Consider the following 66,426-nt stretch of genomic DNA (forward strand, 5'->3'; position numbering starts at 1 on the left):
AACTGATTGGGTGATATGAGGCGTGAAAACCTTAGCTTTTAATATAGGGTTTTTTCACCAAATACCCCTGACAAAAAAATTTATTCACCAAATACCCCAACGTTTTTCAAAATTCACCATATATCCCTGACTTTTAACAAAATTCACCAGATACCCTTACTATTAACATAATTTAGTGCTCCGTTAGCCTGTATTTATAAGTTTGTCATAAGTCAACCTAATTAGCCCTAAGTCAACCTAATTAGTCCTAAGTCAACCTAATTAAACCTTTAACTCTCCCTAACCCAACCCCAACCCCCAACCCTACCCCCCAAACCCTAGACCCACCAACCCAACCCCCACCCCCTCCCCCTCCCCCTCCCCTCCCATCCCCCTCGCCGGCCACCCCCGCAGACCCCTTTTCCGGCAACCCCCCTTCCCCTCGCGTCGCTCGCGCCTCCCCTCCCCCTCCTTCCCTCGCGCCTTCCCTTCCCCGTCCCTCGCGCCTCCCCTCCCCATCCCTCACTCTAGCTTCGAGCTTCTTTTGGGAAAGTTAGAAGTGGGATGGTGGTTTACCCGCATTTAATGGTGAACAGTAACTTTCAAATCAGTTACTTTTTGAATTTTCGACATGTACACTGGAAGGAAGGGAATGTACATTGGTTGTCAAATCAATTACTTTTTGCATGTTCATTGGTGAGTTTTATTCTTCTTGCCTTGCGTTTTGGAGAACATCTAATTATTGCTAGATATGTGGATTTATCATTCTTCTAAATAATTCTACTTTTAAAAAAATTCTACTTTTCAATAAAATGAGGTTTCACTTTTTTAAACTTATTTTTATTCATTTAACTTATTTAAATTTATTAGATTTTATTTTGTAAGTGTGTTATAAAGCCTTATGTTTACTTGCTTTTGCTAAAATAAAAATATAATTTTTTTATATGAACTTATTTTTTCTTTTAAGGATTAAAATGAAGGTGATTAGAATCAATCCTTAGGGGTCGTTTGGTTGAAGTTGGGAATATAGCTTCCCTTTAATTTGCATTGCCCATGAAATTTCATTTTCTAGGAAGTATATTTTTTATTTGGTTGAATATGGAAAATTCTATTTCTCATGAGAATTTTCACTTACCTAGTGGGGGACCTAGGAAAGTTATTTCCTCCATTTTGTAGGAAATAGAACTTCCTTGGAAGTTTTACTGCTCACGTTTTTGCCAACCAAATAATAATACATATATCTACTTTTTATGAATTCTAATTTCTCATATATTTGAAGGTTAACCAAACAAGCTCTTACTATAAATTTCTTACCTAGGAGTTATTACTAATTAAGGATTTTTGTTTTTTTTTTGGAAAAATAAGACTTCCTTTTGTTTGTTAGACCAAACCACCCTTTAGATATCCGAAAACTAGATGTCTATTCTGTCTCTGAGTAATGATGATTACGTAGGTATCTATTTAACAACTTTAGCTGTTTTACTTCCTCAAAAAAAATATAGAAAATATTGAGGGCAAGATGCATTTACTAATCAAATCAATTAGAAAAACTGAAAAAGATTGTACACGACCCCCATATCGACTAAGTTGATTGGGTGGTGTAAATGTTTGTATGCACCTTATTGCCACCTTTGCACCTTATTACGACGTCAACAGACCATTGTAGTGATGACACCCCTTCCCACCCTTCCTCTTCCATCTCTCTTTACTTGTGAACTTGTCCCACAAATCACATCGGAGTGATAGTTTGATAGACTCCCACCATCTGCTTCATTTGATGAGACCTAAGATGGGCCCTTCATTCTTTCCCTCTCCTTCTCGAGAAACAGTATCCATCCGGTCTCCAACACTAGGGTTCTCATGGACCCACCTCCCACATGGTTGTATAGGACCTCTTGCCGGGCTAGTTCTCAAATCTCACTCAGTAAAATAATTTTATAAGGGATGGCGAAACAGAAAACGGTTTGTTAGCAATTATTACTAATTATGAAAATCGCAAAGTAAAGGTCGAATAGATATAACTATTTACTTCGTTTTGTTTTAAATATAACAAAAGAATATTTTATATCTCACAAATAATATGTTGCATTTAAAATGAGACAGATGAAGTATTAAAAATTGTACTTCTTGCGTTTCATAATACTCGTTACACTTTTCATTGTGGGAAGTTTCACATTACTTGCTACACTTCCTTTTTGGGCAATAAATTATTTCTATCTCTCACCACCGACACGAGTTCTTTTCTTTTTGAGTCCGTTTTTGGAGAGACGGACTCACGTTACTGTTGACGTGATACCGCTAATGTCATGATGACATCACGCGCGTGCATCAAACCAGCAGTAGAATTAGTTAAGCACTTGCACCTATTAGTTATACTAGCCTTAAATTGCTTCTGGATGAATAAGTTAAGTGCTGAAGTATATATATATTATATATATATATATATTAGTTCAGCATTGGAGTATATTAGTTATATCATATATTCCAAATTAGAATGCATTTTATTGACCCTAACTTCAGTATCACACATAAACATTATATTCTCTCTTTCTTCTCTAATCCATCGAGACACCCAAAAACCTGTATTGTTTTCCTCCTCCATTTTTTGCATATACCTGCATTGGATGTTAAATTTGGATGTAAGTAAAATATTTGAGCACGAGTTTGCAATGACAATGTCCACAAACACTTACTTTGCTTTTTCATCTGATTAAATGTTTATCATGTTTGAAGTGAAAGAATAATTTGACACATATTCATCACAAAGGGTAACATATATGGTCCATTGTTAGATGATAACTTGCACTTGCAAAAACTTTGAAGAAACAGATCAGATCACTTTTGGTACCGAAAACTTAACTTTTGCATTTGAAAGTTTAACTTTTTATTTGAAAAACATAACTAATAACTAAATGTTATTAGTTATTAATTTATTCTTAATAGTTAAATAATATGAATTAATAGTTATGCTGTTAGGATTGTTGTATTTTCATGCCTTGAGAATCATGCACATGCGTTCAATCACAAAAATAAAGTATATGTCAAAAGGTGGATTAGATATGTAAAGAGGAAAGTGTGGAAAAGAGAAATGAATAGATAATTAAACCAATGTAACCCCATGACGATATGAAACCGCGAGAAATTAGTTCTACAATCTCATTCTTAAAAGTCAAGATAATAAAGATGCAAGAAAGGCACTCCAAGGAGTCTACGAAAATACTACTGCAATTATAAAAAAAAAGTCTTAACTACAAAACCGATCGTAGGAATGGCAATGGATCGGACTCGGATCGGACTTACCAAACTCCAAGTCCGCTCCATTTCAATCGGACTATGCTTTTTACTCTCCTATTAAGATTTCGACTATATATTCTCGGATTCGGACTCAAACTTTTCCTTCGAATTGTTTCGGACTTGAATCGGATTCGGATTAAATTACCATATTAAATTACCAAAACACATCATTAATATAAATTTTTTAATGTTTTACTTAATTTTTTATAATGTAGATCTATTATTTCTATTAAAATGTACTTTCAATCTATTAGTTGACGAGGTAACAAGTAATAATTGGACTCTAGTCGGATTCGGATCGGATCTTACCTAAGGTCCAGCTCCTATCGTATTTCATTCAGACTTTTATGTTTTCGGATTCGGATCGAGTTGGACTCGGGTCGGAGTCGGAGTGGATTGCCATCCCTAACCAATCGTAGAAGAACAATGCTCATCAAGTACAACTACATTGGTTATCTTATACCCGTATGATTCAAAAACAAAGAGAGGAAGTGCAAGAAAGAAAAGTCATTTTGAGAAGACTAAAAAAATAAATTCCAAAAACCAAACTGAAATTGGTACAATAATTACTCTAAATGCTAGGTTGTTTTAAGTTATTTTTCAAGTTGTCTTTTGTATTTGAAATTTTACATTTGTAAAAAAGTTGTTTATTCGTTTATATTAGAAATCAATTAATCTTAACTAATTATAGTACAACACTAACTAATGTATTGAATATGTTAACTAACAAACAATGGAAGTCTACATAAAGATTATCAGCTCTAAACTATTATGCTAAAATACTTAACTAATTCGCCAAAAATATTAACTAAATTCGCTAAAATATTATCATGAGAATTTTTGAGACGTGGTTTGTTTCTAAAAATATATATCTCTTGGGCTAGTCATGTCTCACGTTAAGACTAACGTGAGACCGTCTCTTTTAAGACTTTGTGTTTCTTTTTACACTCTACCTCTTTCTTCTCCAAAAATTGCCTAGGAATCCGTGAAATGAGAAGTGTAGCGAGTAATATGAAACGGAGGAAGTATGTCAAAAATAGAGAGATAGAGAGACCCATATAATTAGAAGATAGATAGAAACACCTTCACACCTCATGGCTCATTATCATCTAAAGTAATATTGCAATTAATTTAAAGCTTTTAGAAAAGGGAATATAATTGCAATTAGTTTAGAATACACTTCATAATACAAATCTTAAAGTATATTATTGCAATTAATTTGGATTATACTTTAATTTATCAGTTTTTTTTTTATCATTCTCACTTTCTTGTGTGTGCGTCTTCTAGTACATGTCTTCGACCTTATATTTTTTTTGAGTAACAATTATAACTACTTAATATATATTAATAAAGTACTAATTGAGACGAATTAAACAAAATTCTACATGCCTATATTCTTTTATATTAATTGAGAAAAAATGAGTAAATTCTTTTAAAGTATGAATAGTATCAAAATTTCAAGTGAGAAAGAAAAAAAACAGAGGGAGTACTTCATAATACAAACTCTAATAAATATAATATGACTTTGACACTTATTAAAGCACAACCTTGTCCATTATCTATAATTTTCTATAAGTAAATTGATAAGTGCATATTCTAACATATATATAATTTAGTTTCCTTTTTATAAGCTACAATACTTTCATCGATTATTTGGTATTTTGATATAATCTCAGGTACTTTGGACTTCTATTTAAAGACATGATTATCAAGACACTTGTATGACCTTCAAAACAATATATGATGTCCCAAAACGGATTGGAAGTGAAGAAGATACACACGACTTTGTGTACTTGTGTGAAATATGACACCTTTGTACCATTTTACTCATAACTTTTGACACAAGAATGATAAAGAGGTAATTCCAACTGGAATGAAAACTAGATTTCAAGAGCTTTCCAACAATAATACTTGTGCGAAACAAAGCTCTGGATCAAAAGTTGTAACTGTTCAAACTTGAACTAAAATATATGTCTCACTTGCACGCCCGTGCGGATATGTGCTTGCCCGTACAACATGCAATCAAAAGCCACAAAAGTTTTTGCCTTGCTCGCACGACCGAGCGAGACTTCGCTCGACCATGTACGACCCTGCATGCCCGTAGAATAAGTTGCTTGCCCGTGCAACTTGTTGTAATATCGTATCTTCCGCATGATATTACAGCATATATCGGTTTATATTATTCTTAGCTTTATAAATAGGATTTTAAACCTTATTTTTAGCAGCTTAGATATTATAACATCATTATTAGTTTATACTCAAGGGTTTTAGAGAGAGAAACTTATAGTTCTCCATTGTTTTTCAAGACTTTACCTTTCTTCCATTAATTAAAGTATTTTTTTTCTTCTTCTCTTCTTCTTGTTTTATATTATGGTGTTTTATTATTCTTCTGTATTTTTATTTATTTCAATTATGTTTTCATAGTTTTATAATCTATGGTTAAGTTGAACCCTATTGTGAATTAATTCGTGATTCTACCTTTCAATTCCTTATTAACTTATAAGAAAAGCTGTATTTTTTTTTGTTAACATTGTTGATTATTCGTTGTTGTTAAACAATCTGAATTTAAGACACTTTTTAAGTTACTCTAACCTAGTATTATATTTTTTTTTTTTTTGAAAAGTTAGTATTATAATTAAGTAAGAGTAAATAACATGAGAAACATGCCTGGAAAAAGAAAAAGAAATAACAAACTCATTTTTTAACATAGCTTAGGTGGAGCTCACTTCTAGGATATTCTAATGTTTTTCATCCTCCCTCTCTTTTTCTCACCTCTACCATTTCATAATTATCTTCCTTCATCATTTGATCTAACTCTCCTCCACTTCCTTCTCTTTCATCTGAAATGAGAAATTTTACATGTATTTTGTGAAAATAGCAATCAACTATTATCAACAGATCCATAAATATTTGTGTTCCATATCCTGCTAAGGATGTTGAGCGAGATAGTATACAAATTTTGCCTTTTTTTTGGGTGAACAAAGGTAACATAACATAATTCACAAATTTTGCTTGATCTGATTTACACGCAACAATTAGAAAACAGAGTTACATGTATGTTTTCACTCCTTCAATTCAAAACTAAACTCGTTCATAAATTACAACTTCACATCACCAAAAAAATGAAAAAGAAAAGGTCAAAGAAAACAATAAATAAAAAGCTTAATATCCTCAACAGATAATTCCGCAAAAAAATCAATCTCAATTTTTTTTGACTTCGAATTCATCGCTGTTATATTCCTCTCTGTTGGTTGGTTCCCCAAATGCTGATGTTGCCATGTTGATGTACCCATGTATTTTCATCTGGGTTTATCTGTTCAAATTATTGTTGTGCAGGAGTTTTTCTATCTCCTCTCTATTTCTCACTCCAATTGATCGAATTGTTGTTCATTTGGATCATGAATTACAGAAAAATGAGCTAAAATTCGATCATGAAATTGAAGGAATTTGGTATTAAGGGTTTGAGAGGATGTGTGAGTTGTTTCCTTTCATAACAATATTCAATTTGCTTCAATTAGGGATTATTTTGTGGAATTAATTTGTTTCCTTAAATGTAAATTGCTAGATTCAAGTTTACCTTACACAACCTAAATCTACACGATTTCCAATCTTTTTAAATCAAATCCAGTGACACGTGGCAAGTGAATGAGAGGCTTGGAAAAACTGAGAAATAATGAGAGGGAATAAACAATATGAGGCTGCCACATAAAATGAAGTTTTCTTGCTTTAATATTATATATGATTACTTGCAACCCAAAGAAAAGGCGTCCAAAGAGGAGGGTAAAATAGAAAGTGCTAGGACATACAGCCAACTAAATGCATGATAAGAAAGTAGAAGCATGGTAATTAAGTTGCTTAATTAAGTGGGCCACATAACCCACCCCCCCCCCCTTTCCCAGTTCTCTTTTTTTTTTTTCCTTAATATTTTTTTTACGGTTTTTTCACCAAATACCCCTAACAAAAAAATTTATACACCAAATATCCCATCTTTTTTCAAAATTCACCAGATACCCCAAACTTTTAAAAAAATTCACCAGATACCCCAAAAGTTGACGGACGTTAGTCACCGTTTGTGTTTATTTACAAGTTTGCCCTAAGTCAACCTAATTAGCCCTAAGTCAACCTAATTAACCCTAAGTCAACCTAATTAACCCTAACCCACCACCCCACCTCTTCCCCCCTCCACACCCAGCACCACCCGCAACACCCCCCTCCCCCTTTCCCCACCCCTCCCCTCCCCTTCCCCCGAAAACGTCGCCCAACCCCCTCTAAAATAAAAAAAATCGATTGAAGGGGTTTCAAAGGTGCGCGAAGGGATGGGGAGGGGAGGGGGGTTGCGCGACGGTTGCGGGAGAAGGGGAAGGTAGGGGCGACACGACTGCAGGGGAAGGGGATGGTAGGGGGCGGTGCGACTGACGGGGAGAGGCGAGGGGGCTACGCGGCTGTAGGGGAAGGGGAGGAGAGGGGGGCAGCGCGACTGGCGGGGAAGGGGAGGGGAGGGGGCTGGGTGGTGGGGGCTTGTAGCTGGTGGGGCTGGGGTTGTTGGGGGTGGTGGGTTAGGGGAGAGAGGGGGGTTAGGTTAGTTAGGTTTTTAGGATTTTTAGGTTGATTAGAGTTTTTAGGGTTAATTAGGATTAATTAACATTAATGACTAACGAAGTTAACCGTCGTTAGTCATTAAGGGCATTATTTATCATTTTTTAAAAAATTTGGGGTATCTGGTGAATTTTTTAAAAAATTAGGGGTATCTGGTGAATTTTGAAAAAAGTTGGGGTACTTGGTGAATAAATTTTTTTGTCAGGGGTATTTGGTGAAAAAACCGTTTTTTTTATCCATACGAGTCACGAAGGCAGTACAAAGAATTTAAAAAAAAAGGGGGGGATGGGGGGATTCAAACCCGTGACCTATTGTTCACAACACCTCAATCTTAACCACTAGGGACTAGGCCAAGACATCCTTGATTTATTTTCCTTAACATTGTCACAAGCGGAAGCATGTAGACAAGATTCTATTTCATGTTTTAAGATACTATCACTACAAAGCTTCATCAATTACGACTTAAATTATAATTAATAATAATAGTATATTTTTTTTCTGATAATTTGATTTTGTATTTCATTAATACTCAGGAGGGAGGAAGAACTCACAACAATATATCCCTCAATCAAAAGGAAACTTTTATAGTGATAAACACACGCGGTAAGGAGGAGACCCTCAAACTCCATAAAGAAAAAATACATCAAGTCCACAGTTAACTCATACAAATAGAACAAAACCAGAGCTACAATCTGCCCCACATAATGCAGGCATATGGAAAAATCTAATGGAACAAAATATGAACTAACATCATCTTAATCTAAATTGCAGACTATCAAACCCATGAAGTACGTCAGCTTAAGCCATAAAACCCCCCAAAAACACGGCTTTGTGAACTTGACATTTGCGGTACTTAAACTTTGCAGTCAATGCAGAATACGTCCCAGGCAACATTAAGCCATCGGTTGCAATATTCATGAAAAAAAACGCAGCATAAAATCCTTTGCAAGTTTTCAATCACTGGAGTGGGGCTCCATACTGCAACCTACATCCAGGCAACAAAATCACAAGGCCTATGGATTCCTTGTTTTGCCAAAGCATCGGCAACAAAATTGGACTCTTCCCTTTCTGTATGATGGAAATGTTCATTCAGTTTTTTCAAAGCATTACGGATGAAATTGAGAGCAAATTTCAAGTTCCACTGGCCCCCACTTTCAGCATTGCACCATAAGACTGCACTATGGGAGTCAGATTCAATTATCACATGAAGTTGTCGAAGTGATTCATTTTCAATGGTGATGCTTATTGCTCTATGAATAGCCCTAATTTCAGCATTATTGATTTCTATATGAGGGATGGGACAAGAGAATGAACATTTGAATTCACCCAAGCAATTCCTAAGAACACCACCAACTGCCGACCGAGAGAGATGGGAGGTAATTAAAGCATCAACATTTCACTTAACAAAAAGTGGAGAAGGAGCGACCCATAGAGGTTCTTTATGTAGGAATATATAGATGCATATAGCGGAATTTCAAGAAACAATTTCCTAACATTTATTATAGAATCGCAAACATAATCAAACACATGAATCATTCAACATAATAGGGATTAAATATCAAACATTTGTAGCGTAATTTCTCTGTTGTATGCAAGCTTTGAAGATCCGAGAGCCCCAAGTGTTGCTCCTTTAACCAGTCCACGAGCACCAGTTGAACACCAACGTTTGCTAGAACGGAAGAGTATAAATTCTCTTGCTTTTGATGGTATAGCACTGGTTTAGAGGGAATAGATTAAGGGTTTCACTTTCTCTTTCTAGTGAAAAGAAACCGATTAATTAATTGATCACCTAAACCCTAATATTATATCTTATATATAATAGATGAGTCATAGGCTAGATAGGATAACTAATTCTCCTTCTATTCTCCTTTGGACCGGCCCAATCCTATTCCAAAATGGATTTGGATTAGATTGTCCAACTTGTGCTACAATGTGTGACCTCATAGAATTAATCTATTTTAGTTATAGGTCCAGTCAATATTATCCTATTAATCATATTTATTCTCTAGCAAGAAAATATGATTACTAAAATAATTAACTTTATTATCTTCATAATATTATTCCTATTCATATTTAGTAATTATTGCCGGAATGTCTAAGGACATATTCCTTCACCTTATTGGGCTTTTTAGCAGTGTCGTGCGATGAATCTTGGCCACCCCATTTAAGGAATGATGGGTTGCGGAGAACATCATTGATAGAGTATGGAAAGCGTTCGGGCCAACCTTTAATAATCCACCAACATAATCTCAGAAGGATAAGCTGTTGGAGTTGGGGTAAATGAAGTGTTCTCAAAGATTCTTGAGTTCCTCTCCCTCCAAATTGTCCATAAAATAATGAAAAAACTAGTACGCCATACCTTTTTGAAGAAAGATTCATCATTAGGAGATGACCACTATGTGTATGCATTCACAAGTGAGTTTGGAACAAGCCAGCATAGTCCCCATAAATTCAGCCACCACGACCAAAGCAGCTTGGACATATATATTACAATGAAGGAATAGGTGTGAACAGTCTTTTAGGGCCGAGTTGCAAATAGTGCACATCGCGGTCTCAATGGGGATGATACATATGCTTGCAATCTTAGCTTTAATTTGGTACTAATTTCCTCCAACAAGGTTGTCCAAGTGAACACCTCGATTATGTGAGGGACGAAACCTTTCCAAATTCCCTTGATAGCTTCATGAGGGGAGAAAGATAAGCCTTTCGATAATTCAAGGCAAAAAGATTTGACTGTGTACAACCCGAATTTTCGGGGTTTCCAAATATGTTTATCTTTTCCATCCAATGAGAGACAAACATTACTTAATATGCACATAAGATTTTGCTTTTTCGCGAGATCTTGAGGACGCAGCACTCGGGACCACGAGAAGCTCCATTTCCATTGGTATCCATCCTAAAATCCAAGGGAGCCCAGCGAAGCTAATTTGTTAATTGCAATGGAGTAATGCCTTGGAAATTTGATCTTCAATGGCGAAGAATCAATCCTGGGATCGTTCCAAAAGTAAGTACCAAGACCATCCCCAAAATTCTTTTGCATCCCCGTCTTGACAATAGACCAAGCTTTCGGGTATTTAAGGATAGTCGAACAGATGACTTGCCATGGTCCACCCTTTTCCCAAATTTTGAGGTCCAACATCGAGAATGAAGGGGAATATTTGTATTTGGATCGAATTATGCTCCTCCAAAGAGATTGAGGTTTATTTAAAAAAACCCTCCAAATCCACTTAAATAGAAGAGCTATGTTTCTATTCAAAAAGCTACCAACACTTAAACCCCCCCCCAAAGATTTTGGAAGTTCCACGATCTCCCATCGGACAAAAGGAAACAATTTGTGCTCACAAAAATCACGCCGAATTTTTTGGATCTCGTCAATTATCCCTTTGGGAATGGGAAAAATTGCCATGTAATACAATGGGAGATTGGCAAGTGAAGCTTTAATAAGAGTCAAGCGTCCACCGTACCAATTGAAAACAATTTGCCTTTCCGTGAAGCCAACTTTTTCGCCATTCGATCTAAGATTGGATTCCAAGAAAAGTATGATTGAGAGAACCACCAATATGAATGTCAAGAAAGGTGAACAGAAATTTCCCGACTTTGCTTAATAAAAATCTCGTTGCATCATGTAACCAAGCATCATCTAGGTTAACACCAACAATACTACTTTATGAAAATTTACTTGTAAGTCCGATGCCAGTTGAAACAGTATGAGCATCTTCTCGATATTGACTAAGGACTCAAGCCGGAGGGGGATATAATAGTATCATCAACATATTATTTATTTATAACTATCATCTAAAAATATCCAAAAATACTTTTATTATTATTAATTATTAACTATTATTACTTATCATTATGATAATTATTTAATATTCATATTATTATTTTTTAAATATTAATTATATATTTATCACATTCAATCTAATTCAATTCGGTTCAATTCAATTCAATTCAGTTCAGTTCAGCTCAGTTCTTCAGCATCAGTTGTGTTCTTAGATATTATTGTTATTATATAATCATCATCAAGTATTAATATATTAATACAAATAATATAAAATAATTATTATTAATTATCATTATTATCATTAATTGATTATTATTAGTAATAATTTATGATTATTAATATTATTTATTTATAACTATCATTTAAAAATATCCAAAAATACTATTATTATTCATTATTAATTATTAGTTATTATTACTACCATTATAATAATTATTTAATATTCATATTATTATTGTTTAAATATTAATTATACATTTATCACATTCGATCTAATTAAATTCAGTTCAATTCAATTCGGTTTAGTTCGCTCAGTTCAGCTAAGCTCAGCTCAGTTCAGTTCAGTTCAGTTGTTTTATGCCGAAGAGAACATGCCCTTAGTTATAATTTTGATTCATTTCAGTTCAATTCAGTTTAGTTCAGTTCAGTTGCAATAAGTTCAGTTCAGTTGCAATCAGTTCAGTTCAATTCAGTTCAGTTCAGTTGTTTTATGTCGAACAGAATAGGCCCTTAGAATATGCACGGTTTGTTGCTAACTTGTCAAAAATAAATTCCTAACAAGGTCGTAGGGTACACTAGTGGAAAAATATCATCGAATTTGGTCAAAACTGGGGCTATTGATCCGATGACGGGCCCAGATCAGTTGGGTCCAAAGCGGTTTATGATCTGACTGCATCAATTGTGTTGTGTCATATAAGCTTTTTTTCCACTAGTAATGAGTAACTAAATATAGTTGAACCGACGGAGAGATGTCGTATTGGTTTAACTTTAGAGATAAGGAGAAACTAAACAATATTGACGATTTGGGATGAAAATGTGTAGCGTATAAAATAGGAGAATCAAATAAAACGCTTTAGGACAACGGTTTTCCATGTATATTGTTTTCACAATCAATCAAATATTAACTCACTAGGAATAATTTCAACTATTACTAATTTATAAGAGTTGGCAAAAGTTGACACGACACGATAATTTAACATGAACGGGATACAAAAATGGGTTTGGTGTTGAGGATTCTCAACCCTTTTGGTTTAACAGGTCTACACAACACGACATGTCTCATAAAATATAGGTTGGTTTAGTCTTCAGACCACATGAAAATGACATGTTGAGCCCGTTTAACACAATTGCTCCACAAATATAAGATATTAATAAATAAAACTAGTTTAAAATTATCAAAAAATAACTTAACATTACAATACAACATCAGATTAAGTGGACACAAAAAAGTGGATTAGTGTTAATATATCTCAACACATGTAATAAAGAAATCAACACGACGTCGAATTATTGTCACGGATTTTCCAATCCGTTTATACATGACACAAGTACAGATGCGAGTAGAGATGTCAACGAGTTAGACTTGGACCAGATTATGCATAATCCAACTCCGACTCTACAAGAAGTTGAATTTTAATTTAAATCCGAGCCTGACTCCGACTCCGAAAATTTGAATCTGAGCCGACTTAAAATCCAAACATCCGATTCCGTACCCGACCCGACTTATTTTTCTGCCTACTTTTTATAATAGAATAGTCTTTTATAATACAATAATCTAATCATTATAATTTATTCTAATAATGATATGGAAATCTTATATAGTACAAATCTAAATATTACTATTACCTTTAATAATCATTTCTTCCATGGGAAAATCTTATATGATACAATTGGCTGAAAGTCGAAGTCAGGTTATACATAAATAAGAAAAATGGATTGATTGACTCAAAGTCGGAGTCGGATTCAGATGTCAGATTATTTCATGAGATCCGATTCCGTACCTCCCCCGACTCGAAATTCGACTTTTTCAACGGAATCGGATTACTTTTTTGTCGGAGTTGACTCGAATTTTTTCTTCGGATCGGAGCAGAGTAGGGTCGGATCCCAACTAGGTTGCCATCCTGAACGACATGATAGAAACACAACCTTTTGCCACCTCTAGTTATTATTATTATACCCTTCTCAAAACAATCTTAGGGGGCATTTGGTTCACATGGTGGTATGGGTTTGGAATGAGGAATGAAATCAAGGTGGTATAGGTTTGGAACTTGATACCTAATACCATGTGTTTGGTTTTTATTTGGGAATGGAATTTTTTCTTCTATTCAATACCTAGAGGTATTGGTATGAGCCAAACCCACCTCCCCCCTTGGGTTTCTAAACCCCATACCTTATGGGTTTGAGGTATGGGTTTTAAATCTATCAAATAATTAAACAAACACTAGGTATGGATTTTGTTCATTCTAAACCCATACTTGATACCAGAATCATGTGAACCAAATACTCCCTTAAAGTTTCGTTAACAATAGATGGTGAGAGGGTATTGTGTAAATAGTGAAAAAAACTCGTACTCCCTCCATTTTTCTTTGTTCTTCTTATTTTTACTTTTTAATTTCTTGTCTTTAAAGAAGAATTTAAGGGGCGTTTGGTTTATATAGTGGTATGGGTTTGGAATCAGGAATGAAATTAAGGTGGTATAGGTTTGAAACTTGATACCTAATACCATGTGTTTGGTTTTATTTGAGAATGTATTTTTTTCTTCTATTTAATACCTAGAAGTATTGGTACTCCCTCCGTTTCCTAAAGATCTTCCCTCTTTCCGTCTAAGTGCGTTTCCAAAAGATCTTCCATCTTTTATTTTATTCCTTATTTGGATTTTTTTTCTCCTTTTTACCCTTTCATGTCCCTATCATATGGTCCACCATTACATTATTAATTCAGTTTTACTCCCTTTCTCTTTCCTACTTTAACTCCTTATTTGTTTATTTATCTTAACCCCTTTCTCTCTCATACTTTATCCACCCACACCCCACACTAATGGATCCTCCTTGGTATATGTAGGAACAGTAACAAGGAAGATCTTTAGGAAACAGAGGTAGTATGAGCTAAACTCACCTCCCCTTTGGGTTTCTAAACCCCATACCTTATGGGTTTGAGGTATGGGTTTGAAATCTGTCAAATTATTAAACAAACACTAGGTATGGGTTTTGCTCATTCTAAACACATACCTCATACCAAAATCATATGAACCAAAAACCCCCTTAAATCGGAAAAACTAAAACATGAATAGAGAAAGTATATCGCAATAGAAAGAAATAATAAAAACTGTTATTTATATAAAAAGTATTATATTATAAGAATTACCTCACTAGTACCCCATTTCATTAACTCCTTGTAGATTTATGTTTATACATTGCTGAAGCAGACATACGAATTTGAGTTAAAAAAATCTAGAACTTGAAAAAAATCCTAATCAATAAATTTGTTCTATGTTTTAAATAAAAATTAATTAAACCAGCCATGTTCAAATTATTTATACTTAAAATTATAAAGAGGGGGACTAGTATATTTTAACTGATTATTGTCAATTTTTCCTAATAAGGGAGTACTATAATTTTCTAGAAAATTGCAAATCTACTATAATTAGGCTATGTTTAGTTCACCTTACTTTTACAGATTTGAACTTATCTGATCTTATTTTTTCTGATCTGATGTGCTCTGGTCTGGTCTGATCTAATCTGAATTGAACTTATCTTATCTTTTATTAAACATACTATTACTAATATTATTATTACTTTGTATTTTGTTACTATTATTATTATTAATATCATTTTATTACTATGCACAACTTTATTAATAATAACAACAATAATAATAATAATAATTATTATTATTATAATTATAATTATTATTATTTGTTATTTTTTGAAAAAGAAAATATTAGTATATGAACATACAATTAAAAATAAAACAGCACATCTTTTAGGTAAAAAATATATTGTTCATGGTAAAGAGAACATATTGTTCATGTCTAAGGTCCGTTTATAATAAGAATTTAGAAAGTAATGAAAAGAACATATAATGATAATAAAAAAAGAACATATGTTAAAAGAGATACAAAATCTATTTAAAAAACACATTCTAAAATTAAAATATAGATGTTATTATCATATTGAATACATGTTTGGATTAACTAACAACATATTCTTTGTTATATCAATAAATTATTCTTTTTTATTATAAAATAAACTTATACATATATATAATCATATGATCTTTGAACAAATTAAAATTGTTAAATATTCTTCTTATATCGTTGTCTTGTTCTGTATAAACTTTGTTTTCTAAGATAAGTTGAAATTCCTTGTAGGAAATTTTTTGAACGTGATGCCAATATCATTAGGTTATCCCATGCTACTCATATTTTATATAAAATAGTAACATATACTTTATATTATTCCGCCAAAATTGTTAACAAAAATAAACATCATATACTATTGTCATGTTCATTACATGTACACCATCAAAAAGAACACCGCATATCAAAATTGTAAATTAGAACACTAATAAAAAAGAATACGTACACATGTCAAAAGAATATTCTTTTTGTTGAACACAAATAATTTCAAATAGAGGTTGCAATGACATTCATAATAATAGCAACGACATTAATAATAATTACCAAAATTAATAATTAATAAGTACAATAATGATAATAATAATTCTTTTGAACAAATGTACTAGTATATAGTAATATTAATAGCAATAATAATCGTATAAAGTAATATTAATAATAGTAATAATAATAATAATAAGAATAATAACAATAATAATGATAATATCATTAGTAATACTAATAATCATAATACTCCCTCCGTCCCAATTTATTTGCTACATTTTGCCATTTAGGGGTGTTTCAATTTATTTGCTACATTTGCAAATATTTCCATATATAGTACATAGGTCCCACACTTTATTTACAAATTTGCCATCACTCCCTTCTTGATTTTGTAAATATTTCCATATATAATACATAGGTCCCACAATTTACCTATTTGCTTTTTTGTTAATTCCATTTATGTCAATGGTCCCCACTCCCTCCTTGGTCTTTGTGAAAAAGTGCTTGTAGCAAATAAAAAAAGACGGAGGGAGTAATCATTACAATAATAACAATAACAATAAGTTTTTAAATATAAACATAATCTAAACTTATCTGATTTGATCTAATCTGAAATAAATAAAAATAAGAAAAACTAAACATATTCTTATAATTGAAAATCATAACTGTGTGTGACATAACCTACTACTCAGTCTATTGTGCTCCTTATTAAGCATCAAAGCAATTGCTTTTGTCCTTGCTTCTTTTAAGCACTGACACATCCATCAGAAATAGCGCGCGAAAACAGCGCGGGAGCTGTTTCCCAATGCACCACTTCTGGAATTTTATAACCCCACCATCTGCTCTGAATGTTTTCCTCCCTAACAAAACAGAAATAAGTAAAAAGTAAATTTAGAATAAAGTATAAATAAATAAATAAAATTTCTAAAGTGTCAGAAATTCACATCCTTTGCCATTCTGAAAATCAAAAAATCCTTTTAGAAAGAAAAGGATCTTTGGTCCCACTTCCTATCAGCTCAAATGTTATTTCTTCTGATGAGTGATATTGACATCCATCCTACACCATCTACGTAAATTATAAAAAGAGTGATTTAACATTGGAAAGAAAAAGGAGAAGGGGTATCAGGGTAGGGCCTAACCTTCAAATTATTCCTTCCGTCTCCTATTTTTAATTAATTGATACAATTTACTTTAGGGAAAAATCAAAGAAATTGTAATAAAAATAAAGAGTAAGTATAAAAAAAAATATGATTTCTTCAATTTGGTTTTAACTTTTAAATGAAACATTAGGTGAAATACTATTTATTGATCAATTTTGACTTTAATTTATCGCTATTATATAAAGAAAAATATAGTCAAGTTGGGTCTTGTTATATTCGTATCGATGCATACTATTAAATTGTAACTATTTTTTATATTTTTTTACGTGTGCAAACCAAAGATATTAATGATTAAAGAAGCGTGTTTGGTTACGTGGAAAAACAAACGTTTCATTTAAAATAGAACCGATGAAATATTTATTTTTTAGAAAAGATAAAAAAAAGCATTAAAATAATATAGGAGAGAGAAAAATAGGGTAGGTGAGAAGGTTTAAATGAATTAATGAAATGGATGGTGGGGTATACGAGGTAGAAAAATGTAAAAAGATGATGTGATAGGTTACCATATAATAAAAAACTGAAAGTGTAACAATTAAATAAAACCGTCAAAAAGAAAAGTGTAACAACTAAAAAAAACAGAAGAACTATACTCCTTCCATTTTCTAAAGAGTTTCGTACTTTGATATTTTTCACCATCTACAAATAGGGGTGAAAGTTGTTCGGATAAAATCCGAAATCCAATCCAATCTGAATTAGATTGAAAATGTGTTCGAATTGGATTCAGATTGAGATTTTTGAAAATTTGGATTTTCGGATTGGATTGGATTGAGGGTAATTGGATCCAAAAATCCAATATAACCGAATAGTAATATGTGTTGTACTATGTATCTTGATTCGTTTACGTGCTTAAAAGATTTTTTTTTTTTAAAAAAAAAAACCTAGTCCATAGCCCAATAGGCGTAGCACTTCAACCGTTTCCGTAAAACTCTAACAACACTTAATTTCCACATTTTCAAAATCTACTAGAAGGTTGTTGTGCTTAATTTATTTCATATAAAAACTAGAGTTTTAAAAAATCAAATTTTATGATTGGATCCAATCTAGAGAATGGAAATCCGGATTGGATTGGATTGGATTGGATTCAAACTCTAAATGGTTTGGATAGGAATTGGAAAATTGAAATTTAAATTTTGTTCAAATCAGATTGAATTAGGCTCTAATACAAATCGTACACCGAACTTTCACCCCTATCTACAAATTTTACTTTTTGACCATTGTTTGTAATTTACATGTAAGGAAAAACATAGTCACGTGATATTTTATGAGATTCGTCTTAATATATATGTTATAAATATATACTCCCTCTGTTTTTTTTTATCTTTCTCACTTAGAATTTTGGCACTATTCATACTTAGAGAGAATCTTCTAATTGTTTCATAATTTATGAGAAAAAACATAGTCATGTGGTGTCTTGTTTGATTCGTCTCAATTAGTACATTATTAATATTCAATCGTTATAATTTTTACTAATATATAATGAAAGATATTTAAGCTCAAAGATGTGTATTGGGAGACGCGCATAGGAAAGTGAGAATGATAAAAAAAAACAGAGGGAGTACTTTTTATGATTTTTATAGATACATATTTACTATGTTTCTTTTTAACTGCAACATTTTTACTTTTGCACTATTCACACACTTTGACCCTTTTTACTAATATATAAAAACAAAAATGATCGTATAAAATGTTGTTGGATTTATTTCAAGGAATATTTTCATAATATCAATATTTTATAATTTTTAGGGTTTTTTGTCCAAAACCCCCTTAACTTTTGGGCACTTTGCGAGAAACTAACTTAAATACACAGAATTATCCAAAACTACCTGAATTGTACAAAACCGTTGTTGACCACTACCTTACCCCCATTGACCGTGGTTTTCAGTCCCGAAAAATCACGTGCGGCGGTTTTCCACCAAAAAAGCACATCCCAGCCATGGCCGCCACAACCACCCTACCCCCACCCCTTTTTCAGCCTAACCAACCACCCCCACCCCTGTTCGACCCTCCCCAAGCCACCCTGACGCCATTTCGACCACCCCCAGCCACCCCCACCCCTTTTCGCCCCCAATTCAGCCACCCCCGCCTCTTTTCGCCCCTAATTCAGCCACCCCGCCCCTTTTCGCCCCCAATTCGAACACCCCCGCCCCTTTTGGCCCCCAATTTGAACCTCATTTCGACCATACCCCACCCAATTTGAACCCCATAGGGTGGTTTAGGATTTAAAGGTGGGTTGGGTTAGATGTCGTGGCATAATTTAGGTAAGGACGGGCTGGGTTCGTTAGACGGTGGTGGTGAGGAGGGGCTAGGTTCGTTGGGCGGCGATGGTGATGGTTGAAAGGGGGCGGGGGTGGCTGGGGGTGGTTGAAATAGGGTCGGGGTGGCTGGGGGAGGGTCGAACAGGGTTGGGGGTGGTTGGTTAGGCTAGAAAAGGGGTGGGGGTAGGGGTAGGGTGCTTGTGGCGGCCAGGGATGGGATGGGCTTTTTTCGGTGGAAAACCGCCCAACCGCAGGTTCGACCCGCTCTCGTAGGTCAGACGCGAACAGCTCAGGGACTGCTGCCCAACCACAGGGTTGACTTGTGTCCCCATGGGTGTTGTAGGCTCAGTGAATGCAGGTTGCCTAGCCGCGAGTGTGTCATGCACCTACAAGGGGGGCCCCCGGCTCCGGATATTTAAACCAGTCAAGACATGGGGCATAGTCAACCGCGAGACTAGGAGGGGAAACATTAGCAATCTCATGGTCCAAGTAGGGAAAGACATCTTTAAAAAATATCACATCGCGTAACACAAAATACTTATGAACCTTAAGATTATAAAGAAACCAACCTTTTTTTAGCAAATGGATAGCCGACAAACATACACTTGCGACTATGACTTGCAAACTTGTCCACCTCAGGATGTTGATTATGAGCAAAACAAATACAACCAAAAAACCTTCAATACATCAAAGTGGGGGAGACACACCAAAGATTAATTCAACTGGGTTTTCTTTTGGAGCAACATGGATGGAGTACGATCAACAACATGAGCAGCGGCTAAGACACATTCACCGCAAAAAAAAAAAGGGGGAAGGGATTAGAAGCGTAGAGCGCGAGCAACATTTAGAAGATGTTGATGCTTACGTTCTAACCTTCCATTATGTTGGGGAGTACCCACGCACGATTTTTGGAAAATAATTCCCACAATATCAAAATATATCTCAAGGCATTTAAAATTATTCCCCCTTATCACTACGCACAATGCTGATTTCTTTAGAAAATTGTTATTTGATCATAGCAATAAAGGACATGAATAAACCAAATACTTCTGTGTTAACCATTAAATAAACTCATACAACATGGGAATAATCATTAACCAATGTCAAAAAATATCTAGATCCACAAGAAGATGGTGTCGAATAAGGACCCCATAAATCACAATGAACCGTCTCAAAGATCCGAGAGGCTTTATTTTCACTCAAAGAAAAACAGCACCTAGGTTGTTTAGCTTTCTGACAAACAACACAACCTTTATCTAAATGAGGTGCAGTAGTAACAAAAGGAAGTAACTTCACCACATCTTCGGAAGGATTCCCCAATCTCACATGCAAGATTGTCAAGTCAGAAGTAGCGGAACTGTCAACGGAGATGGCAAGAGTTGTAGGTTGCTACCGAAGGTAGTAAATCCCATCCCATCTCTCACCCGTTCCAATCAGCGCCCTCGAACGAAGGTGAGCCATATATAATACATTATGTAAGACAGGAGAATCGCTCAAATGAACGGTACCTGCTTGAGTAGCAAGAACCGAATCCCCATTAGACAGAATATCAGGGCAATCACCAATATAAATAATCTCACACATTTGAGAGCGATCTCCCGTTACATGATGAGTGCATCCAAGATCAATACTGCATGAAGAAATCTAGAACTTACCATTCAGACGATCCGAGGGAGTAGAAGATGCATTATCGAACGTGGCAAAAAGAGCTTGCCACTCATCCAGAGTAATGGCGGGAGGGGCTTGACTCGGCCTAGAGACCGTAACATAGCAGTATCAACAGGTGTGGCATTGGCTCGCATGACGCCACGCCCACGGCCAGCAGGGGTAGGAGGCATGTTGTGGCGTCCTCGATCACTATGACGAGCAATTGATGTCCTCAGCTTTATTGTTGAATTTTTCATACCACCAGTTAGGGGTGCCATCTAGAGAAAAAGATGTGGTTTTGTCGTGACTTGTTTTGTGACAATGAGAGCAAATAAGACCCGTTTTATTAGGACGAGGTGGTGCAGCACCCCCTGCCGTACCCATCAGTGTGGGCCGCAAAACTGAACACTTCCGATTTTTCTTCCTTGGTTCGAGTAATGCCCCGAACCCTGTCCTCTTGTGAGACTTGTTGAAAAGCTATATTCAATGTGGGCAAAGGGTCTTGAGACAGTAAAGATAAGTGCAGGGGGTCATAATAATCAGAATATAAACTAAAGATAAATTGAAGAAGTTGGTCATTATCACGTTAGTTAAGAAGCGCAAGACCAAGTTCACCACATTTACAAAGAAGAAGAGGCTCGTGAAGAGCTAATTCATCCCACAAGACCTTCAATTTGCCAAAATATGTGGCCACGTGCATAGTTTTTGATTGCTCACACCTAATGATTTCGGGTTTTAATTGTTGAATTCGAGTCCCATTAACCACAAAATATCGTTCATGCAAATCATCCCACAAAATTTTTGCATTATCATAGTAAGAAAGAGTCAAACTTACCTCTGGATCAATGGTATTCGTGATCCAAGAGACCAACGTGAATTGTTTTCCAATCATCCACGGCGCACGGTGGCTTAGGGGTCGTGATTGAGCCATCTAGGAAACCAAATTTGCGACGAGAACACACCGCAATACATATAGCACAAGGTGAAAAATCAAAATTACCTGTTTTGTGACGAACGAGAGTGATGAAATCACCCGATCTTTCTTGAGGATCGAGAAAGAAAGGGAAATTTGGCTCTATTTATGATGCGCTGGCAAGAGGCAGCGGTGTTGGGGAGTCACCGGGCATGTTGTACTTGTACCGAGAGCAGAGAGAAGTAGGGAGGTTTAGTGTTTGCAAAAATGGGTGGCTCTTGATACCATCCGAACAATTAGGTTACGTTTGAGATTTCATTAATCATCAATGAACAGTATATACAAGGGTAATTAGGAAACCTTTACCAACGAGGAAACAATCAAGATAATATTTCCTAAATATAAACTAATAAGATAACAATATAACAACCTAATCTTACTCTAACAACAAATAATATCAAATTAATTATGAGACGAAAAGAAACCACGGATAATAAGTTAGAATTGTCGAGATATATTTTGTAATTTCAAGGGTTTATGTTGAGTTGAATTGATATATTTGGGTATGTTGCTTTGGATAAACTGAAACATATCCCGAAGTTTGTCTTCACAATTCCTACCATCTTCAAATATCTTGTATCTTGATATATTTTATTGAGTTGTGTTAATTTTTTGATTATATGAAAATGGGCCTGGGTAACCCAATAAGGAGGAGGAGAGTTTAGCCCACTTACAAGTTAGGAGGTTTCATCCTAAAACCAATTGGTGATAGGAGGAGTAACTCCTAATATTATAAAGTGGTTTATTCTCTCCTCTTTCTCGAATGTGGGACACTCACAAGTGGGCATTCTATGGGTTTCAACACACCCCTCACTTGTGAGTGTCCTTAGAAATTCAGAGCTGACTGGAAAGGTTAGAATAATAATTTTCTTAGGGGCTGGACATCCTGTCGAGATAAATCTTTATCCAGTAGTGATCAAATACCCAGTTTAGACAAGACCCACAACCCGGGCTCTGATACCATGTTAATTTTTAGGTTATATGAAAATGGGCCTGGGTAACCCAATAAGGAGGAGGAGAGTTTAGCCCACTTACAAGTTAGGAGGTTCCATCCTAAAACCAATTGGTGATAGGAGGAGTAACTCCTAATCTTATAAAGTGGTTTATTCTCTCCTCTTTCTCCAATGTGGGACACTCACAAGTGGGCATTCTATGGGTTTTAACAAGTTGACCTTGTCAATTCGTCTATGAGGTTATCAAAAGAATAGTAGTTGTTAGGATGCCAGAAAAAATCAAAATCCTGAGGTAAATCAAAAGTGAATTAAAGAACATACACTAGCGAAGAACTAACGTCTGTTAGGAAGGGAGGACATATGGATGTATTTCAAACAATATAAGAAGTATGTCGTGACTCAAAAACATTGGGAGTCTATGATTAGAAAAATGTTACTCATAGGTACATGACAAAAATAATTGTATCGCTAATCATTTATAAGTAAACACTATAAAAAAAATTGATACTTTGTATATATATTTTGAGAATAATCGGTCTAACAAGATCCACATGATAAAATATTTAGTCTTATTGAAATCACAAACAAAGGTCAAAGTAAAGCAGCCGAATAATGCTTACAAAGTATGTTGATTAAAAAGAAATGGAAGGATTTCAAAATAATATTCCAATTCATTTACTTCCTCGGTCCCATAATATAGTGCCCAATTCATGTTTCTCATGGGATTTAAGTAAAACTAAAGGAGTTGTATGATTTCTCAAAAAAAAAAAAATATTAACAAAGTGCTTGTTTGGTACTTTTGTCTTGGAACTAGCTCTTTAATTTTTTTTTCCTTTAAAAGAAATAAAAAGAGCAATTAATGTTCTTCGAAATCATGTAAAACAATAAATAGGGACAAATATTTTGAAATAAAGGTAAGGGTATTTTGGATAGTTTATGTAGAAAATTAGATAATTTAGTCCAAGTAAATTGATCAAAAAGAAAAAGAAAATAGGCATAATATTTTAACCTAAAAAGGAATGTGAGGGTAAAAGTTAGATGTTCAAGAGAAGCTTACTCAAAGTGGGGGATTCCTATATTTGTGGTGGTTCCTCCAAATCAATCTCGCGAAAAGTTGTATCATATGGATCTCACTTATGGACCCCGGTTCATTACCAAAACAGTTTTCAAAAATCATTCTATCTATCTCAATCTATATAGACCTCCTAGCCTTGCATAATCCTAACCTTACATTACATTTCACCTTAGCTTTGTATAATCCCGATCCTTGCATAGCATCTCATGCACCCTTAGAGAGTCTAAATTTGCATTATTTGCATCATTATGGCATTATTAATTATCTTAGTTGTTTGCACCTATCTGCTAACACCTTCTCATGCAGGTAATTAGATTGTAGTTATCATTTTGCATACTAACTTTGGTTTGCAGAAACCAGAATATATAGATCAGTTCTAAATTGCAGCGCGTTTAGAACGTTTCACCATTCCAATACCATATACTTTGACTATCATTTTCCTTAACCTCGTCAAAGTGGGGGCTTTTGTAGACACAAATGTGTGTCTCCCAATTGAGTACCCAATGATGAAACATATCATCGTCCTAATTGGTCCGGTCCAAAGGAAGAGCAATCAAACAAGCTAAGCCGAAAATTATTTCGAAAATATAAAGTCTATTTATTAAATCCAAGCCCAATTAATTATTCCTGATAATTGATTGTATTTTTTTATATTTTGATATTAAATATTTCCGATTATTTATTTTAACGGATATTTCGAAAATCAGATTATTATTCCTAAAGATAGTTGATTCCGAATTTCAAAGGATAGATTTTATCAATGGATAAAAAAAAATCTTAAAACAATAAAAAAACCGACCATAAAGCAAGTGCGCGTGACGCACATGTCGTGCGCTGGTAAAGCATTCAATGTTGATCTTATATTTTCCCTTCATAAAATAAGTATAGTTTCAAAAAATAAAATACCTCTTCGAACGACTTTTCACGATGCTTTCCTATGCCTTAATACCTCGACATTCCTAATATCAATCACTTAAACTTATTTCCAAACCCTCAAATTCACATTGAAACACATTAAATACATTCAAACATTCATACATTTGAATTTCCTAGTTCAAGATTGTTTATCCTAAAGATTGTTGCATAAAACCTAGACGATACAAGTATAATTCATGAGGGTAAATTTCAATTTAATTCTTATTTTAGTCACTATCTACTTGTCACGATGTAGATCCTAAAGGGAATTAGTGCTATACTATATATTATTCTCTAAATCTACCTTTTTTATATTTTCTTTTACATTGCATTGATATTGTTCATATGCATGTTTGTATGCTCAAAGATTTTATCGTGGCACATGATTATTCTCGCTAATTAAGACCTAAAGAACTGCTCTAACGTTAAATTCAGATAATTGGACAACTTGTTAGGAACACGGTAATTTGATTGCTTTAATAACATGTCACCAAAATTTAGTCTTTTATTTGTTTAATGAGTAAACATAGTTTAATATTTATATTACATTAAAAATGATGTGGTTATTTATTTGCATAAATATAGATATAAATTGATATTGAGTAGAGGTCATCAATCATAGAATTTAATTCCTGCTCTTATTTGTATCCTCACCCGCGAATTCAATCTATGGTTCGTTGACCATTAGTGGAGTCATGACTGGAAAATAAAATCGACATTGGATAAGTCTCAAATTTGTCCCTATGATTTCCCAATATCTTATTAGGTTTATGAGTCTTCCTCTAAAGACTTCTTGGCGACTCCTTCTATTTCAAAACGTTTTCAATAATGAGCGACGTAATCAAATACGCTCTCATCCCGCGTAGGCGAATAAAAACAAACCTACACTTATATTAGTACTTTTAAGCTCAAATTTTATATACACTACCTTCTATCAAAATTCATATAAATTAGAGTAGATGTTAACCTATAGTTTTCGAATAAGGATTTGTGGCATAAACTATTTGATGTTTAAACACTAATGTATAGTTATTTTATCAAAAGAAACTATAATTTAAAAACTTTATTTTGAAAAAATAGGAGATACTCAATCATATCCAATAGTTACTAATTAAATATGATATGATTGTGTGTTAAGATTATAAAATAACTCGTTCCTTGAAGCTCAGGGAGAATAGTTCTCAAGAATAAGGAGATAAGATTATTATAATTTGTGTACAAGTACACTGTGAGTTATTAAATGTATATTGATTAATTTTGTGTTGTGGGATGATTATTATTAGAATTTATTGATTTCAAAAATATTTTTATGAGTTGAATGCGTTATCATGAGCTTTTATTGATGAAACATGATTTAATATGATTTCGCTACCTACCTCATTGAGGTATAGCTAGTTGGATGATGTATAGATTGTCACCTATGGACATTAAGAGTTATGAAACATGGTAAAATAGAGTGAAAGAGCTAGTTTACTGAGCTGATTGGCGTTCATGCATGTACCGGGCTATTTAATGGGGCACTGACCCGTTATTGGTGTAGGATAATGCCTGGGATCCAAGCCCTTGCATGCAAAATGGTGCATACAAATGGTTGTGAGACGTTCCAAAGCTGATTGATTTGGCAGCAAGTCAGCAACTAGAGTAAATATGGATAAAAGGATTAATGGTGTATGAAGGTGAAGTTGAATGAACGTTGTTTTCATAAATGTTTGAATCATTCTTTCCTTCTGTATGCAAATAAAATGAATTGAAATTAATTGAATTAGTTTGTTATCGAGACTTGGCTCATAACGTTTTATTTTTATGTGTTAGGTATGATAAGGAAATTGCAACACCATTATTAAAGGGATTTTGTTAATGAATGTTCTAAGTAGTTAAAGTTTATGGCTTACGCTATTTACAAAATCTCACTATTATTTGAGATTTGTAAGGCTCGAGATGGAACTATATTATATAGCGAAGGAAAAATTTGGAAGGATTATGTTGATCAATGATGTTTTCTGTATCCTATATTTTGGGGGCTAGTTATGCATAAGTTTTATGATATTATATACGGTTTTTTCACCAAATACCCCCGAGCTTTCGGTTTATTCACGAGGTACCCTCGCCTTTTTCGAAATACATGGGGTACCCCTTAGTTTCATAACAATACATCCAAATACCCTTAATGACTAACAGCGGTTAACTCCGTTAACCGCCGTTAGTCATTAATCCTTATTTTGTTATTTTCAACCTATTTAACTATTAATCCTAACCTTAATCCTAGCCCCTTCCCTTAAACCTAACCCTAAAACCATAACCCTAACCCTAACACCAATACACCACCCTTCCCCCACCCTCCCACCAACCCCGCAGCCCCCCTTCCCCTCCCACACATCCCCCCTCCTATCCCCCTACCCCCGTTGATTTCCATGGCCTTCCACCCACCCCCATTGACTTCCGCAGCAAACCCTCCACCCCGTCAATTTCCACAGCTCACAGCAGGTGGGTATTTCGCAGCCCACAATTAGTGGCTGCGTTTTAGAACCGATTTCTACAACGCGAGTAGAGGATAGAAAGAAGAAAGTTGTGCCAACCCCCGAGGGTCGAGGGGAGGGGATCGAAAATATGGGCTGCGTTTTATTCTACAGCGTGAGTAGAGGATAGAGAGAAGAAATTTGCGCCAACTCCCGAGGGTCGAGGGGAGGGGATCGAAAATTTGGGCTGCGTCTTATAACTGATTTCTGCAGCATGAGTAGAGGAAAGAGAGAAGAAAGCAGCGCCAACCGACGATGGTCGAGGGGAGGGGATCGAAAATCGACGAGGGTTGGGGGAAGGGAGCGAAATTTAACGGGGTTGGGGGAAATCGAGTTGGGGTTGCGAGGGGGTTATGGGAGGGATTGCGAGGGGGTGGGGGAGGGGGGATGCTATGGTTGGCGAGCAAGGTTGGGGGATGAGACAGGAGTGGTGGAGTGGGTGGTGGGAGAATGGGTTAGGGTTAGGGTTAGGATTAGGGTTAGGGTAGGAGTTAGTATTAGGATTAGGATTAGGGATTAATTAGGGTTTAAAGTAGAAAATTGGGGTTAATGACTAACGGTGGTTAACGTCGTTAGTAATTAATGACATTTGGGTGTATTATTGTAAAATTGAGGGGTACCCCGTGTATTTTCAAAAGTAAGAGGGTACCTCATGAATAAACCGAAAACTCGAGGGTATTTGGTGAAAAAACCGTATTATATATTCTCGAGGACTACTTAATACTTAGTATTATTATTGTATTAGTGACCCCCCTAACCCACAGGCTAAAGTTCAGTTTCCGCTGCCAATTAAGATTATGAATTTCCGAGGCTTTACAGGTCGCCAGTCTTCAGAATTTTGGAAATCGGTTTTCTGTTTCGCTCTTAAATCGGTTATTTTAAAAAAAAAAAATGTTTTCCTCAAAATTTTATAAAAAAAAATTGTTTTGTTTCAACCTTTTTTTATTTTTATTTTATTTTGGAGTCTAGCTAATTGTATTTTATTATGGACTATGGTTGGAATTATATTAGTATGAATTATAGAATATGAAAGAAGATGAGATTATATTAGAATTATTGTTATTGATATGAAGTATTGTGAAGAAAAAAAGATGAGAATAGTTCATGTATTAGTACTAGGAAGAAGACTATGCAAGAGAAAAAAAAAACAGCTCCTAAAAAATAATAAAAATAACATGAATTTGAAAATACCAGCAAAAACCGGTCCAAAATCGAGACCGGAATGGCCACGTCTGGACTGGAAACGGATCGGATTATTCCGGTCCGAGAAAATTGGTGATTTCGGGTCTGGTCCGATTTTGAAACTGTGCACATCCCTAGTTCAAGCTACACTATAGGGTTCCCTTCTCCAAGCTTCTCTCAGAAAAGAAAATAAATTTTTCTGAAAATATTTGAAAAAAAAATCAAATCAGATTCACCAAAATCCATATGCATAATAACAAATTAATAATATATCATTAGGTAGATTAAAATACATAGCTTTGCAGCAAAAATTGTATAAACTCTTCAAAGGTTCCAATTGAGTCACCAATACAAGTACGCACACTGTATCGCATGAAGTCCTCTAGATTGCAATCATTGTATGCTAGTTTAACAATTGAGACCAATTTTTTATATTAGATAAGATAATTGGTCTAAAGACCAACCCTTACTAGAACTATCGTCTTGTTGATCTACCAACAAGTGTTGATGAAGATTGAGGGATAAGGTAATGATCATTTAATATTGAAAAATTTCAAAATGGAAAATAATGCCATAATAATCAAACAAAGCAATTGTTTCCGAGTAATTGCATACTTGATTGTAGGACACATTCATAGATGTGATAAAATTTTCTTTGAAATCCAAGATCTGAGGGGAGAAAAATGCATCTTTCACCTGAGTAGTGCAAATTAGAAGGGTTGTGTATCTAAATGATAGAGCTGCATTTATGCCTCATGATAGTAAATATATATTTTTTTTAATAGCTACCCACCTCTTATAGATGGACGTAAATACATTAATTTGAATACGTACAATATCGTAGTATATGCAGACTATACACCGTTCCTTTTTTTTCCTTTCCTTTTTTCTATCTTCTTTTTTGCCTTATTTTGTGGAATAGAGTATTACAGAAGTGGTGGAAGCAAGTAATAAGCGACCGTAATAATAAGAAACCCATTCACGCAATATAAGTAGAAAACCACTAAATCTTCGGCTTGCCCTTCTTGCTGCTTGCACACATATTGATGTAATTTCCAACAAGTCTTGAGACATTAACGCAAGTCTTCATAAATTTAACAATATCACAAATTTATAGGTAACACCAGAGGAGAATCATCCTTATCAACCACAAATGTCTTGGTAACTTTCTTACCATAACCAGTAATTTCCACTTCATAATCCCCATGGTAACCCCTAAAGCTAAACTGTCCTTGATCATCAACATGACCATGAGCACGAGTTAACCATTCACGCTTGAGCTCGAGATACCTCTTACCCGCTTCATTGATATCACCTTCTGCACTTACAAGGTGCGAATTCTCCCTGCTCATAAATAATTCCCAGAATCCCCATAACATGACTCCTTCTACAGCTGGATGAGCAAAGACCTCCCGAAGCATGACTTCTAAATCATCTGCTCTTACATACTCATTAGTCGAAGAAACATCGAGCTCAGTGAACCATATTGGTAGGCCAAGGATGCCCAACTTATCAAGGGCAGAACATACAACTGAGCCAATAGGACTATCGATATGTCCTTGAATTCCCAACCCGCCTACTGGTGCACCTTGCTCTTGCAAGCTTAACACTTGCTCAATGTACTTCTCGGGGCTTGATCTTGGATCATTCCCATCTTCAACATGGTAGTCATTTACAAATAAAAGGGCAGATGGGTCTAGCTTGTTTGCTGTCTTAAACATATTAGCTCGAATATCTTTACCTAAATGATCCTGGTAATATGATCCATGCAACATCTCATTATTGACATCATAGTGCCTGAACTTCCCTTTGTAACGAGTAAGGAGGCCTGTGAGGCGGTTTTGGACTGCTGCCATTAGGTCATCTTTACTAAGGGTTTTTATCCAATATTGAACTGTGTCCTCAACTTCCCAGAAGATGCAATGCCCTCGAGCTTCTATGTTGTTCTTTTGGCATAAATCCAACATGTCATCTGCATCCTTGTAGTTATAATTCCCTCGTTGTGCTTCAGTCCAATACCACTTGAGTTCATTTCCAAACACCGCCCAATTAAAGTTCTTCACAAAGAAGTTCACAAAGTCTTCATTGTCTAAGTTCATCCTACTCATGCAGGAGCCAAAAGGGAAGCTGTTCTTTGTTTGCCTCACTTTCACAAAGTTGCCAGATATGCTGTCTCCCGTGAATTTCAAGACTACATCACGTTTACGTACCTGCAAACAGAACAGATCAGAATGAAGCTTGAAAATGTCAGACATTGCAGTGAAATCGATATTGTTAGGATTAGTTCAAAAATATCACTAGATTATAGAGAAGTCATTTAGAGGGGGGTTATAGGAATTTAATGACCAGAGGAAATCAACTTTGATTTATATTTTATAGCTTGTTTCTTTCTTTAATATGTCGAGTTGGCAGCTGAGATATTACAGCAAAAATTTAATTTTCTTACAATGTTGTGACTAATTAATAGTAAATTTTTATAGTTTTTGACATATCATAACATAACTACTTTTTTTAGCAAGGATAACATGTAAGAAACCACCAAGCTAAGCTTGGCCAAGTGGTAAGCAAAGAACCTTCCAACCTCAAGGTTGGGAGTTCGATCCCCCACTAGGGGCACTTTGGGAGAGGGTCCCCCCTTACCGTCCCCCCAATCTCAAAGTGTCTGCCCGCAAACCCAGGCCGGATTAACCTGCGAGAGGTGTCGGTCTGGCAGGACCCTTCATCTTACCATGGGGTCCCCAGTGGGGGCCCAAAAAAAATATGGATAAGAAACCAGAGCAAAAAAGCAATGGAAATTTCCATTCAATGATTCCTCAATATGATTTTCATTTATACAATGCACAACCCTACAAAAGAAATCTAATCAATCAATTGCAAATTCCTGATAAATATATGTTTACTGGGAGGTACCTTATCAGTCTGTCGTCTCAAATGTTTGAACCTAGCTTGTCTATCGACAGCAAAAATCTGAAGACTTCCGAGCATTAAGTCAACTCCTGGACCAGGGCCCTGAATATAAACCATGACCTTTGATGGTTGCTTCTCGATCCTGAAAGAACCACCAATTTCGTGCCATCTGTCGTCAGTGATCTCAACTTGGCCTCCATTGACCCACTGACCATCCACACTCAGTGCGATATTGACATTCTGTGGTCCTGAAGCAGTAGACCCAACTTTCACCCAAGCAGCAACCTGATATGTCAGAAAGAGCTCCAGTTTGTCAGTAATCATCTGAGCGGGACCCATCCAGTTTTGCGTGCGATTCATCGCAAGGATGTAATGCCCACTCAATGGCTCATGAGGTCCTAGAGAATCGCTGGCCATTGGAGGAAGGATATGCGGTGAGCCACTTCCCACGCTTAACGTGCAATTGCCAAGAGGAAACCAGCCATTCGTGCCATTAATTAGTTCACTGTTTTGGATTATATTAACTCCAAAGGAAGCAAACTGTAAAAATAAACGATAAGTTGTCATCAAGTGCTTATGTACTTCTACCTGGTTGCTTTTATATATCCAATACTGCAACTCATAACTTATGTGCAAATAGATCCAAGGCAAAACGTGCAGGGCTGACCTGAATAGTTGGTGGAGTAGATGGAGGAGTTTTGGGTGCATGCTTTACTATGAAACTGTTAAGAAGAATGTCAGTACCAGCAGGTGGTCCTTCCAAATAAACAACTACACTTGACGGGGAGCCATTAATAAGAAATTTCCCCTGGAGCTGCGCCCAATCTTTGTCTGTTGCCTGTACCCTTCAAGATGAATAAACAAAATCTTTACACAAGTAATTGCGTCTTCAAACTCTAGTTACTGGTTTTTTAAATTTTGCATTACCATTGAGAGAGGTAGATATTTAATATAAGAGCTTGATAAAACAAGTTGACAGGCAACAATTCTGTGAATTTGCAATATGATCTGCATATCTAGAATACCACTTGTTTGAAATTGTCAGTATCTGTCATGTTATGTACAATATTTACTACAGTTCTGCGCATGAATTTTTCTAAGTTGTTAATAAAGTGTATGGGTTTCTCTAAATAATAGTAAAGCTTAGAAGGTTCTGCTCAAAAAGAAAAAAAAAACTTAGAAGGTTTCAAAAGAGCTCATTGACCATAAACATATACTACACAATAGAAAGATTATGGCACAGAAAAAAAGAAAAAAGTAAAAGTAAAAGGTTCTTACTTTGAGATTCCTATATACTGCTCACGATTATCAGGTGTTTTAACCCACAATGTAGCTCGGACATCAGCACTTGTAACATTAATACCATATATTCTAACAACAGCAGTAACCTCGTAAGCCAACTTCCTCTTAATTCTAGGTGTAATATCCTGTTGAATTCCGTTCCAAGATTGTGTTCGTTCTGTTGCTGCAGCAAAAAACTTGCCAGTCTGTGGTGTAATCTTCCCATCTGCCATTGAGTCGTGCAACACAACTTTGCAACCCCTTCCTGACCAGTTATTGAGTCCATTTTCAAACGTTGGGTTAATAATTATATTCTCATCTTCATCATTCCTACATCTGCTAGCAGTCTGTCAAATTATCAACACATTTTATTCAGTAGAATAAAAAACAGAAAGCATGCCAAGAAACTGAAATTGAAGCAAATTTTGGTATCTAAAGAGACGTAATGATGCACGTCAATAAATAGGACATTATCATCAGCATCTCCTCCACACCTCAGAAACCAAAAAAAAAATGACGTGAAGAAAAGAACGAATTTCCAGTTTGATAATTTTTAAGTATGGGTGTTCATACCTTATTGGGACTGGAACTGGAACAGGATATTATGACTGATTTTACAAGCAAATCTGCGCCGGGGTTGGGTCCTTCCAGATAGAACACAACACTGTCAGGAATTGTTGAGAGCACGAAAGTTCCTTCCAAGGTCTCCCATTTGTCATTCGAGGCCGAAATCCTGTGCCAAACAAGTACATACATCAGCAGCATCTTGACATAAACTTCAGATATTAGTAGATTTGGACATGGAACGCTCAATTACCTTTTGACGGACAAATACTTGGTTTCAGATCCTTTGTACTCTAATTTCAGTGTGGCTTGAATGTTGGAAGCTTCATGAATTCCTGACACTCCAACTTGTGCAGAAATTTTATAAGTAGAACCACTAGAGACAAGGCTCGTGATATCTTTTTCCAATCCTTGCCAGCACTCCTTCCTATTTGTAATCCTTGCATAGCCGCCGCTCAATTTTGTTGATACTCCTTCAGCAGTTTCTGACTCAGGTGACACTACAGAAGCATCACAACCATTAGGGTGCCACATATGCAGGCCTTGTAAAAAGTTGTGATTCAGTATAATGTTTTCAGGATGTTCAGTCCTTGTATCATCCATATTTCCTTGCATCTTCTGTCACCAAAATATAACAATCCTTATCAGAAGCAACTTAGAATTTCTGTTATCAGATATCAACGTAGTTCACTCATATCTCCACCAGCTTCAAGTTTACCTCAATAGAGCAAAAAAGAGTCTTAAAACAGAAAAGATAATGGGACAGAAAAGCATCATGGTTCATAAATCTACAGATGCATATTGTTGGAAAACATAGGAAATGGAGGTTACTTCACACAGCCGATAACAAGGTTCCATCTTATTACAATATAGCATCAAGTGCAGTTGCTCCTTATATATATTTGCTTGGATTACATTATTTTATTTTTATTTGCAGAAAAATAACTTTAAGCTTAGAAGAAATTGAACACATATAGTTTAGGACCATTGACGGATCACGTCACTTTACTACTTTAAAGTTACACTAGACGATTAGAAAAGCTTCACGTAAAATATATTGTCCTTGTCATAAGGTTAAACATTGTGGTTTCAATCAACTATCCTTCACTATATTCATTATGCTAATGTCCTTTTGGTTCAAATTTCGGCTTACAATTGACAAGTAAATGATATTACTATTTCAGAGTATTTCTTTTAAAAAAACTATGTTCATAATATAAATAAACAAGTTGTTATCAATTATAGAAGTCACAATTACTTCACATACTGTGGGGCTGGACCAAGAAATGACCACAGATCTGATAAGCAGATCTACACCAGGATGGGGCCCCTCCAAATAAAACACAACACGATCAGGCAATGTCGAGAGCGTGAAATTTCCCTCCAAAGTCTCCCAATTCTCCTTTGACACTGGAATCCTGCACCAGTCATGCATGGACAATATATAAGCCTCTCCAAGTGTGTAAAATTCTTAGGAGGCGGGGAGGGAGTGACTCACCTTTCAATGCACAAATACTTGGTGTCAGATCCTTTATAATCTAATTTCAGTGTGGCTTGAACATTAGAAGATCCCTGATCTGATCCAGACACTCGGACACAGGCAGAAACTCTATATGTGGTATCTAGAGATACTCTACTTGTTATATCTTGCTCCAATCCATGCCAGCATTGTTCCCTATTTGTAACTAAAGCATAATTTGCTGACATTCCTTCAGTGATTCCAGACTTAGGTGACACCATCAACACATCACAGTGATTGGAGCGCCATGAATGCAAACCATGGGCAAAATCATGGTTCAATAAAATATTTTTCACAGGGTCACTGCTTGTTCTGCCCATATCTCCTATCCCATGCTGTAATCAATTTGCATAAAAAAAAAAGTGTATGAGACACAGCTGAGAAGTTCTACATACATCACAGCGCTGGCGTCTATCAAACAACAAACAAGTTGTAACGCATAACCAACCAAACAGGCCTTTTTGCCATCCAACAGAACAATAAAAATCCATTTGAGATGAAAGAAGAGAGTGAAATGCCAAAGATTTGTTAAGATATCATGTCAACTTGACCTAAAAGTGAGAATAACAAATGATTTTGCGATTTAAAAAAATGAAAGAGTTCGGCAGATTCTGACAAAGAACAAAAATACAATGCTAACTCAACAAACTATGGAAGCAAGCTCAGCAGGTTATGGCAGGATATGATACTATGGAAGCAACAATATATTGTCAGCAAAACTGGAATAATTGCATGATTGTGCCACTATTTTCATCATATTTTTCCGTTTTTATATAACTAATACAAATAATTTAGTATGCTCAAACAACTTGTATATAGTATATACTCCCAACAGCTTGGTCACTATGTATGACATCCAAAACTATCAAAACACAAAGAAATGAGCTAAAATTTAACAAAAACTAGTACTGTGAATGAGCGAACATTCCTCTGAAACAGATACTAGTCTTACCTTGATGTATTCAGAACAAAGAACATAAGATACAAATTGGTGCAGCAAGAAGGGAACTTTCTAATTTCCAATCATCATGAACTATGTGTTGTTCATAACAGATTTTTATTGCATATTGGGCAAGAAAATGTATGTTAAATCATAAATGTTGTATATATATAGAATCAAATTTATTGTATATGAAAAGTTGAAAACCAAGGTATAACCATCATCTATTATCTAAGTAAGATGATGATATTTTGTTTCAATGTAAAACTTTTAAATTTAATTTACAATGCTCATGATAAATGTCCCAAAGAAACTATGATGAAAACAAAAATACTATCATCTATAAATTAGGCAACCATTCACAAAGTAAGAAGCTTTTTCTGCTGGGGAATAAAATCTGAATTATACCGTAGCAATACAAGTAAGTTTAACCTGGTTGGTTGGAATCCTCCTTCCACCATTATAACAAGGGTTCGATTCTCACCTCTTGCAAAGTGGAATCTCAATTTCCCTCCACTTGTGCAAATAATTTCATTTTACCTTAAAAAAAAAAAGTAATCCTACTAGTAATAATATAACAAGTAAACAACCGTAACCATCAAAGAGTGGTAGAGGTCAAATATTCAATTATAATACTAAGGATGTCTTGACCTAGTGGTTAAGATTGAGCTGCTGTGAACGATAAATTACAGGTTTGAATCCCTTTCCCCTTATTTGTACTTTGTACTGCCTCGTAAATTTCGGAATGTACTGGTAATTACTCCCATGTAAATCCAAATTGCTTCAATTTTAATATTCAAAACAACCCATTTCAAAAAGTAAACACGGAAATGCGGACACCATACACCATAAAAGAAAAGAAACATCAACAGTAAAAAAAGAAAACTATACATTCCCGCAGAATTTACCTCATCAACTTCAGTGTTGCAAACATTGCTCCTTTGTGCGTTTTCCATATTATTTCCAGAATCCTATTATAATCAAATTGACAAAAAAAAAATACAATTAGATCATTTGGAAACGATTAATTCAAAAAAATAGCAGTTAATTAGAAAATAAAAGTGTAATTTACCAGGTGATGTTTGTTTTTGCAATTCTGGAAACGACGTGGGGAGCACAAATTCTTGAGTTTCCTCATTTATAGTGTGGAAAACTCTATAATTTCAATTTTCAACTTTCAAGTTAAGTTTACGAAATGCGCGGGACCAACTAATCCAACCTTCCAATCAAACCCTTCACTTCTCTCTCTCCTCATTTATACTGTACTGTCGGGATTTATCTCTACACTGAATTAATGGTCCAACAATAATAATACTATTAGAATGAGATCGACTGCATGAGTTAAGATTTTATTTCGACGAATTGGGAAGGGGAGAAAACAGAAAAAGGACAATATAATATGGAAGGTGAGGAGTGAAGGGTTAATTTACGATAATTTTGCTTAGATAGGTCGTAGGTGTATGCTTAAATTGTAATGGAAGAGTTGAGTTATGTGCGACTTAATAGTTAATACCCACTTGATCTAGCAGCTTTTGGGATTGAATTTTAGTTTAGAGATGTAATATTCTTTTCTTGTGTAGACTTACAAGACAAGGTGATCTGAAACCTATTTTATAAGTTTTGTCTCCTATTTCTTAAACTTCATAGTGTCTTCATGATGTTAGGTGAGCCGCTGTTTTCATTGAGCATGGACTTTTTTTTTTTTTAATGTTGTAAAGCTACAATTTGAACTACATTGTACTCCCTCCGTTTCTATTAGTTTACCCTTTTTTGGCACAGCGTTAGGAGAAATAATGTTATGGATCATAGAAAGAAAGAGAAACTACTCTCTCCGTCCCAAAATATAGTTCCCATTTCATTTTGCACAGTCTCCAAGACGTACCTTTGACCTACGATATCTTCTATTTCTTATTAGTGAAAAATATAAAAAGTTGATATTACGAATTTATACATTGAGACGGAGACCCCTCATGAATATGTTTTTTTTATACATTAGTAAGAATATTTAGTCAAAGTTTTTAAAATTTGACTCCCAAAATAGAAATGGGAACTATATTTTAGGACGGAGGGAGTATTATTTTATATTAAAGTTGAATGTATGTGTGATGAAAAGTTTGTGGTCTTATTCCAAAAATAGCAAAAAAAAAAAAAACTGAAAGGGGTAAATTAATAAGGGACACCCATAAAAGGAATACGGGTAAACTAATAGAGGACAGAGAAAGTAAATCTCAAGCTGCACGAAGAGTCGATAAATATAAAAGTTAGAAAATACATACTATAAAATTTAAATTCATGATCTCAAGGTTGTATTATAAAGTCTTAACTACTAAATCAAGTAAAGTTTAGTGTTACAATTTCAAAATAAAATAGTATTAATTGAAAATCATGATTACCCGAAACATCGCCGGAACCTAAAAACTAGTGCTATATTAAACCGATACAAGTCTGTAACTGGTAGCTGATAAACTATGTTTGGTGGAGTGTAAATCTGACATTTTTATGATGGTCACAAAAAGTATGATTAAGTATATTTGGATTTAGCATTAAATTTAAAATTATTTTGGACAACTAAAAAACATGGTCCATGATCAATGACCACCTCTACTATTTAGGAGCAAGAATCAGTATTTGGGCCATGCATGTTGCAATGCAAAGCCAATCAGTACTTATGACTACCGTTATGTTTGGTTAATTGGGCTTTATTAGTGAGAAAGGTTATAATCCGAGGGGTTATTTTAATTCTGAGGAGAGTAGCTACTTTTGGCCCAAACCTTCTAGCCCACCTCATGCATCCTAATATGTTAAGGATGGAGTTGTGGGTTAAGATTGGTTAATCTTCGTTCGTCAGCCATAATAATTAGTTTTGCTTAATAGTTTTGGAATCTTTTTTATTTGGACCTTTAAGTTATAATTTGGTTATCTTTTATATTATGACTTTATAACTTTTCAAACACAGGGTACAGATCAAACAAATTGTAATTGTAGAAAATAAGTAATACAAAAATTCACAATCCAAAATAATATTCATCCTACTAATATCAAAGATGAATGAGACAGAGTGGTGGTAGCTCAGTAGAGTACCATCCCAAATTTTAGGACATTGTGCAGGATTCGAATCCTCATCTCAACAACATGTTGGGCATTTACTTCTGAGTTATTTTTGTACAATTGTACCCAGACTCTGAATTGGTGTGCTGCTAGTAGCCTAGCAGGGATTGATCTTTCAACCAATTATTTTTCCTAATACAAAAATCAAAGACTTTAATGAAATTGATGATTCTATCTTTATAAATTTTTAAACATCTTGTAAATGTATCTTGAATTATTTAAATAAATTATTTTTAAAGGTTTATTCTCAAACTCTTTTCACTTACCCTAAACTCTATATATGTATAAAACCAAATAAAACTCTAAATATGTATTTATATTTGTACTCCATTTTATTGTTACACCCTACCTTTTGGATTCGATATAAACTTAAATGGACCCGGTACACACTAATTTAGTGTGCATCATGTTGATAATTGATATTAACTATATATAGTGAGTTTTATACAAATATAGTAAACTTATATACAACATAGTGGAATTTTGAGGGAAACATATAGTGAAATGGCAACATAGTAGAGGATTTAATTTTAATGTTTTAACATGCAGGAATAGTAAACTTATATATAGTGAGTTTTATACAGATATAGTAAACTATATATAGTGAGTTTTATACAGATATAGTAAACTTATATATATTTCGTGACACGTGCTTTAACGTATAGAAAAATGTAGGTTCTGCATGATATAGTGAGTGTATAAATAATATAGTGGATTGCTCATAAATGATGTAGAATCTGCATGACATAGTATGTTTCGGAATACTATAGTGAGTTTCTTTATGATATAGTAGATTTGTGAATGATATAATGGATTGTTTAGAAATGATGTAATTTCTGCATGATATAATATGTTTATGAATAATATAATGAGTTTTTGAATGATATAGTGGGGTTTTAATTGAATGCTATAGTGCATGGGCTTCTAAATGATATAGTGGATTGTTTAGAAATGATATGTGTGTTTGCCCTGGTTCACACAAATGTCAACGTGAACCAGGTCTACGCATCAAATCGTTTGGATTCTCTTGGCGTATCAAATTATATTATTTTTGTTTTTCTTCCAACACATAAAATGATATAATATTTTTCTATTGTTAATTATATTATTTTTGTTTTTGTATCCACTCTAGTATCAATCAAACATCTTGTCAAAAAAGTATGTACTATCAAAACATTTATATTACTAAATATACACAATTTCATTACTAAAATTCAAAATAATTCCATTTTATAATTAAAACCTTCGGTACCAAAAAATAAATTATTGATATTATCTTCAATACCAATTGAAGATTTTAATTTATGTGGGATTTCCAAAAGATTTTTCTTTTTACCTTTTCCTAAGAGAGAGTTGCTCTGTTTCTGTGTTGTTGAAAATTTACAAGTGGTGACGTGGTGACGTGCAGCACGGATTACCATGTTATGTTATTGCTGACATCTTAATGAACCCCATTATGTTACAGTCCTAAACTTCACTAGATTAACGTAAGAAAGAGATTAACTATAACTCTATAAGATACTCCCTTTACTACTACTACTATAATAGTAGTACTATTACACGATTGCAGTTTGCACGGTATCCGAGGTGGGCATTGTTAAATCACAGACATTACAAGCTTTCATTCAATTTTCACAACTTGTTTACGACAGCAGTACACCTGCCCCTCTCCTCTCCTCTGACATCCATCCTACCAAACCAACTAAAATTCAACTATCAAGTATCAACACTAGCGGACCTCATGCTTTCTATTTCCGAAACTCCAACCATTTTCGTGCTAATAAATTTAGGGTTTTGGCCAAGGCGTATAAGATGTCGAAGGTATAATGTAATGTAACTAGGAAGGATATTCTAAAGTGTATAAAATATCGAATGTAAAATGTAATGAAACTAGGATATTCTCTCTAGTCGTTATTTTATGAACTATTATGGGTTTGGCCAAGGCGTATAGGATGTCGAATGTAGAATGTAATGTAACTAGGATATTCTCCCTGGTCGCTATTTTTATGAACTATTATGTTACGGATGGTAATAAATGACATTTTTGTCTAAATTTTATGTTCAAGTTCCTGGTTCACCAAACAAATCAAGATTGTCCTTTTATTCTACGCGTCTTTGTTTTCAGAACACCAATTATTTTCGTGCTACTGCTACACAGATCTTGAAACAACACTAAAAAAATTTAAAAAACAGGGGTAAATAAATTGAAAAAAAAAAAAAAATCTACTATTAATTGCATATAAGAATGGAGCAAAGATAACAAGATATAAGTATTTACATGAGAGAAAAATAATAGTAGAAACAAAAATCTATAATACTAGCTAATCTATGATGTTAAAAATAATCAAGGATTAAAAATGGAATCACCACACTTGCATTTCCAACTCATAGGTTTATAATTAGAAACACCATCTCCTCTAGAATAAGCAAGAGTTGGTGTTGAATGTTTAACAAAATGACTTCTTGGGAAACCTTGTTGTGGAACTATTGGAACTTGAATTGCTTCACAATGTCCACAATTTCTACACCTTCCTTCACATCTTGGTGGACTTGAACCTATTAATGCTCTCTCTATTAATTTCTCTTCTTTTACCTGCTCATTATTTTTTTTTACAACCAAACAAAGATTTAGTTAGTATTTTTGCAACATTTTTAATTTGCAGATGAAGTTGCAATTTTTTTTTTTTTACCTTTACTGATGCTTCATTTTGTTGGGAAATTGACCAGCCTGTGATAAAACAAAATAAACAAAGGAGTTATTATTTAATAATGATGTGAAATGATGAAAAATCTATAAATAGAAAGAAGTAAATGAGATATTAATTAAATGTATTTATGTACCTTGAGCTAGTGAGAAGAAAAAGAAGAGAGAAATGAGAAGTAGTAGTGTTGTATTTGTGATGGAAAAGACAGGAATTTGAGTAAAACCCATTTAAGAAAATGGAAGAAAAAGACTAAAAAATGATTAAGAAAGTGAGTGATTGAAGAAAGAGAGAGAGAGAGAGAAATTGTGGGCAGTTAAGTTAATGAGAAGTGGTGAGAAAGATGAGTGATTGAATGCCAGGGGGGGGGGGAGAAGAAGGGAGAGTGAATTGAAGTGAAGGGTGAAGGGTGAAGGGTGAAGGGTGAAGGGTGTGTTTGGATGAAATGTGGGAAGGCAAAAAGGGGAGAGCAGAAAGCATGTATTAAACGAAAGCCTAAAAAGGGAAAAAGAAGAAATACTGTTTTGACAAAACCTCGTTCAATGAGCCCTACAATATAAAACAACCAAGACTTTCAAGTTTGAAACACCGATATCTTGCCACGCAAGATTAGAGACAGTACTAAGCATCGGTATCACGGTTGGGAAAATAGCGATTTTGGTTACCTGGTTGGGGTTTTGAGGGAGGGGGAGATTAAAAAAAAAAAAATCATGTTGGTTGGGTATCTTCATTGGAGGAATACCTTTGTAGGTTCAATTAGGTTGTTGGGACAAGTTTATGACATAGTTTCTAATCAAGTGTATTTTACATTTGGGTTGAATTTGAATCGGATTTTGAATTTAATCGAATTTGATGAATTGATGAATGATTGGTTCAGGTCATGTATGAAGTAAGGCGGTTTGGTGAAATATGGTTGTTGGGTCGGGTCTATATTAATTAGGTGGTTATTTAGTCATGCAAATCTTTATATCTTAGAGTTTTTTTTGGCAGCAAGTACATAGAAACGAGACAAACCCCACTACTCATGACCTAAGGCTATTTCGTGGATTACGTGGATAACAAGACGAGAAACACAACAATTATTACAAAGCAAGACATTATTAGGGACATTAATTAATACTAGACTTAGTACTATCAATATGACATCCAACACTTTGATGAAGTTTTCCTTTGACAATAATAAAGGCATGATGGAAGGATCAAATCTTTTGTTTTCCTGCATACAACAAACCTACATCCAGAAGCACAATTAGATGATGAACAACCATTGGTCATACTCTTCTCCTTTTACCACCATTATTCTCCGGCCACATGTATGTATACGAGGGCGAGTCTTCGTTCTCCTTGCTGAAATAGAAAGTCATGAATATTGCTTCCCTCTTGAAACTCGAGCACACCAGGATGAGGTTCCAATATTGTTCTTGATCTTGGTATCATGGCAGAGGCTACCTTTAACACTACTCCTTACTATAGTTTCCTCATCTCCATTCATGGACTCACCTAGCTAAAGCCTTCAATGCAAAGTCACTTTACCGTGGTCTTATTTACACCTCACAATTGAAGCGGTGCTGCGAAAAAGCCACACCAAAGACGACTAATGTTAACAATAAATACCAATAGGCGCCAGAGGGGGAAATCAACGGCTAGCAACCTATAGATTGCGTTTATTTGGGGGTACTGATGAAAAGGGCTAGACTTAATTAACTATGTTAATCTCTGCTAAGAGTTATAATATATATAATATTTCCTTAGAGTTTTTATTGAATTCGTATTTATGTCATATCACATAGTTTTAATTCGGAGAAACATTTAGATATTTGGATTTATTAGGGTTTAAAATTAAATCATATTGTTTTGGGTAACTCGATTACAATATTTCACAAACATATGCGCACCTTCCCCTTGACTGCAAATGCATGTATGCAACAACACAAGGCTGTCAGTCATGCACTCTTGTAGCATCTATGACAAGGTCCGCACGCACATCGTTGTTGGACTATTGGCAATGTGCATTTTATGCACACGCAACAAACAATCTCGATTCCCTTTACGCCTCACCCAGCACAGCACAACCATACCACGTTGGGTTTTATGACTTGTGCGTATCACCCAACCCTTACTCGTCTCGTTTGCTCGAGGCCACAACATCCACAATGCGCGCACAAATAAATCGAATAACGATTGTTCGATTTTGCTTTGTACATGAAATGATCACATGATTCAATTTATGCAACAAGTAATAGTTGGATCAATTGACATGATTCAATTTATTTAACAATAACTTAATCGGATGAAACTGTCTTAGACATCTGTTGTTCGAACAATAAAAATAATAACTCAAACAAGTAAGAAAATTGATTTTTGAAAATTTCAATCAAATTAGGGTTTAATTTCCAAAAAATCCACATTTTCAACCAAAAAACCTTTTATTCAAGAATCAAGCATGATTATCACATATAATTAATCAATCTAATTAGAAAATTTTCGAATTTCATGCCTGTTTAAGAAAAAAATAAAATCATAACATTAGAGCTTTATAGGGCTTTTAGTTTCGATTTTCACCTCTTATATTAGTCCCCTTCCAAAAAAAAAAAAAAAAACATGGTTAATGACCACACTAGGCAGAGGCTACACCTTCCCGGCTTCCTCTGCAGCTGGAATGGTTAACTACCAATTTCCAGGCTGCCACAATTGTACTATTTTCTAGTATATCTACCACTGCCAATTTAGTTAGCACAATTTTGGAGAACTGTGGATTCGCCCCTTTCAACACGCTACCTTCATTTTTTATTGGTGAAATCTACCTTCAATCTTACTTACCGACTTTTACAGTTTTACTTGATTTTCCGAGTTTAGAGTGATACTCGGGTATGGGCTTAAAAGTTAAAGAATGAATGTATAAGAAGGGGTGGGGGTAGGTGCCCATATTTTTTACCTGACCATTCACGTTAGCTTGCTTTGATATTATCTTAAGAGATTTTTCCATCTGTTAGATGTTAGATCCTACAATTAGACAACAAAATACTGCCAACTGTAAGAATCTCTTTCTCATTTCTGATTCTTCTCTTTATTTTTTGCTTTTACATGGATGTGACACCATTAATTCTTGTCATATTTCCACGCCATCACCGTGATTTCAAGATTGCAGAACCTTTTTTGTATTTAATGGAACATTGCAATTTGCAAGTTTCATCACCAGTCTCTTCCATACAAGTTTTAATGAACTGAGTTTTTCTATACGTTTAACCCTAAACTCATACAATATTACGTAAGCCGTGGTTGGATTAATCATCTGAACTTTCTCATAACACACATCTTTTTAGACACTTAAAATTTCATGTTGTCTCAAATTTTTGTCATATCTGTCCACAAATTTTTTATCAATTTTTTTTGTCCCACCTTTAGTTTGCTACTTTATTTTATTGGTTAGTAATATAACGAGTGTATTCATCATACACATACATGTAGTATTTTTTGGTTGATATTAGATAACTTTATCATTTAAAATCTTTAACTATTGTGAAAATTAGGTTAGTTTGAAGACAATAAGCAAGGATCCGTTTTGGATCCGTTTAGGACCCGGATCCATAGGATCCATAAGGATCTGGATTTGGATCCTCATTTTTATTACCCAGTGGATCCGGGTAGGATATGGATCCTTTCTTAAAAAATGGATCTGGATCTGGATTCTAGAGGACCCTGTCCAGATCCTACCCATTGCCATCTCTACACCCAAGACTATTTTATGCTCATTCAAAGTTCTAATATTGTATAATTATGCTTATTTGGAGCTCTACCTATTATATAATGATGCTTATTTTGAGGTTTTATATGAGCAATGAGCAAAAAAAATAACCTTATGTATATGATAGAAATTCCCGTAATATAAATGTGGCCCACCAATATTAACTAAAATTTAAGAGCACATTATAACAACCAATTCGAATAAATGACACACAAATGGTATACATAATGTGGGACAGAAGATTTGAGTTCAAACTCTTCTACTCACTCTGTTTTCTTTTGTTGTTCATATTTAGAATTGGTGAATTAAGCAATGCAATTTAGAAAATAGGCAAGATTCTACTATTTTAAATAAAATAAACTTAATTATATGTAAAGATTATAGCTCTTTGAGTACTTTATGTCAGACCAATGAGAAAAAAAACCTTGAGTGGACACATTTATTGTAGCTTAATATCAATGAGAAATTTAAGTCATAATCTTACATGTATGGAAAGATTCAAAATATGAACAATATATTAAAATTTTCCAATGAAAATACATAAACAATAAAAGAAAACATTGTATTATCTGATTTAGTATGACCGAAAGGTCTACATCGTTTTCTTGCTATAAAGTTTGGGGAAAATGCATATGACTCTTAACACTAGTTATAGAAGATTGATTTATGTTGTTTTTATTATTCTACTTATCAAATTAGTTATAAGTTTGTTACAATATCTTGTATTGAGTTATAGGTTTGTTACAATATCTTGTATAAATAAAGACTTACTCTATTATGTTAGTTAGTTGAGTTTTTCTATTTTTGGTCATTCTCTTCCTTGTATCATTTTCTCTCTTGATTTCTCTAATTTCAATAATATGATTCAAGATTTCGAGTTTCTTCATGGTATTAGAGCTCAATCTCTCTCATGAAATTGAGGTTTGTTTGACATTTTTGATCTAATTTCAATTCTTAGAATTTTGCGCACTTAATTTTATGGTTGTCTGGAATCATGAATTGAAAATTAATTCGCTATTTCGAGTAATTTGCGTGTTGAGAATGTAATCCACATGTGATCCGACACCATATATGGTTTGATTGTTACTGCGCATGTTTCTACTACTGAACAACTAGCCGACATTTTTACCAAAGCGCTTGGTACTCGCCAGTTTTTGCATTTGTTAGGCAAGTTGGGCATTGGTCATTCCCATGCTCCAACTTGAGGGGGGGTGTTGGATCATGTATTAGTCTTTGGGCTTGTTTATATGTTGCCTTGTATATTTGGAGTGTATATTGAGTTGCCTTGTTTAGGCCCACATAGAATAGAGAAGCTAGGGCTGTATAATATAGTCAGGGCATGTGGAAAATACAACACACGTTTTTGGTGTGAAATAGCAATACAAAAATATCTTGGCGGCAGCCTCCTTGTCATGGTATCAGAGCCGACGATCCCGGGCCAGGGTATGTGGCCCATTGAATGCAAGATGAAAGGTTTGATCTGTTTGGAGCACGTTGCCCAACAGAATTGTGTCCCAAGTAGGGGCGCCCCAAGTAGGGGCTTGTTGACCTCATGTTGGAAGCCCAAGTAGGGCCAACGAGGTGTATGTGACCTATCCAATTGCAAGTTTAAAGGTGGCACACATGTGAGGGGGAGTGTTGAGAGTGTAATCCACATGTGTCCCACATTGGAAGAATTGAAAGTAGATGACTAATATATAAGCTAATGGGTTACTCCACCTATCACCATATGGTTTTAGGATGGAACCCCATTGGACTTGTGTGTGGTCATATTCTTCTCTTGTGTGGGCTTGTGCCGAGCCCACCGAGATTTGGCACTGCGATCTCATTTATCTTGCAAATCAATCCATTTATTGAAGAATTATGGCACAAGATTCAAAATTTTCATTAATTGGGATTCCATGTAAATCTTCTTAAAAAATTTTGGAGAGATTGTTTTCTCATTGCCACTCATATTATTAACATGTTACTCAAGGTCGTTCCTGACAATTATTGGCACGGGGTGAAATAAAAGATTATGGCCCCTTATACATGATGGTGAAGCTAGAATATTGCCACTAAATATTTTTTTCCTCTAACACTTACCGATGAGTCTACGTACAATGAGTATCGATCACACTAGTAACCTCTAATAATAATATCCAAATTTTATTCTTCTCATATAACTTATTTTTATTAACAACTAATGAGAATGACTCTAAATTTTCAACAGAAAAAGAGCCAAAGATATCGGATGCCTTATGATCTAGAATTTGCATAGTAACGAAGAAGGAAACTTTCACAATTTACAGACTAGTTGCAGATAATTAGAAAATCAAACGGAAGGAATTAGACAGTTAAGTGGTTTGTTTGTTCTTCTTTTTACTCCCTCCGTCCCAAAATATAGTTCCCATTTCATTTTGCACAGTCTCCAAGACGTACCTTTGACCTACGATATCTTCTATTTCTTATTAGTAAAAAATATAAAAAGTTGATATTACGAATTCATACATTGAGACGAATCTAACAAGACCCCTCATGAATATGTTTTTTTGTATACATTAGTAAGAATATTTGGTCAAAGTTTTTAATATTTGACTCCCAAAATAGAAATGGGAACTATATTTTGGGACGGAGGGAGTTTTTAATTAATGAAATAAAGAGTATAGGACAACTAAAAAAAGAAGTGTAAAAATTATTATTGGACAAAGAGATTAGAAGAGAAAAATGTAAATAGAAACATGGTAAAAACAAGGTAAGCAAAACACAATGAATGTTCATAAAGATAAGTTTGATACTCGAGCAAGAAAATGTATTTTCTTGGATTATCCCTATGGGCATAATTCTTATAAAGTGTATGATTTGAATACTCATACATGCTTTGCGTCAAGAGATGGAGCATGGTCAATGGATGATCCTAAATTTGGGATCATCAATTACTTTATTAATTTCTCACTATTTCACCTCATTTATGATCCACAATTAATTTTAATGATCTTTTCACCTCCAATAGATGATCTATAATTTTAGATCTTCACCTTCTCTTTCCTACTTTTTACTTTATTAATTTCTCACTCTTTCACCATATATTCTCTCTCCTCAATCTAATCTCCTTTCCATCTCATCTTTTTTATTTATTATGGATTATTTAAGAATCAATTAATGATTATTGAATGTAAATAATTTTTATGTTTGTGATTAAAAACTATTAGTAAAAATTAATTTCGTTAATATTGTACATAATTAGTTACGGTAATTAACTTAATCAGAAAAATATAATAATAATAAAATATTGCATTAAACAATAGAAATAACACATACATATAGAATTACATAACATATAATGATAATAAAAACGTAACAGCTTAAATAAAGAAAGGAAACAAATATGACTTCCAATAACAAAATAAGCTCAAAAATAAGATGTGTAAAAATAGTTCAATATTGGTCTCTATTTATAGACAAAAAAATATAGCTGTTGGTGTTTTTTTTTTTTTTTTTTTTTTTAAACTGACAATATGTCCGTTGCAAAAATTTGCAACGTTAACAATTACAAATAATCCTAGCCGTTAGATTAGAGAAATGAGGGGCGTTGGATGTCTGCCATGCAGTAGCAGTGGCGCCGCTCCACTTTTTTCTTCCTCTCCCCTTCCGCCATGTGGCAATGATCTACTCTTTGGCAAGATCGTTGCAACGATCGGTTCATTGCCTTCTCTCCTCTTTTTTTTTTTTTTCTCTCTCCTATTTCTTTATTCCCATTTAATCTCTCTCTCCTCATGATCCATGTTTGGGATCAACCAATGGGCATACTCTTATTTTCTTTGGAAAATACATTTCTTTATCTTATTTCTTCTTCAACAAACACAAAATCACACTGTTGCTTCTCTTATTGATTTTGGTATTGATTCTGATTGTCTTATTCCTGAACATAATAATGTTTCTCTTGTTGCTGATCATAATCCTTCTCCCTCTCACTCTATTCCTCTTAATTCATCCACTCATACTCCTGATACATCTCACAATTCTCCTTCACTTTCTGAATCTTATTCTCATCCAAACACTTCACCTCAAATTTTTTCTACTTCTGATTCACCAGACTTCCATTCATACATCCACTTCTATTGTTCCTAGACAATCTTCTAGGACTATACAACCATCTGTGAAACTCACAGATTTTGTTCATACATCCCATTTTTACTATATGTTTTCAATTACTTATAAAATTGACTGTTAGAGTGTTAGTACATACTACTACATCCAACTTCGAAACTTCGAAAATTCTTAATACTTGAAGAAATAATACAGGAGTAAAATCCTTTCCATCTTTTCACTATCGGCTATAAGTTGATACAATTTGGCAGGGAGCAAGGAAGGAGACAGACAATTAGCACTGTTAAAGTAAGAGAAAACTAAAGATCAAAATTATATCTCAACGAATAAATATGTACAATTCTTGTATATCACCTTTTTCAATTATTTTTTGGTTAGGCTTAATTAGGCTAGAGACCTCTACAAGTTTTACAGGACAAAATTGTCAATCATATGTTGTATAACATCAGCGCCTGATGAATGCACGCAATAAGTTTGCACCTGCCAGAGAAAGGAGGTTAAATGAGAAACAATAGTTGATCAAAAATCAAAAATTTGAAGAAAGCTTAACGAGGCAACGATTTGCATAGTTAAAAAAGAAAAGAAAAGAAAAGAATGCAGGCTCACATCTCTACATTAATAAAAATGCGGTTTAGTTCAAAGAAGTTGACATAAGATTTAATAGGTCATAAAAAAGAGCTACCAACTCAATTGACAACTTAGATTACGTCAAGTGAGTAACAATAAGTTCTAATAAGTTGAAGTAATTTTTCGAAGTTAAAAAAGAGTGAAACTGCAATGGTATACGGATGTTACACATGTTGTACAAAAAAAAAATAGGACGAAAAGTGCAGCTTGCCTGAATTGAATTATGAGCAATCAATCTGTGTTTACCACCACCAAATTTAACATCAACTCTTTCCCAACTAACTGCTGTAAGCCCCTTCATCATTTCTTCCACCATATCTGCAAATGTCATTGCGAACAGAATATAACTTGAGTACAGTAATGAGGAAAGAAATTGATTGAGCGCCAATACTTGGAAAATGAACAACTTCACCAAAACTATTTGAAGCATAAAGCAACAAACCTCGCGTCCTCAAATTTTTCCAGGCATGCATTATGGATTCCAAAGTGGAGACTCGTTGCGAAGCAGCAAGTACTCCATTGTCCACATTTACAATATGTCGATATCTATCATTTTTTGCTTTATATCTCCCCTGCAAACAAATAAAGCTTCCTTAGAATGTGCTAGTTAAGATCATATATACCCTTTTTCACATTCAGAAATCTCACCTTTGTGAGCTCAGTTTCGTGTCGGATTGAGGAAGTGCACCATCCAACAAGCTCTTTATAGATATTGTTAAGGCTTTCAATATAAACAGTTGTTTAATTTGTCTGATAGTTACTACAATAATCATTGTTTAGCTATTTATAAGCTTTATTCTTAGACTTCAACGGCTGGGTTTACTATACTGGACTATGTAAACATAAGGTTGAGGAGGTCCAGTTGGATCAGAACAAAATAATTACGTTTGAGATCTACAATAAAAGCAGAATAGCAAAAATTATAGAACCTTGTTTGGAATAAGTATTTGCAAATAAGGATACGATCAAAGCGCACATTTGCATAGGCAACACGGCGATTAAAACATTGCAAGGCAGACCTGAGAGAACATAGATAACTAATTAGTAGAAGTATCAAAGTTAATAGTAATGATGGAACTTATAAGCTTCAATCTTAATCAGAACAGAAGTGAAGGAAATAGTAGGCTTACATGAACGGAAGACCTTCACAATCATTCACCATCCGAAGAAGAAGAGGGGTCTTTCCTTTATCTTTGTCAGTCAAAAACAGATGCCTCCCTGTTCTCCCTAGAAACCATGATCCGTGGCGTGCTATTAATTCTAATGCATGGAAGCCACAGAACATTGGAACCTGGATGTGTAGGTAAAGCAGGTTAGCCGAGAAAAATAGTACCAAAAAACTGAATTTGCTAGTAACTTCTTAGCAGCATCCCTTTTAAAAGGATAGTGCAATAACTATACTAGATTATGGTTTCTTTTGCTAAATTTTGAGCTAAGTTTATATCCCTTAGTGGCGGCATATTTGTAACTTGTCTTCATGCGGATCCTACAACCCTCCTATACCTTGTTTGGTGAAATAAATTTAGCCAACTAGAATCCTTCCTAATATTGCAGGACTGCTTTTGGTAGTAAGTACTAAGTAGTGACCACCTAAAGACGAGCAGCTAGCTGCAATAAGATATTAATGAACCTAGGTACAACCGTACAAACACAATTCGACTGTACTGCAATCAACAATATGAATAACAAAAGTACTTCTATCATGTACATGGTAATGAACATCATTATCAACCTGAAATCGGACTCAGTTAAATCCTGATATCACACGGGAAATATTGTTTTTGGTTATCAGGTAACAGGTGTGGCTAATAATGTGAAAATGCATCAAGAAGAATAAAGTTGGAAAGTTCTTTAAACTGACCTTTGCCAGGGTAAAAATCTTAAGTTCAAGTTCAATGCAAAGACATAATCTACCAAATTTCTGTAGGTGATAGCAGTAGTTTCAATACTTTTAGACCAACATGCTGTTTTGTTTGGCACACCTAATTGCTTTCAATAGAAGCGGGTATACAACATAAACTATTTGAATTTGCCAACTGCATTGTTAGTTAGAATGACTCTGAGACCTATGAAGAGTACAAAGTTAGATTCGCCAAGTGAGCAAATTCCTTAAAAAGACAAACCAAGTCCATATTTATTCTGAAATGCATAGCTCACTTAAGTATAAAAAGAGGGTTAGAGATAATGAAAACAGCCTAAACAGGAGAGGCATAATGAAAAGATTAGTGCAGAAGTTAAGGGATAACCTGATTGTGTCCCCTTGAACCGAGATGTGGTGTCGCGAATGTAATAAAATTCACTGGTTGTAGACCAGCAATCTTGCCAATATAATTATCTTCATGTAATACTTTTGCACATCCATTGCTTCCAGTTTCTCCATCTATTTTCGATACTCTATTCATATAATCTCTTCCAAAAAGCAGGGCAATTGCATATCTTGCAATCAAACCACCTAAAGAATGACCAATGAATGAAATCTTGCATAGATTTGGATAACGCTGAACGACTGATATAACCTGCAATAACAAGTATTATTAGAACTTATATTAGTAAATCTTTAGATGATAAAACTATTAATCATGTAATATTTCAATATTCAGTTAAACTGCAATTCAGAGCAAATGTAATATCAGGAAACTTATATTGACATACTCCCCCCTTTCCCATAACATAGTGCCTACTTCATTTTTGGTGGGTCGAACTTTAAAATCTTTGACTGAATATTCTCATTTGTATATATAAAAAAACATATTTATGTGGGATCTTGTTAGATTCGTCTCAATGTGTAGTTTCATAATATCAACTTTTTATATTTTTTTATTAATACGGAATTGAAGATATTAAAGGTCAAAGTTACGTCTTGAAGACTGTGTAAAAGAAAACAAGCACTATATTGTGGGACGAAGGGAGTCAACCAATAAAAGGTTCCTCACTTATATGGAAACTAATTGTGGATGCCATGTAGCTTAGTTCGTAAAGTATTATAGGCATATGAGGGTGGTATGCAAGACCTAGGATCAATACTGTCTACAACCATCAATGCACTTAGTTGCTCTATAACACCAAAAAAACTTGAATGGAAACTAATTTGATACTGAAAATGATCACCAACCTCGTCTGCTAGCCGTTCTCCCATTACGTCAATTCCATCAAATGTTAAGGTTGCAGTATTCTTTTCACTGCCTGTATATTGCATGTAAGCAAAAACTACGATGAGAAGGGTAAAACCACAGCCACCATCAAACCCAGTGATTAGAATTAATGTAATCATAGCTTTATACAGTAGCAACCTAACTTCTCAACGTGACATGGTTTTACAAAATTTCCATTTGTAATACTATTTTGTTTCTTTTAGTTATAACATTTGATTATTTAAAATACTCATCATAAAAAGATGAATGTTGCATCCGTTCCAGAAATGAAAAAAAGAAAAAGATAAAATAGTAAATTTAAAATAAAATCAGGGTAATTTTAACTTTTAAGTAATTTTGGGATAATGTTTAACAATTCAGTTGCTCAATTACCTAATTTTCACGATGAATGAAATCCAATCATAAGCTATTATTGCCTTCGAAATTTCATTCTTTACAATTAGAATCTTGTGGTAAAAGATTCTAAACTTTGACCATATGTGGTAGACTAGATTTTTTGTTGGGGTAATGAAATTGGGCCTAAGCAAGGCCCTACTATTTAAAGTACTCCGAACTTATTTAAGCCCAAATATCTTGAAGGAAAAGTAAGATAATTTCATCCTGAAAGTGCTCTAGTAAGACTTGAACTAATAACCTCAAAGTCATGAGCAACAAACTCCGAATATTAAACCAAGGCAAGCTTGACAATTGACTATTTGAAAGAACATAAATATTATAGTCAATTGAAATGTAATTCGATTCACATTTTAGTATATCTTTATAATATCTAGTTGATATTAGATTTTTTTTTTTTTTTTTTTTAAAAAGTACCTATATTATTGGTTAAAGATTTTGCAATGAACGTTGTCCAAAGCAAATGTGAAGAAAAAATATAAATATAAGAATAAATAGAATATTATTTTAGGAAAAATTACAACTTTTTCATGCAATAAATTCCTAACATAATGTAACGTTACAAGAAAAAGAACCACTCAAAAGAGCACTTGACTTGGATGTCGTTAATATAAATATTAAATTCTTACAATGAACAAGAACTTGTTGGGGATGTGTCTTGAGAAACTGCTTTGCAGCATATCTCCAATCCTGTGAACTGCAAATCTCACAAATTAACCGAGTTAACAAACAAAACAACAACCATATATTAGATTCTTACAATGAACAAGAACTTCTCAACATGACATTATTTTACAAAATCTCATAAATTTCAACTTTTGTCCTACAAACTAAATCAAACCAACTTCTATTTTCTACACCTCCAACTTATTTTATCAGTCAAACTACCTCTATCTCTACCATTTTTGCATCAGATGCAATGTGCTCCATAATAATACTGTTTCATAAACAACTTAGACTACCATTAAAGCACTGTTATTGTATCTCAATCAATTGAAGATGATGTCGGTTATACTTCATTCGTTTCGTTTTAAATGCAATAAATGAATATTTTGTATCTCACAAATAATAACCTTTGTTACATTTAAAATGAAACGGAGGAATTACTTCATGTGAACAAAATGTAAATACTATATCCTATGATCAGATACAACATATACTATATGACACCACTTAATTCTAAACTACAACAATAACAATAATAATAAAGAGTAATGATGGATGGAACAACCTGCCAATAATACCATTAACCATAACAATCAAATGAGTAGGATCACATCGATCATTCAGTGCACCAGCAGACACCATATCAATACCTCCATCATCAATCTTCTTATCAACGGTTGGAGATTCATCATCTAATCTTAAACACCCAAATCTTGGCAAAATCTTCTGTTTCTTCATACTCTTTAACCTGTTCCTTATCACACCATAACCCTCCCTTATTTTCATCCCATTTTCAACTTCATTAGCCGCCATTGTTAATGTTTTTGCTGAGATAATAACAAAAAAATAATATGACAAGGGATCTGACTTTTATTTTAATGGGGGAGCTAATTTTGGGTAGTAGTACGTAGTAGGACCCACATTTGAATATTCAACGAATTGAAAATTATTTTAGTTGAAATGAAAGTTACTGTTTTTATTTATTAGTCTAGAAGTGGAGGAAGATAAAGAAGAAGGTTCAGCTTGTGGTTTGACGAATTTAGAGTCGTTATTTTTTGACAAATGTGGAAGGAAATGGAGGAGAAATATGGAATTTCATGAACAAGGTGGAACATTTTTTTTATTTAAGGCAAAGAAGTGGAAATAGTAGAAAATGTTTGGGATTCTAGAAAGGCAGGAGAGAGTTTAATTTCCAAAAAAGAATAAAAGGGAGTTCTTTCAATAATATGATTATGAAAAAGATGACAAAGGAGGGCTATAACACGTATGTTTTTTTTTGGCAGGTTTTGTTAAAGCTGTTATATTAGTGTAGGCCGGTGGTGGCTTTTTTTTTTTCTTTCTTTAAGATTTGTCTCTGTCATTATAAAAGGCTCTAACCCATTTACATGATTTAGTTTAATTAGTTTACTTTCACAAGTTTAATTGAAAAGAGATTGAAGTTATTTGGTTTACTCGCTTGTTTTAATGTAAAACTAATTATTAGGTCCGGGCAACGTCCCGGGTAAGCAATATTTTCATTTATTAATATTATAATTTAAGATATTAACACTAATTATTATTTGGTCTAGTGGTTAAGACTTTAGGGGGCGTTTGGTTTGGGGTTTTTAGGAAAGGATAAGAGAATCAACTAGCTCAATTCTCTTACTTGTTGTTTGTTAACACATATCAATCATTCCCTTTACCCTCTCCTTTCCCCCAAACTCCTCTACTTTCATTCCCCACCCACCCCCAAGGCTTCACTTACCCTTTCTTTCTTCTACCCCTTGGTGGCTTTGACCAATCATTGACCACTACCCCAACCACCAACCTAGCCACACAACCACCACATCAACCACCGAACCCACCACCCCAACAACTGAACCACCACTCCAAGCCCCCTAACCACCTTGACCGCCACTGAAACCACCATGACCACCACCTAAACTACCATTACCACCAATGAAACCACCACGTTAACCACCACCGCAACTCCGCAAGCACCCTAACCACCACCTAAAGCCACCGCACGCACCCTAGTTACCCCCCTCCCCTCGAAAACCCTCATAACCCACTCGAAAAAAACCCACCACCGTAAATATCCACCACTAAGGGTGGGAACACCTTTTCTTATCATAAACCATGGCTTTGAAAGGTCAAATTCGGCCATGAAAACTTCAGATTTGAAGATTTGATGGTCGAATTCGACCATTTAAACCTCGAATTTCACTTTTATGAAGGTGGTGAGATAGTAGAGAAGAAATAGTGAGGAAGGGGCGATTCCGGCGACATAGGGGTTGGGGGCGGACCGTTGGCGGGGATGGGGAAGCAGCGGCAGTGTTGGATTGATGATGGCGGCGGCGGCGGTGCCGGGGTGTGGAAGGCAGCGGCAACCGACAAGGCTCCAGGAAAGGCAGAAATGGGGGAGGAATGGTGAGAGGAGGAAGAAAGGTGGAAGAAATATTATAGCAACCAAACAACCTTTTTAATCAAAGGGTTTTTGTTTCCTTTCCCCCTGTACTCCTTTCTTGATTCTATTCCCTTTACCCTGTTGAAACCAAACGCCCCCTAAGGGAGAGTGCCACGTGGAGTAAACCTCCCTTAGGGAGAGTGCCACGTGGCACCATTTCTGACTTAGGCACGCCTTTTAATATATTAGTATAGATGTAGACATAATATGATCTCATAAATTGAGTACTACCTCTAAAAACATTAACCATCTAAGCTAGTTGAAAAATCAGGAAGGAAAACTACTTAAAAGTCTGCACCTATACTTTTTAATCTTGGTGGTTCTCAATTATCTATTGCAGAAGTTGTTGCTTTTAAATAAAGATTAAATATTGGCATCGAATAAAAAATTTATAACATTGAAATTGAAGGTGACAACCTCTTAATCGTCAATGCAGTTAAGGGTATTCGGACGACACCTTAATTGGCAAATTTATAATATCATCAAAGACATCCTTATCCTTCTCAAGTCTTCCAACTATTGGAAGATTCAACACATCTGCGGAGAATCTAACAAAGCAGCAGACTAGATAACACTTAGTAAATGTTGGTCATTTAGTTAATTCTTGTTTTCATATTAATTATTATCCTAAAACTATAAATTACATCCTTGTTAAAGAGGTTTTAGGAGTGATATAGGTTGTTGTATACCTGTCAAAAATAATTCATCAAACCTTCTAACAACGTAGTAGGGTAAGTAGGGTCGAATCCACAAAAAGATGGTCGTTTCAATCTAGTTTCTAAGGTATAAATAAACTAAACAAGATCAGGATTATGAATCTTAAAGTTCTAAACTAATCAAACTACGAAAATCAAACTAAAAAGGATCTAGGGCAATGGTTATCATGTTTATAACTATGATCTATCAAAATATCATCAATAGTTCAATTAATTAGATATTTAGAGCACATGTTAATCCTACGGCCAGATATTAACGCTCTCAAATCATCATATGCTGGTATGGTCGCTCAACATACATAATCAGATTTGCTAATTGTAGGTAAGCATCTAAAGAGTATTATCTCTCGATCTATGACTCGATATTAGCAATATATAATCAAACAATTAATCAGATTGTAAGATTAACAATAAAAGCACTAATCAATTAGAGATATAAGTAACTAATCAAACCATCAATAAGTATCAATCAATAATCATATCATATAAACATGGATTTCCAAACACTAGAAAATAAGACTACTCAATCATGAAACAAAGAGTAAAAACTACATCTACCAAGGAAAACATAATTAAAGAAATCAATGAAAGAAATAATAAAAATCATGAATTAATGAATAACATGAAAAATTAGGATTTGCAACTAAAAAAATAGAGAGAAAAATAAGAGAAAACTAAATCTAACCTAGAAAATAAAAATTAACGTGTAAAAGGAAGAAGAGAAGAGGAAAGAGTTCAAAAACCTAATATAATTAATACTAGGTAACCTAATATGACTAGGCTAGTAAGTTACAAATATAAGAAAGTCTAAATAATCATTAAATGGCGGATTAGTGATCCGCGCGTACGTAATATTCCAGCAGAAACAATCAACTTCAAAGGCATAACTTCTTGGCTAGAAGTCTCCTCGGGGAGTGCCTGGAAAGCTCTTCAAGTGTAGTTTCTAAATCTGCTGAAATTATTTGATTATGAGAAGCACATCAAAAGTTATAATCAGAAGAGTAGACGTGAATCCTTTTTCACATTTCTTCTAATGATTTTCCGCTTTGTTTTCGCTCAAACTCGTACTATGACATATTCATACGATCCTTATGCATTGTAGCTTCTTTTCAAGTGCTCCTAATCCTCAAGTTTAGCTAATCATACTCCAAATACGACCTTAATGCCTGAAATTCGTAAAAAACAAGAAAACATACCGAATAGGAGTAGAAAAGCATAACTTAAGAATATAATGTAGCAATGAACCTAAATATGAAACTAATTAATGGTTCTAAAATGCAACCTAAATGCACCTAAAAACTATATATAAATATGACTTATCAAACTCCCCCAAGCTAAACCATTGCTTGTCCTTAAGCAATAAGACATAAACATCGGAAAAGTTAGACAACCTACAATATGGACTACAACAGGGCTAAAACTCAATTAAAAGAGAGATATAATCACTACACAAACCAAGCATCAAAACAAGCTCGAACAAAGCCGCATAACATGTCATGTATCAAATCGGCTCTCCTATCATATCAAAAAAATCTCTCCAAAGCTAGATTTAACTAATCCTGACAGACCTCACTATAGTTATGTGCACTCAAATCTTCATGTGTTTAAGGATAATAATAACTCTAACCTAAAAGTCGACTCAGATGAAAAATACTCTTTAACTTTGACTTTTTGACTCACTTAATACTCAACAATACAATACAAATGATCAAGAGGACTTTTAAGGGTTGTAATGGGGCAGAGGTTAAAGGTATGGAAAATAATTTGGGAATTGTGGTGGAAAAACCAATACGGGGGGCGCATCATATAACTGAAAACATGACCATAAAAGATCATAACAACTCCACACAACAACCAATAATCTCCAAATATAACCAACAATAATTTTCACTCAATAAATTTAATCATAACCCCTTTTATTTCACAACTTTTTTTCACTTCTTTTTCGTTTCATTTTTCACTATTTTTTTTCTTTCCTTTTTTAACACTTTCAATTCAATTTCCAAGCTCACTAAACATATTTTTCCATCCTTCTAAACCACAACTAGAGCATTCGAATTCAATACAAACCGAATTAAAACTAATACTCGCTACAAGAATCAAATGAGACCAATGGCTTGTAATGTAGGTATCAGTCAAATGAAGTCGGAAAAGGCTCAACGGGGCTAAAGGAAGGATAATATGAAAATAAGAATAACTCTGGAGCTAAGATCATCAAATAAACGCCTCAATCATATCAAAATGTATGCACTATCAAATATCAAAGATACCAATCAAAGTAAAGATCAAAGCGACAACTGAGGAACTAATCACACATGAAAGAACATAACTGACACAAATATGTCAGCTTATTAGGCACATACATAAGCTCACTTAGGTTAAGTTGTCTGCACAGTAAAGTTAAATCGAGCCAGAGAGAGATCAACCAATCTTACCACAAACAATCAGTTGCAAACAATCGTGCTATGAAGAATCATGAACGAGATGAGTGACGCTTAGTAAATGTAGTAAAATATCAACAAGGTTCTCAAAAAGTGTCAGCAATAGTCCCATAGATGCAACTAAAATGAGATGAAATATGCTAATGCAACTAAGAAAGCATTACAATTTTTTTGGTTACACGTAAACTCCCACTCCTAGTAAGCGGTACAAACCATGCAACATCATAATAAAAGCAATAAAATCTACATTAGAAAGCACTAAAAGATAGAATATTCCACCTCCAAGCTAAAATCAGCAGGGTCCTTACTACAAGAAACAAGATTACAACATGTTTCATAACCAAACCCCAACAATCATCCAACACCAAAGTCTCCCACCAAGAGCCATCTAAGCTAGTTGAAAGATCATGAAGGAAAACGACTTGAAAGCCTGCACCTACACTTTTTAATCTTGGCGATTCTCAATTATTTATTGCAGAAGTTGTTGCTTTCCAATAAGAATTAAATATTGCCATCGAAGAAAAAATTTAGAACATTGAAATTGAAGGTGACAACCTCTTAATCATCAATGCAGTTAAGGGTATTTGGAAGGTACCTTAGCAAATTTATAGTATCATCAAAGACATCCTTATCCTTCTCAAGTCTTTCAACTATTAGAAGATTCAACACTAGGGATGGGCAAGGGTCGGGTCTGGTTCGGGTCCAGCTGGACCTTAAATCTTTTTACGGAACCGGACCCTAAGGGTCTGAAAAAATTGGACCCTGACCCAAACCCTTATGGTCTGGAAGGTCTGGAAGGTCCAGACCTAAATTCTTTATTTTATCAAATTTTCAGCATTATTAATATCAATAATCATCTGAAATTCGCATGAAACAAACAAAAAAAATCGCATTTATTCTACTAGTGTTTTATAGTTCTATGGGTGTGGATTATGATGTGATCAGAGCCAGTGGTATAATTGGTATAGTCATAAATCAAGTATTTTTTCCAGAATATCTCAATTCACAACAGAAAAAGAAATATCAGACATGAATAAAATATACACTCTCAGTATACATTGGTTTTATAAAGTAAACAAAAAAACCTTCATACTATATTTTACATGAAAAGATATGTGATCGAGCAAATTAGAAAAAAAAATGCTAAAATTATTACTAACACTTGAGTAGAAATTTTTAAGCAAAGCTATGTATAGTACAGAATAAATGAACTCATTATATATATTTTCATAATAAAAAACAGGAACACTATAATGTTTGAGGAGAAATAAGGAAGAGTCGAAATGGGATTAGATTAGATCATAAGTTCCGCCAAAGAAATAATACCTTAGGAAAAATTATGGACAAACAAACCAATCTAATGCTATCAATATTTTCAAGGCAATTGGAATGAAGACAAAAAGTAAGACCCTCTTTGATCTCATTAAAGAGGATATATGTATATATATACATATATATATACATATACATATATATATATATATATATATATATATATATATGTATATGTACATATACATATATATATATATATATATATATATATATATATATATGTATATGTACATATACATATATATATATATATATATATATATATATATATATATATATATATATATGTATATATATACATATATACATATATCCTCTTTAATGAGATCAAAGAGGGTCTTACTTTTTGTCTTCATTCCAATTGCCTTGAAAATATTGATAGATGAGCTTCAAGAAGATGAAGGTGTATGCTAATTATATATTACTCACCTATTGAGATCATCTGACCAATCAGAAAATAATAATTTTAGGGTGCGTTTTCTTCAACTTAAAAAATTAAGTTTCAGGTCCAATAAGTTCAGATAAGTTACAATCAGGTCTAATTAGGGGAATAAGTTCCAATCAGGTCTAATAAGGTCCAATAAGTTTCAATCAGGTCTAATAAGGTCCAATAAGTTCTAATCAGGTGCAATAAGTTTCAATCAGGTCTAATCAGGTCCAATAAGGTCCAAATAGTCAATGTTCAATAAATATTTATATTATTGTCCATTATTTTATTATTCATATCACTATTAGCTGATTATGTTATTATTAGAATTTTAATTAAAGTACCACAATGATTATATAGTATTATACTTGTATTATTGTCTATTGTTTTATTAAAAATTTTCATTATTGTCTATTATTTTATTATTCATATTACTATTAGCTGATTATGTTATTATTAGAATTTTTTATTAAAGTACCATAATGTATAGTGTTATACTTGTATTATTGTCTATTATTTAATTATTCATATTACTATTAGCTGATTATATTATTATTTAAAAAATAATATAATCATGTTTAAATAAGGTTAACACTAATAATAATTATTATAATTACAATATTTTGCAATTCGTCTTTAAATAACTAGAGATAACATGTTTTCGTTACTAATAACAATGAAAGATATAAATGTTATCAATTGATTGCTTCATTATCATCACCGGAGTATCTTTCTTCATAGGATTATCTTTCATCATCTTCTACATCATCCTCTCAATCAATATGTTTTCTTCACCAACATCCAATCATATTTCATCTGCAATTTTTGCCCGAATAATCTCCATATTCTTTGTTCTCGTCTTGTTAGTCAAATTAAAATAGCTCTTGGTTCCATGATTTCGACTACTTGCGAAACTGGAATCCCTAAATCATGTAAACGAATAAAATTATGTAGCGTGCATGTTGCCATAATGAAATCATCTACTAGTGCTTTATGAATTCAAAACAAGACTATTAGATATATTAGCGGTGAAAGTTATGTATAGGCAAATATATAAATAGTAAATTTTTTTTGTTAAATTATTTATCATAAGAGATCATTAATAATTATTATTTTTTTAAAGGACGAATTTTAATAATTATTACTTCATAATAAATTTTGAGGGATAGTTTTTACGTTAGGTACATATTTATGTTATTACTCGTTAATTTTTTTTTGTCCAATAAGGTCAAATAAGTTTCAATCAGGTCCAATAAGGTCTAATAAGTTTCAATCAGGACCAATAAAGTCTAATAAGTTTCAATCAGGTCAATAAGTTTTACTCAGTTCCAATAAGTTCCAATCAGGTTCAATCAGGTCTAATAAGTTGAATCAGGTCCAATCAGGTTTAATAAGTTTCAATCAGTTCAGTTCAGGTTCAGTAAGTTCAGTTCAGATAAGTTCAGATAAATTTAGGGCCAATAAGTTGAAGAGAACGCACCACTATATACTTATCTTCTATCTAGCAATTTGAGGAACTACAAACAATTACAATAATAGTTTATTAGTGTAAAATATTAAATAAATTACATTATACTTACGCAATTCAACAAATTTATGCATACCTATAACTAGGGGTGGCAATTCGAGTCAACAAGTCGGTTTCAGATATGCTTAAAAAAATATCATATCCAGTGTAAAAAAAATCGAGTCAACAAGTCGGTTTCGAGTTCGATGCAATTCGACTTTCTTGCATCATTAGCTTTGGACGGGGTTAGGTTGGGTTATCAATTCGATCAAAGATAAATGTTTAAGAAATGGAGAACCGAGTTAGATAAAAGCTTATATTAAAACATCAACTAGCATATAGCTATAAAAAATCAAGTTATGTGAAATAAGCAATAAATTTGGTGATTTCTAACAAATTGAAGTAATGAAAAGTAAAATATAAAGAATTTACATCTCTAACTAGAGAACATAATGAATATAAAATGAAACAGATGATACAAGATGCTAAAACTTGACGAAAAATCAAAAGTTGCTTTAAGTAGAAGAATTCGTCCTAGCATAAAAGTGTAAATAGTATTATGGGAGAAAAGAAAAATGAAAAGTGCTAGAACTACTGATATAGAGCAAAAAGAGTATTAAAAATTAATTTACATTAATTTTCAATGTAACACAATGATACAAGACTATAAAATAAGTATATATAACGAATATAATATGTGAGACTTTCTGATATGTCATTGAAGATTTTTATTTAAGTGCAATCACTCCCTTAAATTATACAACCTACAAAAAAATTCTATATTAATAATGTCTGCCAAAATTTAAGTGCAGCACTAGTGTAAGAGAACAAGAGAGATGGGAATGAGCAGAATTGTGGAAAACGAAAGCGCAAGTGGTTGCATGAATGAGTGTTTGCAGTGGTACAAATTGTGATTTTATTTGAGCCTTTAAATGAAGCTATGAGCGGAGCGAAGTGATTCTAAGTCAACTTTTTTTTTAATAAATGATTGGTCACGTGTTCCACCATAATATTAACTACATTAGTCACTTAACACACGGGTAATAAGTCAATTTTAAAACATTCTTAATACATAATATGATTATGAAAAACTTAAAATCACGAGATAATATTTACACCATGTTTTGGGAGAAACATCCTAATTACTTAAATTTATAAAACAAAAAATTCCATTGCATTTTGCATGGGTAAAAAAAATAAGGACATCATGTGGTCGGTTAATAAAGCTAACTTGCATCGACCTTTTGGAGGCAAAGTCTTGGTATTTTGGTGGTGATCTCAGGCAGATATTACCAGTTATGTTGTATCGAAGGGAACGAGGCAATATATCGTGTTCGCGACCGTTAATTCATCTTACTTGTGGGATTTATGTAGGGTCCTAAGACTTACTCGCAATATGATACTACAAGCAAGTTATTAGGAATCTGTTGTTGATGAATTATGCGAATTTTTAGATTGGATACTTAGCTTAGGATAGGAAAAGTTGGTTGTCCTAATGATGGTGAAGCCATAATTGAGGTTGCGAAAATATCCTTATAGATCTTGGGACAGATCCAATTTCATCAATAATTGTTGATACCACATACCAGAACTACAAGAGCATATTTGGGAAGCTAAATACTTCCGAAAAAGAGATATTTTGGCGCCAACAAATGTGATAGTGGAGATAGTCAATGATCATGTTCTATCTACCATCTTGGAGAAGAGAAAGTATATTTGAGTTCGGATGCTATAAGCAAAGAAGAAGACAATTTTTAAGTACATGAAATATAGTCCACTGAATTTCTCAAGATGCTCAGGCGGCTCCCAAATCATAGCATACGACTAAAGGTTGGTGCGCTACTTATGCTTTTAAGGAATATTGATCAAATATCTGGGTTATGTGATGGCACGAGGTTAGTTGTTAATCATTTACGATAATCGTGTTATTGAAGCTACTGTTATTTCCGGAAGTAATGTAATGTCAGAGAAAAAGTATTTATCCCAAGAATGACACGAACCCCGTTTGACTCGACCAAATTTCCTATCAAATTTCAGAGACGGCAATTTCCTTTAATTGTTTATCTTGCTATGACTATAAATAAAAGTCAAGGACAATCTCTGTCTCATGTAGGCCTGTACTTCCGATACATGTTTTCAGCCATGGATAATTTTATGTTGCCGTTTCCAGAGTTACGAGCAAAAAAGGTCTCAAGACCTTCCGTTTGATAAAGAGCACAATGTGATTAAAAGTATAACAAATGTTTACAAGGAAGTGTTTGCAAACATATAAATTGATTTAGATATTTTTATTTGTAATTTGTGTTCTTCACCACTCTTACATTATGATTTTATGAATTTTTGTAATTTGTGTCATCGTTATTATGTGAATTCCTTAAATACGTAATAAAACAATAAATACTCTCGTGCATTAAGCACGGGTCCTAAAACTAGTAAGATTTAATATAATTAACTTGTTGGAGGTTTGAAAAAATTATAGTGCCAAGTAAGCTAAACCTTATTCTAGGCCAATGAGATTCAAAGTAACTAGTTTTGAAGCCCATGCGTTGCACGGATTATTATTTATTTTATTTTTGCAAATTTTTTTGTTAACATTGTTATTTTTTGTTGATGTAAAATGAGATTTTTCAACACAATTGCTATATAATTTTTCCATTCTTTTTCTATTGCAACAATTACTACTTTGAGTAGTTTCGTCTATTCTAATCATTTCACTTTTGGTAAAAAAAATCAATTATAGTTGACAACATCGCATCTACTTTATGTTGATAAAACCATCATTAATTACTCAAATTGCGTCATAAAGTTACATTTACTATATTAAGGATTTACTTATCCCTTACTCTAGTTTAATCCTCTATGCTAAGCTACCCTTTTTTTTTTCTTACAAACCATGCCCAAACTCATTGTTGTA

The 66,426-nt window shown here is 34.0% G+C and overlaps 3 protein-coding genes across 6 annotated transcripts; all 3 read right to left on the bottom strand.

The window, feature by feature from the left end:
* Window positions 1–30,012: 30,012 nt before the first annotated feature.
* On the bottom strand, window positions 30,013–37,742 carry LOC104905743 (hypothetical protein). 4 transcript variants are annotated; one of them, XM_057394057.1, is made up of 10 exons: window positions 37,231–37,742; window positions 37,067–37,129; window positions 35,198–35,553; window positions 34,967–35,117; window positions 33,953–34,314; window positions 33,709–33,868; window positions 33,133–33,482; window positions 32,522–32,699; window positions 31,854–32,394; window positions 30,013–31,153 (listed from the first exon to the last, which is right to left on the bottom strand). In XM_057394057.1, the coding sequence occupies exons 1-10, from the start codon at window positions 37,294–37,296 to the stop codon at window positions 30,051–30,053; spliced, it is 3,330 nt and encodes a 1,109-aa protein (XP_057250040.1). In that variant the 5' UTR covers window positions 37,297–37,742; the 3' UTR covers window positions 30,013–30,050. The 4 variants fall into 4 exon arrangements, with proteins under 4 accessions (XP_057250040.1, XP_057250017.1, XP_057250028.1 ...); XM_057394034.1 differs by having other exon boundaries at window positions 33,953–34,317; window positions 34,958–35,117; XM_057394045.1 differs by having other exon boundaries at window positions 33,953–34,317; window positions 37,231–37,741.
* A 3,737-nt stretch (window positions 37,743–41,479) lies between these two features.
* On the bottom strand, window positions 41,480–42,688 carry LOC104905742 (EPIDERMAL PATTERNING FACTOR-like protein 2). The gene is made up of 3 exons (XM_010694354.4): window positions 42,108–42,688; window positions 41,957–41,994; window positions 41,480–41,859 (listed from the first exon to the last, which is right to left on the bottom strand). Exons 1-3 carry the CDS (start codon window positions 42,196–42,198, stop codon window positions 41,611–41,613), a joined length of 378 nt encoding a protein of 125 aa, XP_010692656.1. The 5' UTR covers window positions 42,199–42,688; the 3' UTR covers window positions 41,480–41,610.
* A 7,308-nt stretch (window positions 42,689–49,996) lies between these two features.
* Window positions 49,997–56,034, bottom strand: LOC104905740 (hypothetical protein). The gene is made up of 10 exons (XM_010694353.4): window positions 55,206–56,034; window positions 54,604–54,671; window positions 53,542–53,612; window positions 52,676–52,945; window positions 51,560–51,720; window positions 51,393–51,448; window positions 51,078–51,130; window positions 50,872–51,001; window positions 50,641–50,747; window positions 49,997–50,282 (listed from the first exon to the last, which is right to left on the bottom strand). Exons 1-10 carry the CDS (start codon window positions 55,451–55,453, stop codon window positions 50,211–50,213), a joined length of 1,236 nt encoding a protein of 411 aa, XP_010692655.1. The 5' UTR covers window positions 55,454–56,034; the 3' UTR covers window positions 49,997–50,210.
* Between the last annotated feature and the right edge of the window lie 10,392 nt (window positions 56,035–66,426).

The sequence above is a fragment of the Beta vulgaris genome, chromosome 1 (genome assembly GCF_026745355.1).
Source record: "Beta vulgaris subsp. vulgaris cultivar EL10 chromosome 1, EL10.2, whole genome shotgun sequence".
NCBI classification, from domain to species: domain Eukaryota; kingdom Viridiplantae; phylum Streptophyta; class Magnoliopsida; order Caryophyllales; family Amaranthaceae; genus Beta; species Beta vulgaris.

Coding starts and splice junctions, on each gene's coding strand:
- LOC104905743 (XM_057394034.1), bottom strand. CDS start 37,296: ATGAGGAAACTCAAGAATTTGTGCTCCCCACGTCGTTTCCAGAATTGC. Junction 37,130..37,230: donor GCAAAAACAAACATCACCTG/GTAAATTACACT, acceptor TGATTATAATAG/GATTCTGGAAATAATATGGA. Junction 31,154..31,853: donor ACGACAGACTGATAAGGTAC/CTCCCAGTAAAC, acceptor GTTTGCAGGTAC/GTAAACGTGATGTAGTCTTG.
- LOC104905742 (XM_010694354.4), bottom strand. CDS start 42,198: ATGGGTTTTACTCAAATTCCTGTCTTTTCCATCACAAATACAACACTA. Junction 41,995..42,107: donor TTTCTTCTCACTAGCTCAAG/GTACATAAATAC, acceptor GTTTTATCACAG/GCTGGTCAATTTCCCAACAA. Junction 41,860..41,956: donor AAAATGAAGCATCAGTAAAG/GTAAAAAAAAAA, acceptor AATAATGAGCAG/GTAAAAGAAGAGAAATTAAT.
- LOC104905740 (XM_010694353.4), bottom strand. CDS start 55,453: ATGGCGGCTAATGAAGTTGAAAATGGGATGAAAATAAGGGAGGGTTAT. Junction 54,672..55,205: donor GTTAATGGTATTATTGGCAG/GTTGTTCCATCC, acceptor TGAGATTTGCAG/TTCACAGGATTGGAGATATG. Junction 51,131..51,392: donor TGCAAATGTGCGCTTTGATC/GTATCCTTATTT, acceptor ATATCTATAAAG/AGCTTGTTGGATGGTGCACT.